Source organism: Cyrtonyx montezumae, unplaced genomic scaffold (assembly GCF_038088225.1).
Source record: "Cyrtonyx montezumae isolate F1298 unplaced genomic scaffold, pur_monq_1.0 scaffold_51, whole genome shotgun sequence".
NCBI classification, from domain to species: Eukaryota; Metazoa; Chordata; class Aves; order Galliformes; family Odontophoridae; genus Cyrtonyx; species Cyrtonyx montezumae.
Genome location: NW_027072058.1, coordinates 1241805 through 1311242, shown reverse-complemented (window position 1 = coordinate 1311242; position 69438 = coordinate 1241805). Strand labels below are relative to the sequence as shown.

Genomic DNA, 69438 nt, shown 5'->3' with positions numbered 1-69438 from the left:
TTGGTTGACTGGCAAGGCCTCCAAACGGACCTGAAGAACGGCGTCCCCACTGCACCCCCACTGTGTAAGTGCTGTCTGGGAACCTCCAGTTGAGTTCCCAGTTGTAAGATCCGTCTCATCTGAAGGAGAAGTGGAAAAGATGAGTGTAAGCTGGAGCTACAGAATCCTATGTCCCCAGATATTGGCACAGGAGCCGAGCTGCTGGTGCGGATTAATGGCTCCTGCCTCTTGTTGCAGCTCTGGGAAGCGGTGGGGACGTGCAGCTGTGGGTCAGCACAGTGAGGGGTGGCATGAGAGCACGAGGGGCTGGCTGTGCTGCAGGCAGCTGGAATTGCCTCGGAACATTTCATGGAGTGAAAGCTCAGCTCAGTTCTTGCATCGCCTTGAGCATGACGGAATGTGCCTCAGATCAGAGCTTTGCTGCCCGCTGGTTTTCAGTAGGTTTGCTGGTAATGGATTAGACATACACTCAGATTAGAAGTTGGGTTTTGATGGAGTTCTGCTTCACCAGCAGCTTTGCAAGGCCAGAGTCCATCTGTGACAAACATAAAAATATCCAACAGCTCCAGTGAGCTGATTGCAGCCTGGTGTCACAAACAAAATCAAACCCTCCACGGAAACATCAACCACAGAACCGAGTGCTGGGCCGTGTCCCATCCAGGTGCCACCGTCCGGTGCAGGGCACTCGAAAACCGGTCACGTTTTCATCCAGGTGTCACCGAGGAGAAGTCTCTTTCATGTTTCTGTCATATCTAATGGTGTCTGAGCTTAAAATAAACCTCCTAACAGCGCAGCTTCACTTTGGATCGCAGCTCCTCTGTAATCATTTACGCTGGTGAAAGTGGTGTAATTCACATTTCATTTATGCCTATGACATGGTACATGCAGCAGCAGGGGAACGTGGCCTCTTTTCGCCGGAACCTTTAAGGTTTCCAACTCCAAATGTAATTGGACACTATTACGGTGTTTTATGATCCTTATTTGCCTGCACTAAGAACAAAAAGTAGTTCTTAAGAGTACTGAAAACAAAGCAGTTTGGGTCGTAACTTAAACTCGTAGCACTAATTGAAGTGCTGGGCAGGCTGGCCGTTGTGTCGCTGCCTCCAGCACTGCCTGTGTTCCTGCTTGCTCTGCTCGTGTGTTGCTGCGAGGGAGCCCTTATCCCTGCTAATATTTATTGGGGTCTGTCTCACTGTAAACATCTCCACATCGAAGCTGTTAGATATAAACCAAGTCAGGTAAATCCAGTGCAGAGGAGGATATACTGGAGAGACATAGACTAAAGCCTGTCAGATTTATTTTTATTCATGTCTATTTCTACAAACATAAAGCCGTTCTGCCAGACTTTGAAGGAGTCACAGAAGATTCATGCTGTATTCCCCATACCCGCAGGAGCTGCATGCGAAGCTACACACTGGGTTTTGACAGCAAGGATTGAGCCCACGGCCTCAGGTTAAAGCTAAATTATTTGAGCAAGAGAAACAACCCACAGACTGCAGAAAACAGCTTAAAGCCACCCATATCTGAAATGCACAAAGCCGGGGCCGGGGCATCCTGAGGCCGGTGGCATGCCCGCCTGCTCCGGCTGCCAGGAGGGGACCAGCTCCATCCCCGAGCTGTGCTGGGATCCGGGAGGAGCAGCTGATCTGACTGCAAGTGTGGAGGAGCTGAGCTCTCCGTTACATCTCAAGGAAACAAGCTGTGCTCGACCTCCCTGCTTCAGTACATGAGCGAGGCATCAGTGATCCAACAGCGCACGTTTCCACTCTGCTCTTCGTGTGCACAAGGGACTCCGTCCCGATGGAGGACTGCGGAAGTCGCGCGCTGTCCGTCGGTCCAAGGGGTGGGTTTGTTGGTGAGACGTGGAACAACTCGTGTCTTCCCAGCGTGAGCAGAACCGTCAGCAGCGGCATCTCCTGACAGCCTGTCTCCTTTCTGTGCCTGTGGGACCTGTCTGCAGCCGGTGCTGCTCCGGTTGCAAACGTGACATGCTGGAGCATGATGCGCTCGCAGCAAAGGCTGTCCTGCACTGTCTGCATCCCCTCCGACTCCGGCTGCCCCCTCAGCCCCTGTCCCTTCATGTCAGCTGTTGGGGACAGCTCGGAGGTGGCTGCAGCAGAGGGGGCACACGCAGAGCTGCACTGCTCAGCAGCACCTTTGTCACCTCCCTCTCGGATCCTTTGGCTAATGCTTTCTTAATTTGCTCATCTGTAAAGTACTTAACATCCATCCACAGAATTATGGTTTAATTGCACGAGCTTCCCTGATAATGCCGTTCACTGACATGAGGCTTAGTAGGAAACGCTGATGTCTTGGTTGCTGGTACCCGCGGTGCTGCTGTGCAGGGCAGGATTTCAGCAGGGAGCGGCTGGTGTCTGAAATGTGAGCAAACACAGCCGGGTGTGCTGCCACTTAGAGATGGAGGCACTGAGGCAGGGCACAGCCAAAGCCAGTATGTACTGAGGGCACCGATTATTCGGGAAGAGGACTCAATCCCTGGCCCCCGAATTCAGTGCTCTGTGTCCCGCATCCCCGACGCTGAGGGGCAGCATCACTCAGTGGGGAAACGCCACTAAGAAAAGCGTGGGGTGAAGACCTGTAGCAAAAACTTGTAATTCTGAGCATTTTTCTGCGCCTCTTTCAGGTCAGGCATCTGCAGACAGCTCAGCAAACCTGCGTCTGTGCCTGTGAGCCTGGGTGGCATTGTCGTGTCTGACACTAATGGAGAGGACGTGTTTCTCCATCAGAAGTTTACTGATAGTGATTCTGCTCCGCCGGCAGCTCCGCTCCCCCCGTGGCCGAGGAGCACTCGGAGGTTGAAGGCTGTCAGGCCTGGATCAAGGTCAGGAAACCAGCGTTTGATTCTAAAGATTTTAATTAACTTTGCACTATGTAGAACCTGAGCACGCTTGAAAAGAAATATAGATAAATTTTACATTTAAATATTTGAATAGTGTCTATATCTTACGGTGGCTGTAAAAGCCCTGTTCAAGCAGGCTGCAGGAAGAGGGGAGATTTGCATAGCAGAATAATTGGTTTTGCAAATAAATCTGGTTCTTGAAATTTGTAGATTAGCAATAATATGTCTCCAGATGAGAAGGAAAGGTCATGGATGAATAAAGCAACAATTAAACTTTCAGGAGATTATTAAACTAAACACAAACCTGACTAAATGCATATGAGAGAATGTCAATAAAGGACAGGAGTGGCCTGTCAGGACTTGTGAGCCTCCAGGATATTAATGTTGCTTTGAGATCTTTTCTTCCAACGCAGCTGCTCTTCCTGAAGTAACAGCCTTTGCAGATTCCTGCCTAATCTGGACAACCCATTAAATAACCCAGTTAATTTAAGCCATTTAAATCCAATCAGGCTGGTATGTAATGCTATAAAACTCCAAACAAAATCCTTGGAGTATTACCACGTTAACTGTTGCGCCGCATCTCCCCCCCCCCCCCACGTCTGGTGCTGTCTCAGCACAGCCCACACTGAGGAGAGGAAACAGGGATGGTTTGGACGTGTGGGCTTTGCTTTGAATCTGACGAGAGAAAAAGAAATAGTGTTTTCCAAATGGGCCATGAAATAGATCTTTTATGACGGAGAATGAAGGCTGGGGGAAATTCTCAGTCCACAGAATTGAGAAGTTGGGTCCAGAGCACTCTCAACTTCGGGGGGATTTCAGAAAGATCCTAAAATCAAATGTCCCTGAAATGAAATACTTCTCCTTCTGTAGTACCTTTTGCAAAAGCACTTTTGGAAAATAAAAGAGGGAAATTGACCTTCAATGGGAGATGGTTTCCCATCTCGTCCCACCTACCCCCACCTCACGTAGGACCCTTCAGACAGGCAGAGCTCGGTGCTGCTTGCAGGGACATCTCCCATAAGATGGAAATGGGAGTCCAGAGGGATTTCAAGGGGGCAGAAGCCCATCCTAACCCAGTTTTCCCTACCCGAGCACCACTGCAGTCGCTGAAGCTGCCTCTTCCAGGCCTGTTTTGAAATGGCTGCCTGCTGCCTGGTGTCGAAGCAGCTCATCACCCTCACTTCTCTCACATAGGTACAGAGTGCTGCAGCTGGCTAAAAAAAGCAGCACAGGGAGATCTGGGTCCAGAGCAGAGCCCAGACACGAAACAGCTCTGCCAAAACACAGCACGCTGCCACGTATCTGATTTTCCCTTTGGGGATCATAGAGGAGTCGCGTATGACAGACATAAGTCAGATCACTCTGTGCAGGTCTAGAAGATGCTGAGAGATTACGTGGAGGAGGGCAGGGGAAGGTGCCAGGTGGAGCCATAACGCTGCGGTGCCGTGCTGCTCTTTGCTGGCTCTGAAGGCGTTTCACAAAGGAAGGCAGCATCAGTATTCCTGCTCTAAAAGGGGCTCTGAGAGGAGGCAGTGATTCTCCAGGGCTGCACTGCTCTGGCTGTGTCCTGACATCGGCCTCGCTGCCTGAACCATGGCTGCAGAAATCCACAGGCTCAGCCTGCAAGAAGCGTGATTCCTCTTTAATTATATGCTGTAGATCAGTGGGGAATAACTCCTGCTGCTCCTTAGGACAGGAGTATGGCCACGTACAGGCTTGTTCAGGGCTTTCCATTCCTTGAAATGATTCATTTGTATGTAAAATCGTATTAGCTTTTATTGGTTCTCTCCACAGACCCTCCCAGCACAGACAGATCTAAACCCTGAAGTGCCATTAATCTTTGGTGTGCTCTGCCTGTTCTTTCACATGGTACTTTGTGGCTGGTGACCTTCAAGCAGAGGATCTTTGTTGTACTCTTTCCCCAGGAGCCCTGGCAGCACCTGCAGCAGCTGGTGCTAATCTTCCTGGAGTGGGAAGGATGCGGGGGGGCCGGGGCTCTTACACGTGTATTGGCAGCTGAGCACCACGCTGCTTTTCCCCTTGCAGGAGACAGTTGCTGAGAAAAGGCCAGGTCCTGGCTCAGTCAGGGGGGCCAGGCAAATTCCTGCTAAGGTGTTGTCTGAGCTGATGGTGAGCAAGTTGGGGCAGCACGCTAAGGTTGTGCCTGTACAGCCCCAGCACCAAAGGGGCCACCTCTGCTGTAACTCAGAGGCACCACGGAGGGATGAAGAGGTGATGAGGAGGAGAGGCTGAGGTCTGGCATGGGAGGCAGCAGCGGGGCACTCAGCCCCACCTGTACTGTACAGCTCTGACCTCAGGATGGTGGGCTGTGCTCAGATATCAGTGCAAGTCCAAACAAATTCAGGTACATCATGAATTGGCATGTTGGTGTCATGTGCCACTAGCTCTTCCAAGGCATGTACCCGGGTCAGGAATACCATTTATTCCAGCAAGGACTTAATGGATTGCCAGCAAGCTCAAAATTACAGGGAAAAAGGAAAAAGGGAAAGGATATAGGTGCACATGTGAGTATGCACACACGCTGATCATCTAAACCTGGTAAGGTAGGAGACCAAGCTAAAAATAAATCTATTGGGCAGTTTGATGGCTGAATTGAAACAGGTGATGAGTTGGAAACTTGCATTTGAAAGGAGGAAAGTTTTATTCCTGCTGCTCACATCAAATCACATTACATCCATCCCTCCTCATGGTGACACAGAGAGCAACACAGGACACTCGGGGCCTGTGCTGTGTGCCAGCCATGTCCTGCCTCCCAGTTCCTGCCCCCATTGATTGCCTTTGTGGGCTTGACTCAAGTTTACTGCGTCACATTGAACCTTTGCAGATGCCAGAGCCCTGGCACTGTTTGCAGAGCGGAGCATGCTGTCTGCTTGAATTAAATCAACCTATTGCAGCTCTCCATTTTATTCAGGCAGGATTGATCTTTTGTAGGGGGTACCGTGGGAAGCAGAAATAGATGCTTCAGTCTCTTATCATTTGCACCCGAGGAAAGCACAAGTCACACTCAGAAACTGATGATGCTACCCAGGCTTATATTACCATTGCCAGGAACTGTAGCTGGCCTCTATATTAAAGACACTTAAGGATTCTCTGCAGTCCTCCAGAGAGGTGAGGTTGCATGGAATTATTCAGCACAAGGGGAAAACTGTTCCCTTAATAATTCACTTCCTGAGCTCTTGCAGTGGGATGCAGAGGCAGAAACCTCCATCCTGTGTGAAGAGGAACCATCCTGTGAATCAGAGCTGTCCATTTTTATTCCCCCTTTTTAAATTGCAACGGATCTGGGGTTCTTCGTCTTCGATACGACCTGCTGCTGTCTGTCAGGCTTCAGAAGCTGAAGAGAGAAGAGGATTTTTTCCCCTCAGCCCCTGAGAGCCTTCAGGAGTGCTGGTGACACGGCCTTCCTGGTGCCAGTGTTGGAGCAGCACTCGGGTGGGGGGCAGGCAGTGCGCTCACAGAGCAGCAGTGTCCCTGATCCCCAGAGCCCACGTGGGACATTCAGAAGGGACCCACATTCAGGCCCAGAAATAGAGTCTGCTCTGGGAAATGTGTGTGTGAGTGGCCTGCTACATTTGCATCAGCTGGGAAGCCATAAGGAGGTTTTCATAACCATCATTAGGAATTTGCTTTAGGAAAAATATATTGAGAGTTACTGTGGCTTGTTAGATATCCAGACTGTGAGACAGCTGGGCTGAGGGCAGCACTGACACTGCTCTTCTGGCCAAGGACTGCGGCTGAGTGAGAGATTCCTCATTTGTTCTATGGCTTCAACTGGAGGAAACTGAGGAGCAAAGTACTTGAGGGGTGGCCACCTGAAACAATTTTTTTCTATTATTCTTTGCAGAAAGCTTGGCCACGACAGAGCCATCGTTCCATTGCAGCACAGCGGGAGATGCTGTCAGAGGTCTTCCCATTCTTGGGATTGTCTTCCCTTTCCTTGCGTTCCCTTTTCTGCCCGGCATGAAGGCAGTGCCGCAGCAGTGTCCAGAGGCACAGACTAACCACGTCCCCCTCTGCTCCTCCCCGCTCTGTGTGACTTTCCCTGGAAGCCCCTGGGGCTCCTGGAAACCCTGGGAGGTCAGACAGCTTTTCTCGAAGCTGGAGGGCACGCGCTGCAGATGGGGAGATGCCTTTGGAGTGGTTTCAGCCAACTGGGTCAGCTCCGGGGCAACATCTCCTTGCCACGGCGGGTGGGAGTCCACCACTGCCCCTCACCGAGCTCCTCCTTACATTTCTGCTTCATTTTTGCTTTCTCAAAACCCCGGCACCCGCCGTGCTTCGCCTGATGTCGGTGGCGGCAGGTTTGACAGCGCAGGGCTGGAGCACACACTGCTTCCACGTGAGCTGGCGGAGCGGGAGCGGGTGACGCTGCTTTGAAGAGCACAGCAGCCTGCCGGGGAATGAATGGGTGCTGGGGGTCCGCATCGCTCCGCTTCACTCTGCACTGCACGCCAGCAGGGATGGGTGGGCACGCCCAGGAGCCCAGCATGCTGCACCACGAGGACAGCTCCAAGTCAAGGATCGTCATCTAATCAGCCCATGCAACGCTTAGCAAGGTTATTTTTATCTCTTCAGAGCATACATAATCGTTCCACCTTAATTCTTTCAAAACTTGGTCTCTATGGAAACTCTGATATAAACGACTGCTCCTTTCATTTCTGTACACCCGAGCTGCGTTGCGGGCTCCCCCTGTGCGTGCGCCCATTCATACACATGTGTACACACACACAGTGCCACCAGCCTGATCTGTATTCTCTGCTGCTGATCTTTTTCTCTACCTTTCAGATCATAGCACTTGGGTTTTATTTCTCCCAAGCTCTGCGTGTTCAGCTCTGCAAACCTCTGAGGAGTCTTTGTCTGAACTGGAGTGGGGGGGGATGGAGGAGAGCCAGAACCCTCTGCGGTGCTCGTGTGGATGTGCAGTCCGTGCCCACGGGGTCCGGAGCAGTGCCTGCAGGGGATGCTCAGCTCCTTCAGCCCAGCGAATGCAGTTCAGGCGGTGGAAAGCCACTTACCTAATGACCCTCCTGTATTCAAGAGCATTAATTACTGGTTTCTCCAGGATTTGTTTATGAACACAAGAGGGCCACGTTTGGTGGGAAAACAGGCTGGGAACGGCTCTGCAAAGGGAAGCAGGAAGGTGGGTGTGGGAGGCAGGTGGGTGCCACAGCACAGAAGTTCTTCCTCATGTCCATATGGGCTCCAGTCTGTGCCCCTTGTCCTGGCACTGGGCATCACTGAACAGAGCCCGGCCCCATCCTGACCCCCGCCCTTCAGGTATCGATAGCACTGATCAGGTTTGCTCTCAGCCTTCCCTTCTCCATCGTACCACCGTTAGTCCCTGCTTCCATTCTGCTATTCTGCCTGTAAGCCCCGTCGTCGTGGGTTTAATATACCTGTCCTCCCAGCACTAAAAGCTGTCACTGCAGTGGGAAACTGAAGCGCGGGCAGGTTGTGGCTTTGGTCCTCTAAAGGACATAGTGCTTCAAAGCCAACCTCAGCTCGTCGCAGTAGGAATGAAGTGCCTCAGCTCTCAGGCTCAAGCCATGGCAGGATTTTCATCTCTGTCCCAGGAATGTCCCTGCTTCTTGTAGGTACCTGGTCCCTGGATTTGGAAAGGTGGAGACACTGTGGTTGTGCCTGACCCATAGAGAGGGCACTCACCTTCTGCAGGTGGCCATGTCCCCCCCCATGACCCCCCATGTCACGAGGCACCAGCAATGTGTGGAGAGGGCACTGTGCCGGGGACCACCAACCCCTCCCTGCTCTGCTGGAGTCTGCTGCTGCCACGAGGAAGCTCGCTGGTGAGCTGCTGCATTTGTTCATCTGCTCTCCTGTGCTTTCTGGAGCACTCCTTGCTTCCCTGTACGTGCTAACATGAAGGGAATGTCACAGGGAGCAGAGCTCCACCATACACCCACTCGTTAACATTTGTGGAAGACGTGTCACGGCGCTGGGAAGCCAGTGGGGCTGGATATGGAAGAAAGCCCACAGAGAATAAAGCAGCTCCAAATGCCTTTGAGCAGCGGTGAGGGCAGCTGTCCTCCAAGGATGGCTTGCTTTCTTCTAGGCACTCCTCTTCTAAGCACTTACCTAATTCTCTGCTCCTCCCCTGCCCTTCCCCTGTGTCGAAGGACCTGCTGCCTCCCCACCACTTCAAAAAGAATTCAGAGTTGCTCCAGCAGTTTCAGCTCGGCCCTCATTTCAGTGTCCCATTTTCTGTCACGTCCATAAGGACCTGGCTGCCACCACCCCCAGAGGGACGATGGAGGGGAGGATGGCTCACACCTGCAGTTGGAGGACACTCGTTCTCACGTTCGGTATAAAAGGCAATTTCATCAGTTTGCAGCCCTGGCTGGGAACCAGAGCTGGCACCAGAGATTGTTTTTATGAATAACACCCTGGCAGGATATAACTGGTAGCAGCTTGGGTGGGATTTATATTTAATTCGTCCCCTTTCGTTCTCGGATTGGCACGCCGGCAGCCTGCAGCATAGCTGTGTCCCATGGTGTGCCCCAGTGCCACCAGAGCTTGGGGCACCCACACGTGCCCACAGCAGGTCACAAGGAGATGGGTCCCATGCCTCTCACACCACGTGTGCTGTGGGCTCCTGGCACAGCAGGCACCTGCTGACCAGGGCAGGGTGTGGGAGATCACAAGTGAGAGTTTTTCACTGGGTGAGCTTACGTTGCCTTTCCTTGGTGCACTGGGCTGCAGTGTGTTGGTTCTTCCTGCAAAGCCCTACAGAGCTCATGGCTTTTTGTGGACCTGCTCAATTAACAAGAAACTGGAATAGCAGTGCCTAATGCTCTGTAGGAGTCAGAACCTCAGCGTAAATGGTCGGGCTGTGCCTCGAGGGTATCTGAGTAACATCCAGACATCGCTGCTCGTAACTCATTTTCTGCTGTGAGCACTCACTGCTCTGTGCTGTACAGAAGCATGGCAGAGGTTAAACTTCCTTGCTTGAGCAAACAGCCCGATCCTCAGCTTCTGCTGCTGCTGCAAGCTCCATTTCTCAGGCAGAATCAAGTTTTCAAAGCTGCAAAGTGACTTAGGAGCTCAGAGGCTGCACAAGAGTGCAAAAGGTTGTGTATTATCTCCTTTGTGCTGCCATGCTGTAAGACAAGGTAAGTTCGATGAGGCTCAAAGCTACCCAGGCAGAGCTCCAGAGCTGCTGAACTGGGACGAAGGCTCCTCACCAGCCCACAAAGGGAAGGGAAGACAAAGAAAGGGGAGACCCAGTGTGACTTCGTTCTTCCTACTTGAACGTGCTCTAATTCCACAAAAGCCCCATCATCCACAGCAGGATTTGTCACACTGCTCTCTGGTGAAATGGGGCTCTCGCTGTGTCTGATGGGAAGGTTTTCCTTTCAAGAATCCTATTCTGGGTGAAAAAGATACTGTGCACTGTTCTGTGTGGTGGCAAAGGCAAGATTTCTTAATTTAATCTTAACTAAGAAGAGGAGAAATGAAGGCAGGCAATGGGGAGAGCTTCCTGCAGATGAGAACCGTACCGGCCATGTCCAGCAGTGGGGCTGCACGCAGCTCAGCACCGGTCCCTTGGAGTCCATCTGTCCCAGGCGTTGTGGAGTGGGACGTTTCCCTGGAAGACTTTGCAAGGTGACTCAATCACCTTCAACTGGAGGCAGCTTTCCTCGCTGCTCCGCTGCAGAAACATGTAAAGACCAGCAGCCCTTCCCTCAACTGCTGAGATGGTATCGCTCGCTGGAAACAGCATCCAATTTCCTGATCCTTTGTTTGAACAACAAACAAATAAGATACGAGCACTGCAGCTACAGGCACATCTTCTTCATAAATATCAGGAGGCACGAGGCTCTAGCTCTAAAGACCGAACCCTAAATAACGCCTCGAGCCGGAGTTGTTACCCGCTGCCTTGAATACAGCCCCACTCCATCAGCAGGTTAGAATAATAACAAATAAAACACGGAATTATAGCTGTGCGATACTTGAAAATGAGCCTGTCACTTTGTGTCTGCGTTGGAAATCCATCACCAAGTCTTCGAATCAGGTTCTGCTATTAAGGGCTGGAAGTTGGAAAGATTAAAGACATGTCCATGAAAGTCTCTCTCTGCAGGTGTGCTGATCTTCTGGAATTGTAAAGGGATCTTCTTTCTTTAGCCATGGTTTCTGTCATTGTCTTCCAAATTGGTGTCCTTCGTGGCAGTTATTAACTATTGCTTATTACAAGCATCTACTTCACAGCTGGGCAGGGAGGAGGAGATCGGTTTGGCTCTGTGCAGATGGTGAGGCCTTCGCAGCAGCAAGCTGGAGGAGCTGACAACAAAAGCCAAGGTTTGTAGCATCCTTCCCATGGACTGCAGCTCTGTTGCCTGCATCTTTCTATTGTCCTCTCTTGGGGGTCTACAGAAGATTTTCGCAGAGAGCTGGAAGCGCAGCCAGAGTGGGGGTACAGCAGTGCTGAAGCAAAGCACCACTGGCACATGCACTGCGCCCGCAGGATCCAGACCTCACTGGCAGCAGTTCTTCACGGTGCTGTCTGACACCATCTCTTCTTTCTTTCTTTTAATTCTGTCTGCTTAACGGTGGCTCTGCCTTCATTCTGCAGCAGCTGTGGCAGAGGAAGGGGCACTTTGGGGCCATGGAGCTGCGGGGCAGAGGGCCCCATCCCCTGAGCACCGGTACCACTGCTCATTGCTCCGGGAAACCGAGGCAGGGCTGTGCATGCCTCCCTGGATTTCTCCCTTTAAATGTCTTTTAAGCTTTGAGAGTAGAGAGCTCCCTGCCTTTGCCTATTCCCCCACTCCCTTTCCCCATCTGGGTGCTTTCAAAGAGTTTTGTTTTAACTGAAGAGCGTTTTACATTTCATGCAGAACCATCATGTCTCGCGCGTTTGTTTTCCCTCCACCATGACAGGCTCTGACATTATTTTGATGAGAAGATTTCTCAGCATTCTGAAATGATGCTCGCTCTTCTTCTGCTTGGGGTTACTTCTAAACCTTCAGCAGTTTGCAGCTGCCTGGGGAATCTGCCAGACTTTGGGGGGCTCCTGGGGGAAAATCCCCTTTTCCTCTTCACTGACAGCCACACAAACTGCCCCTGAGATTTTGCCCACGTGGTTACATCGGATGGGGTATTCTGCTGCAGATATGCTGGATTAGCAGCCTGTGGAGTTGAATTTAGTTTGGAATAAGAGTAAATCTTTGCCATACAGGCAAATCCTCCCAGAGACACAGTGCCTGTCTGCAGAAGATAGGAAGACAACTGCTTTGACAAATAAAAGCAAAATGTTTACTCTCTTGGCAAAAGGATCCAATATAAATTGCTTCTTCATGGCAGGGGCAGAGGTGTGTGGGGGCAGCTGGGCCTCTGGGCTGTGTGTGCTGGAGGAGCAGTGCGTGCTCTGATTAATGGAAAGATGCCAGCAACATCGGCTTGAGAGTGTCAACGCAGGGACCGGTTTGGAGCAAGTCTGCAGCCTAATTTCACACCCAGATGCCTTCTGCCATAACATTCCCTTCGCAGCAGTGTTCTCCAGTGGCTGAAGTTGCCTGGCAGACCTGGGGGCATGGGGATGGTTCCTGGCACAGAACTGATGCCCAGGGCTTGGTGCTCTTTGTGCTCACACCTTTCTGCTCACACCTAACTTGTGCCGCTCCGCAGTCCGGTAGGTCCTGATTTGCACAAGGATACTCTGAGGGTCCTGAAATCAGTACCAACCCCAGCCATGAGCTTTTCAGCTCTGCTGGAACGTCTGTCCGACAGCTCTGCTTGGGCTGTCCTGCTGCCCTGCCACGAAGCTGCTGCTGGGCAGCATCCTCCCAGCTGCTGGAAACCCAGCCCCCAGGCTTTGATTGAGCTCAGTAATTTAATTGTCTTCCTTTGGAGTGGGAAAGAAGTAGGGGAGGAAGATGAGAAAGGTGCTTAGAGATCAGTAGCAGTGTTTTGTGCTGGAAACTGGAAGCTTTTCAAAGCCTTCCAAAGGAGCTTAGAGGAGTATGCAGGTAGGATGTGCTTTTAAATTTCCTGGCATCACTTAATCATTAGCTGCATCCAGAGGGAATTAAATAACGTCAATCAACATAAATTATTCTTCATGGGAGCATCAGCAGTGTGGGCAGTTTTTATTGTAACTTAAGCAGGAAATTGAAATATCAGCATCGGAGTGTGAAATACGCCATTGCAGTGAACTGTTCTTCTTAAAGCAAGAGGAGAAATGTAAAGAAGATTACACACTATTAGTCCCACTAGAATTTTGCTCTTAATCTGCCTTAAATTGAAAAATGGCTTGGAAGTCTTTGTGGTTTTCCCGTGCTACAAAACAGGGGGTGTGAGTGGGGCGTGGGACACAAAGGGGTCTCGGAGGTCAGCACCTGGGGACGGCAGCAGCCGTGCTCTGTGTGCGTAGGGAGCGACTCTTCATTGAGTCACAGGGGCACTGGTGGCACGTGGCAGTGCTCTGCCACCCACAGCCATCGAAACACATGGAGTCAGAGCAGGAGGGCAGCCCCTGAGCCCCATCCACACCGACCTTCCTTCGGCTGCACTGGGGACACCTGAGTGCTCAGCTGAATTCCCGTTCGAGGTCGGGAGCGAGGGAATGACGTCTGATAAATACCCAGGGAAAGAAGATTCCAGGAAAACGTCCTCGTGGCTCGGAGGGATCGCTTCGATCCGACTGCGCATAATCATTTCACCCGATAACGTTAAAAGATTTCATTTGGGCTTTCGATTGTATTAAAATATTAAACGTGAAGTATAAAATTATAATAAAACGTTTGCATTAATGTTTTAATACAATCCAAAGGTTGAAGCAAAACATTAAAACTGCAGGGGAAACGTAGGCTGGAGAGGACGTCTTACAGACGAGGGGGATTTGTGCTCACCGTGCATCACCGGGACGTGCCGTGGGAGTGCTGCCCACTTCCTCTCGTCCCGAGAAGCTCCACATTTCTTTACACACAGAGGGGAACCGTGTCCTCACTGCTTCTGTCAATGAATGGCTCTTGATCCTTAAGTTCACACCAAAGACACAGACACACACAGTGTGCTCCGGGGCACCGTGAAGAATGTCACTGAGCTTGGAACTCACGGCGGAAGAAATCTCCTTGCAGGGAGAAAGTTTACGTTGACAGTATGTCAAGAGGAAAACGAAAGAGAAGGGAAAGACTCCGGGGGGTAATTTTTATAACGTGCGTTGAGAGAGGAGACAAACCTTGAAAGCTCCCATCACCTGAAGATCTGTTATTGCTGCACAATTCCCATTACCTTTCTACTTGGCAGAATATGAATGGTTTCAGAGCAAACGCAGGCATTATGTTATTGACCGGGCTCGGCCTTACTAGGGGCATACATTCTCTTGCTCAAAACCTGCTCTTTTATTTTGAGGGGAGCCGGGACATGGATGGATGTGTGAGATGTGCTGTGCCACAGCTCTTGGGGCTCTGCTTTGGGTGCACCGCAGTGGCCCCACACAGACGGTGGGGTCAGATCCCCATGGTGCCACCACGGGGCTCTCGTTTCATCGGAGCTGGCACTGCTCGGGGTGGAGCAGGAGCTTTTTGTCCTAGGCGTGTCCTTTTACCATTAATAACTGGCTTTGTGGTGAGCATTATTGAAATACCACTGGAACACAAGACTGCCTGGACTACTGGAAGCAGTGAGCCTCCAGCCTTCCCCTTCACGTGCCCAGTCTTACATCACCGGGTAGATGAGTGGCCTGTTACACACAGCAGTTACCCTTAGCAAATCCTGGGATGGCAGTTGGGTTCACACAGCCTCTGTGGCTTTGAGACCTCTTTCAGGGTCGTGCTGTACCTCGCAGTGCTGCTGCAGCACGGCTGTCCCTGCCTGGCTCACCGCACGTGCAGCAAGTCGGTTGGTGCAGCAGTAACGCAGCGCCTTTGTCTCTGTTCAGTGTCTCAGGACCTCAGGAGAATCAGATCAGCCGTGGATAACTGGGATCTCCAGCCCGTTTGTGCCCCGATGCCAGAAATCTGCCAGCTTATAATTAGCTGCCATGAATTATTCATCGGGAGCGCTGCGTCCGTCAGATCTGACAGCTGTAATCGTTCTGCCAGCAAAATATGGGGTTTGTCTTATTTGTGAAAGTGATTCAGGCAGCATTTTTTTAAACAGAAAAGGGAGGGCTCTGTGTCTATGCCTGCATATAAATATATGGATTCTATATACATATCTATAAAAACATATGCATACCCCCACACATACAGATACGCTTTCCGTGCTCTCTCTGTAATAAAAGCTGTGTTTGTACTGCATGGATCAAGCCTATCAGTGATGTAACTGATTAAACCAATTGGATTACAGCAGGAAAGAAGACATATTTATATCTGATCTCTTTTACAGTCTAAAAATACCCCTTAATTCTGAATGGATGAGTTTTTAGGCAGTGCTTTCAGAAATACCTCCAGATCCTCGTTTTGTTATTGGCTGGGGAAGGAGGCAACGAGGTCAGAGCCCAGGGCTCCTGCCAGCAACTCTTTTGTCTCTTTAAGACTCCGTCACGCTCCCCTTCTGCTTTCATTCTTAAATATGGGATGTGTCCAGGCTCTATTAATTTATAACAAAAGCTGATGGTGCTGGGGGATGAATGGGGCTGTGAAGTATCTGACATGGCAATAAGGGCTGCTATCGCAGCAAGGCCTGGTTTTTGCTGGAAGTTGCAGTAAACCAAAGATAATTAATTGCATTTTAGAAAAACAAACAAACAAACAAACAAAAACCCACAGTGATCTGCACCACAGCTCACGGAGAGGCAGACCCTCTGAGTTTTGCATGGTCACTTTGTAAAGGACAGGGCTGCAGCAGGTGTGCTAGCAGCAGTCATGTGGGCAGAGCTCAGAAATCCACCTCTGCTTCTCGTGGCTGTGCCAGGACGGGCACTGTGTGCAGGAGGCACTGAGGGCTGCACATGAGCTCCACGGCCCCATCGTACAGCGCTGAGCCTTGGGCCCTGCTTGCTTGTCCCCTCTTAGCCAGCACTTAAATGCCAACACAGTAACACACTCAGTGTGTTATTTAAAAGCCACTGTGCTTGACCCTACAAGGAGCTTTTCAATCGCTTGAATGTCAGGGAGAAAGATGTTGGCGTTTGGCTGATGGTGGGTGGCTTAACCTCCTCATTTACAGCGTGACCGAGGTGGAGACCAGGAGCTGCTGAGGTGAGCACACAAGGCTACGGTACAAAACCCATGTGAGCAACTGCAGAACTGCTGCTCTGGGCTGAGAAAGCCCAGAAGGGAGAGGTCCAACACGACCAGGTGTCCTGCACTGCGGTCACAACTGTCAACACTACAGGAGTGGGACAGAGCAGCTGAAAGCTGCACAGCAGAAAAAGATCTGGGGGTGCTGGTCAGCACTCAGCTGCCCAGGAGCCAGCAGTGTGCCCAGGGGGCCAACAAGGCCAACAGCATCCTGGCTGTATCAGCAGCACTGCAGCCAGCAGGAGCAGGAGGTGTCCATCCTTCTGTCCTCACTGCACCCCTCGCTGCCAGGCAGGCACTGCAGCTCTGCGGTGTGTCCAGAAAGGAGCAGTGGAGCTGTGAGGGGTCTGAGCGCTGTCTGAGCAGGGGAGGGTCAGGTTGGACCTTTGGAATCCTGTGCTGGGGGGGCTGGGTCTGGCTCGGACATGGGCTTATGATTGCTTTCTTATCAAGCTGCAAACCCTTCTCGCTCACTCACTGCTTTCAGAATGTGAACGTTTCCAACTTGCTGTCCTGTTGTCTGGCTTCAGAAAAGACTTTTTCTTTCCAAAGAACTTCAGAGAAATCCCTTATAAAGCTGCAAGTCATTAGCTGTGGGTCACTGTTGGAACGAGGTTGTGGGCAGTAGCAAAAGTCAGAAACCAGGATCTCTCTGTAAGCGAAAATCCTCAGTCACTTTATAAACAACCAGTGGTGTATGTCTACATCCAGCAAATGTTGTTTTGGAAATGAGAAAAGGTCACCAGCTGCAGTGGTGGCACCTCACCCCTCATGACCTCATTAGAGGTTTTTCCCAAGCAAGCCACTAGTTTTATTTATTTAACCGTGCAATGGACTTTTCTTCTGTGTGTGCACAAGGAGCAGAGGTGTCCTTTGCAGGGTGAGGTGCTGTGTTAAGCAGAGTGATGCTCAGCATTTAGATGTTTTCCACATTCCAAACACCTGGAAGGTGGTACAGAGGAAAAGTGGGAACAAAGCTGGTGGGCACAGCCCACTGCTGTGAGGCTGTTGGGTTCTGCTCGTGGATGGTTTGGAAATACCACCAGCAGCCCAGTATTTTTTGTCACCTGCAAAGACACGTATTTCAGAGAATCATAGGGATTGGAGGGGACTTCTGGAGATGTCCCTCACCAGGCAGCTTGTGCCAGGGCTTTGCCACTGTACAGGGACTGCTGAGCCACGGCCTGAACCACTCATTGAGCACCTGGAGGAAAGACCCAGTCAGCCCTGGGAGCAAGGTGAAGGCAGTTCACCTGTATGACCAGAAGGGGTGGAGCCTAACCCTCATTTAAGGGCTGACTGCCACTGAGGAAGGGTCTCTTGATGGAAATCTCTCCTCTGGTGTTGTTTCTCTGTGAGTCCAGATCCTCAGAAATGTGTGTTTGTTGTTTTTTTTCCTCCTCTTCTCACATCTCCTTGTTTGTGCTGGTCCTCCTGCCTTTACAGCCACCCCTCAGATCTAGGCACTTAGCTCACGCAGGCTGGAATTTATAGCATGGCTAAGTCTCTTCACAAAAGCTTTTTAAAACTTGTTCTCAGAATCCAATGTGGATTATAAATCATTGCAACAGATGAGATGGAATCCAGAATGGATGAGACACTGATAAAATAGATTAGTTAAAATATGGAACAGATCTAAAGTGTGAGCAGCTAGGGAGATTATTGGTTTGAGAAGATGAGATTAGATAGAGCAGCTCTTCTTCTGCCACCCTGTCCTGTTCATGCTCCTAGCCAAAGCCTAGTGATGCCAGGAGCCAAAACGCACATCCTCGAGGCTTCAGAATCAGTCAGTGTTTGGATTTGTTCGGGGCTCTGCCTCGATCCCCCTGCAGCAATGAGCAAGGGCTGTGGCCCAGCACCCTTCCCAGTGCTGCACTGCAGTGGGCACAATGTGCTGCAGTAGGCAGCTGCTCCCAGACCCCTCAATTTTGTTCTCTGGAGCTAAGAGAGCTCATATGGACAAAGTCTCTCAGAGCGTGGTTTTATTTATTTTTCTGTTCCACACCAGCACTTATTGAGGTCGACTCCTTCAGGTATCCTGCTTGTTGTTGTTGGATGTTTTGAATGGGTATTTTTTCCAGAAGCAATAATTCCAATGGATGGAAATGCAGTTAAAGCTTCTTAAAGCAATTAACTCCTTTGCTTTGGTCCACACTGCTGGATATTATTATTGTTAATGGGAAAACACTGTCTGTTTGTTTATATTTAAGAGGAGCAGTGAGAGATTTGTAAAGTGGAGGTTGCAATGAGATTGGTCGGTCACAATGGGCCATAAACTGCTCATCTAAGAGGGACGAGCAGAGCGCGTGCAGACTCCATATGTAAACCCCGTAATCCCCTTGTTAACACCTTCCAGCAGTAACTTCCCTTCCTCGTGCCTGCTCAGGAATATTCATGTGCTCATGCATCATTTTAATGAACTTATCAACGCATACATAAGCTATTAGTTAAACATTTATTAGTAATTATGCTTTGGGATCGCCTCATGTGTAACTCTTGATGTTACAAGCACAGCATCTCACGCCGTGTTGCAGCAGCCCAGTGCTCAGGATGAGAAGGAACGGCTCGGGCTCCCCGTGCCCAGCAGGACCACCACCGTGTGCTGTGGGGCAGCAGCAGGCACAGCTGTGGCAGATTCTTGCTGCACATGTTACAGGGATTTCCAGATGAGAATTAATGGACTTTCCTTGGCTAGCGTCGAAGAAAACATTCTACGTGTGGTTGTTTATTATTTCTGTTACAGTCACTGTGCTTGCTTATTGCTTCCATCTGTTGGCATCACACTATTGGCTTTGGTCTCATCGCTGGGACGTGAACCCTTGGCAGCAGGGAGCGTGGTTTGGTGAGAGCAGAGCAGCAGTGCCTGAGAAACGTGGGTGCTTGCAGGCTGGGATGCATCGCAGTCCGTTTCAGAGAGGATCTCCAGTACTTCATTCCCAGGAAGAAACACGTTTGATGGCCGAAGTATTAAATGCATAAATGGTCACCTTTAAGTCTTGCAAAGCCATTTGCTCCAGACTTTCCTATCTCCAGCTGTTGCCTCGGGAGATCGCTGGCTTGGTTGTACAGGGTTCTTGAGAAGCCAATCAACACAGACTTTTAAGTATTAAAGAATACTTAAATCCTTATGTGGGCATAAGTTGCTCTACTTACTCTTCCTTTCTTCCTCCCCTCTTCACAGCTGCCAGATCAGATCAGACAGGATCAGGCAGGCCAGCCAGGACATCACGAGCCATCGTTACAGCAATGTCACTCTGCCTCTGCTGCCCAGGCCACGGCTGGATCCACTCTCACTGTCAGACAGAGCAGTGCAGGATGGAAGGAGCCACGGCCAACAGCTCTGCAAACAGAGCTGCCCAGTGCCACCGGGACCTGTGCCACAATGCCATGCAGGTGGCCCCAGCTGCACTGTGCGCAGCGATTCGGATGGGTTGGCAGAGTGGGAGATGCTGCACGAGGTCATGTGCTGTTTTATAAATTTTAATCCTCGCTTTAAATTTTCCAGCAGAATGGGTTTGCTGTACCTCTGGGCTGGAGGAAACTTCTTTTTGTTGCCCTGGAAACATGGAGATGGCAGATCCATCGTTCACTGGCGAGTGGGAGAGATGAGAGAGGAGCAGATGACAGAAGAGCACGTGGAAACAAGAGAGTACAAGTGGTACCCTGGGGTGCCTTGCAGCAGCTAGGGAGGTTCTCCTCCTCTCTGCTCTGCCCTGGGGAGGCACAGCTGGAGCACTGTGCTCAATGCTGGGCTCACCAGTCACAGTCAGGTGGGGAACTGCTGGAGAGAGCCCCACAGAGATGATGGGGGCCTGGAGCACCTCCTGATGGGGACAGGCTGAGAGCCCCGGGGCTGTTCACCTGGGGAAGGGAAGGTTTGGAGGATCTGATCAGTGCTGATGGATATCTGAAGGGCCGGGAGGATGGGGTTGGGCCAGGTGCCTGATGTCACCTTGTATCCTGGAAAGCACAGGAACCCAGAGTGTCCCAGATTCCCATTTTTCCCCTGTGGACTGAGAGCTCTGGAGAAGACCAACCACACTGTAGTGTCCTGCTGAGCTTCAACTAAGGCAAAAAGAACACAGATGTCTGCCCTGCTCACTGAATTTGCTATAGTTAGACTTGGGAACTCGTATTTTATTTTTTTTCTGCTGGAAACGTGAGTGAGGAGCAGGTGAGAAAAGATGCCGCAATGTAACCACAGCTGCTTCAAGTCAGGGGGACCCATAGTTCCCTGCAGCCACCTCCTGTTCCCATGCCTTGATGATTTAAGTCCCTCTCCTGCACTTCATCTCCCTGCTGCCCTCCCAGGCAGCAGCTCATATTAATCCTCTCTCTCCTTGCTGAGTTGCAAAGTTCTTAAAGGCCAGGGCTCCATTTTCCTGCCCTTATTAAGTCCCCTGTGCACTCGTGGCCCCGTGCAAATAAATACATGGAGAGAAGCAGCAGCCTCATCACCTGCATCACCCCGAGGGCCCCAGGGATGTGTGTCACAGCCCTGTGCCCCTTCCTCTGCCTCCCTGCACCTCTCAGTGCTGCAGCACTGTTCATGGCCTCGAGAGCAAGACTGGGGAGGGACAGAAAGCAGAAAGGTTTCCCTTTAAGCAAGATAACCAGCTGAGGCCTGGTGGAGGCTGTTGGTTCTGCCAGTCTACAAGGAGCTCGATCTGCTGAGACGTGGGCTGGCCGGATTTTGACTTGCCACTGCCATCTGCTGCTGCTCGCAGTGAAGTTGGGCAGTCTCAGGACACTGAGCTGTGCTGGGTTTTCTCCTCTTCCAGGAGGAAACTTGCAGAGCTTTTCCCCTCCCTCACTCTGCTGCTGCAGCAGTGTCAGCATTGCTGCCAGTTAGTGAGAGGCGAGTGGAGCAAATGCTATTTGACAGTGTGTTTTGAAAGCATTTCAGGTGAAAACACACGCACCAGAAGAAAAAAAACAAACACATTTGATCCTAGCTGTATCTGCCTTCCACGTTCATGTTTGTGTGCCTCCGTGTCACTATGGGATCAAAGCATCATTAAGCACACAAAAAAAGCCTTTGATATCCCTCTGCCCAATGTGCCTTCTTGCCTTTGTTTTTTGCATTTTCCCAATCCCGTTTTTTCTTTTTTATTTTTTAAATCCAGACTTCTGCGCTCCTTCTCTCCTCTCCCTGGTGGCTTCAAGGATGCTCTGGAATAACAATGCACACAGATACAACATGGTCATAAGGACTGTGTGCTGACTGTCCTGACCCTCCTTTACACTCGTGTGCATCAGGAGCAGTGCAGCAAGCAGCAGCAGGCAGCCCAGGGCCCCGGGGTTGGTCTGGCACGAACCTGGGAGCTGCTTCAGGTTTACACCAAGGTAAGCAGTGATTGGTATCGGGTGTTCAGCAGCCACTTTGCAGCCTCGTTACTGAGAGCTGCGGAGCTTCAAGCTGCGGCTGTAGAATGCTGGTAGTATTTTTAATAAGGGTGCTGAGACCAATCTACTCCTGTATGGCAAACGTGACAGCAATTTAGATTGAAAGCCTCTGTTTTCCAGACAGACACTCACCCGGTTAGTGCAAACAAAAAGGCACTTGTAACTCCAGTCCTTTAATCTCACTCTTTGCTTCACGACAGATAAGGCGTCTTGACATCAAATTGCATTAATGTGGGCCTCTGCAGATTAGCACTGTGGACAGTGTGTGCTGCCTGGAGCTCCCCGATATGTTTTCTGAGTGGAGCAAGGTCTAGTGGTCAAAGCAGGAATGCTGGAATGGAAACGGGCTGCTCTCCTGCAGTCCCTGCTGCTGCCTTCCTGTCCACTGGTGGCTGACCTTGCCTCTTGGTTTTTGCAGTAGTAAAATGGGCATAATAGATACTAATTGCCTTGAGGGGAGCTCGTCGGGGGATGGTTAATGATTATTGGCTTGAAAATTATAGAGGAGAGAGGGGAAGAAACAGAAGGGAAGGTTTTGCAATGCGTGCGAGAAGCTGGAGGTGCTTCTCTAGAGGCTTTTCCTACAGATGGGCTCACTCCTCTCGTTTGAACAAGGGGGCAGAAAAGGCAAGGGCGAGTGATTTGCCCAAGGTTATAGGAGAGGTCTGGGAATGCTGCAGTGCTGCCTGCTCACAGCCATCCTGCGGGGCTGCCGAACCCACTGAGTCTGGGGGGATGCTCTGCTTCAGCACATCCAGCATGAGGCCGAGGATCACAGAGCCCGGGCTCAGTTCTGTTCCCAGCTCCCTCCCCATAAGTGCTGAGCAGCCCCTGGGGCAGTGTGAGCTCACAGCAGGAGCCTGGAGTTGTGCATGTGAAGAGGAATAACTGTGTGCATCAGCGCAGGTTGGGAGCTCTGCAGAGAAGGACTTGAGGGTCCTGGTGGCCAGAGGAGCAGTGATGAGCCCGCAGTGTGCCCTGGGGTGCACTGCAGAGAGGGGGTCCAGGTGAGGGAGCTGCTTCTCCCCTCTGCCCTGGGGAGGGAACATCGGGTCCAGGCTGCTCTGCTGCCAGAGATGGGAGGTCAGAGCCGAGTCAGCCCAGCAGCAAGATCAGACTGCAGAAGGCTGGATAAAATGGTCAGGGGAAAAGAGAAAAGGAGGAAGGTGCCTCGAGTCAATTACACCGAGAAAAACTGTGTGTGAGGTGAAGGAACTTCGCAGCTGAGCCAAAGCAAAACAAGCAGCTGAAGTTGGGAAGCAGGTGGGAGCTGTGTGGGCAGGAATAGCAGCAATCCTGCGTGAGCAGCAGCATGCTGAGGGCTGCAGGGCAGCGTGGGGCCGGGCCCTGCTCCTGCTGCTGGCCCCAGGCACAGCAGCCCCATTGCTGCACCCATGGCACGCTGCTCCAGCGTGCGGCACCGAAGGGATCCTGAGCCAGCAAGAGCCTTTTGTTGGTCGTGGTTCAAAGGCTTTGGACTTCATGTTTCATTTTCCCGTGTTGTGACATGACAAAGGACTACTTTAATAGCTGGGTTTTAAATCTATTCAGGGCAGAGAATGAAGGGCTGCGTTGGCCTGCAGCGCTCAGGAGCTGTGTGCTATCCTGCTGTGTGCAGCAGGAACCTCAGCCTCACCAGGGTCAGCAGGCAGCATTCCCCAAACCAGCAGTGCTCCCTGGGTGCCCCATTCAGCCCCAAAGTGGGCTGTGGAGCAGTGCCCTCCTGTCCCCGTTGCCTCCTGCTGCTGCACCCAGCAACGCCTGGAGGGCCATGACTTAGGACACTTCCACCTTCTGTTCTGAGGCCAACGGGAGTGCAGCTTTGCAGCTCCTGGCTGCGAGGAGTGGGCTGATGACACCAAGCAGAGCTGCATTTCTGCAGCACTTGCTCTGCCTGCAGCACTGCTCCGTGCTGACCGAGGGCAGTGCAGGGCACCAGGGGCTGCCCAGCTGGAAGCTGACAGCTCGGACTCGAGGTCTGGCCACGGAGGGGGATGAGGCTCATCAAACTGAGCCTGGGAAGGCTTCCAAAACCTTGTCTTCACGAGGCAGCAGCGCACAGGTTTGCATAAATATCTATGAAATTCATCAAACAGCCCAAATGAAATACACTAAGGAAGGAACTTCTGCTGCATTTCAATCTGTACAGTCGCTCCCCTGTCTTTGAAATCCGGCGATGCCCGCCCCTCCACCAGCCTGGGAGCAAGGTACATTCCAGATGGTTCCCCCTTCCAAAAAACTGCACTGCACAGCCGATTAAATCCTGCTTGTTGTAATTAAGCCCGACACAATTAGCTGTCAAGCAGGGCACTCATCTGTTTTATGTTGCAATCTCTTCAACAGGCAAGGCTGCTAGACAAGATTGTCACTTCTCGAAAAGATTTTCATTAGTTACCCTGGGCTCTGTGTCAGACTATGAAATATAAAAATGTGCTCTGTAGCCAAGTCAGGGAAATTCTCATTTAATGTTCCACACAGTATTATGGAAGTAATGTACTCTGAAAATGAATGCATTTTGGAACATTTCGGAAGAAATGTAATTTGTCTGCTAAGTAATAACTGCATGTTCATGAATTTACTGATTTTTTTCATACGCCTTTCGTAAAGTTGGGAAGACTTTTACTGACCTAAAATGAAAGGAACTGTTGGATTCAGTGCTACTCCTTCCTCCTTGCTTTTCCTCCTCCTTTCTTTCACTCTTTTTCATCACTTCTGTGCACTGTCAGTGTTAAATCCAGGCGCTGTCCCAGAAGCAGGAGCTTGGCAGAAAAGTTGTGTGCAGCTCCAGGTGGAGGGAGGGAAAATAACCGAGGTCGGTGAGGGATGAGGGAGCTCTGCTTTCTGTGCCTTTAAGAACAGAGTGCACAAAATCCCCTGTTGCTCCTCAGAGTTCAACAGCCAGCATCTGTCAGTGGAGATGCAATTATGATTTCCCTGTTTTGGTGGGACTGTGAATTTTCTGCATTGCTAATGTCAGAGGCTAAGTGGGGTCAAAGATACCGAGCAGTAGTGCTTTCTCACCACCAGAAGTCAGATTCAGTCAGAGAAAACAACAAAGGATTCAGGCTGGCAGAGCCTTCTTTCTCCCTTATCAGTGGGGGCCACAGTGCAGACGGTGAGGAGCTGTGCCCTCAGCTGCAGGGCTGGCTCTGGGTTCAGACCCCACTGGGGTCCATCAGTGTGCCCAGCAAGGAGAGGGGTCACAGCGGGGCAGCCCAGAGCACTGCAGCCTGAGAGCTGAGCCCCGGCTCGGGCTGGGCAGGGGGTGGGCTGGTTTGGGGTGGGTTGGTTTGGGGTGGGCTGGTTTGGGGTGGGTTGGTTTGGAGTGGGCTGGTTTGGGGTGGGTTGGTTTGGGGAGGGTGGGTTCGTTTGGGGAGGGTTGGTTTGGGGAGGGTGGGTTGGGGCTGAGGGGAAAACGAGAGACAGGATGGAAGGTGGCAGTGGTGGGAGGCGGACGGTTGGGCTGGATGATTGTAGAGATCTGTTGCAACACTGATGATGCTACGATTCTGTCCTTGAGCGCTGCGCAAATTTGGGTTTATATGCAGGAATATAGTTTTAGATCACAAGAAGTTAAGTGCTGACGTTTGAACCCCGCTGTGATGAGCAGTACCTGCTTTTGTTTGCCGCCTGTTACTGCCCATTAACTCCCCAGCAGACTCTGGTAGTCAGAACTCGAGTGGCTCTAATCACGCCTCGTTTACCCTCCTTGGGAAAGAATAAAGTTCATTCAAATTAAGACCACTTTCTCTCCGAACAGAAGCAGCCCCCACGAGAGACTCAGCGCGTTTTAAAGATTAATCTTTTGCGGTGCACCTTTTCCTCACTCAGTTTTGCTTTGCAGAGCCCTTTTCTCAGGTAAGAAAGCTCCCATTTTCCCAGGAGCAGGTCTGGAAGTCGCTTCGTTTGTGCCCTGGGTGCGTGCCTGGCACTGGAGCTCAGCGCTGGAGCAGAGCCCGATCCACGAGCATTCAGCTGCAAAAGAAGTGGGGAAAAACTGCAGGAGCATGAGACAGAGCACATGAAAGCAGAGCGGGTGAGCAGGAAAACATTGTCTCTTAATTGAGCTAGTGGAGAAGGAGGAGTAGCAGTGATTACAAGGCCTGCAGATCTTTGTTTACAAGAGCTGCCTTCCTGCGATCTGTCTCCATCGGACAGAGCATCCGAGCTGCCCACGAGAGCCGAAGCAGAGCGGCTGCAGAGCAGCGTGGGCACCTCCGCAGTGCTGAGCTGTCCTGCTCCGTGCGGGCTGGAATCGCTGTGGAGCAGCACAGAGTAAGGCAGGGTGAGCTCGCACGTCCCAGCTGCTGATCACAGACGTCTGCATTCACCGTGGTGGGTGTGGACGGGGCAGAACAACACGCACTCGTGGTCTGTTTGCCGTAATGACAACCAGAACGAGCAGAGTCAGAGTCACACCCCCGGGATGGGGGTACCCAGGGTGGCAGCGCTGGACCACATCTCCGGACATCTGCTCTCCACACTGCGCTGCTCCGGCCCAGCTCCCAGCACTCTGACATCTCGAGCGAGTGGCTCAGATCGCTTTTTATACCACCTGGGCAGAGAGAGAAGGTTTTGAGAGACCCAGAAGCACGGCGGCTCTGCTCCCGTCCGTCTCCAAGCAGGCAGGCAGCAGCTGCCCCGATGCCCCCCCCCACGGCCGCCCCCCCGGGGCTGCGCTGCCGCAGACGGCCGGCACGCCGCAGGGATGTGCCGGCAGGGACTCTGGCACGGTGCAGCTTGCTGCTTTATTGCAAATAACTTTGGCTGTTGCTGCTGCGATAACAATAAAAGCCAAACCCCCCAAATCCCATCCTGCTCTGTCCTTTGGCTGGATCTGCTGCTGGCAGAGGCTCTGCCAGCGCCAGGTGCAAGGGGCTGCTCAGGGGGTGCAATGAAACCCAGCTCCGATTTTATTGTTGCGTGTGTCAGTTTAACCCCTTCCTACTTAATATTTGCCCCAGTGGAACTCCCTCCCTTTCCAGGTTGTCAAACTGAGTGGTATTTTCCCCTTCTGTGAGTGTTTTAATGTTGACTGGAGCCTGTGCTTCAGGAGCCCCACTGCCCTTTTGTGCTTCCTCAGCATCTCCCTGCTGATGCCCAAACCCTCCTGGTTATTCAGGCTGCTCCACTCCTCCACCCAGCGCGTGGCAGCAGCGGTCACCGCTTCCTCGGTCCTTCTGCATCTCCCATAGGTTTCACCAAATCCCCATCGTCAGTGGCACAGAGAACCTGGAGGTGTGTGGGACGTTCAGCTCTCTGTTGTCTTTTCAGGTAAGCAAATTTAAACACGTAACTCCGTCTGACAGTTCCAATTATTATTCTTTTAACTACACAACGAGAGAGGAAGGGGGAAAAAAAGAGATTTATCACAAAAGATTATTTTGGGGGAAGGGGGAGGAGGACGGGGGAACTCTAGAATGTTTTATTTATGGGAATACTGCAAATTACCTTAATAAATTCCTTTCCTAAGCTGTGTCAGCTACTAAAACATTGTTCTTTGTGGGTGAATAACTTTTAATTTGAGCGTTCTAGTATTCAGCAGAGTGAGGTAATGGATTAGCAATTGCCCGTATTGTAAATGTCATCTTGGCATAATTAGGGTGATTATTGTTAACCAGTGGAGTTCAGTATTTATCTGTCACTGGGTGAGAGAATATAACAAAGCCCCAATTAGTTATAAATGGTGGTGGGTGGTGGGAATGGAGCGCAGCCCCTGAAATGCTGTTTTTGTTTTCAATTTGTTTCAGTGTTTGTTTGGTTTTAACATCTGCATGATCGTGATCTCCCCCTGGCAGGAGGGACCACGTGCACACGCAGGCACGGCGTGCCAGGCCTCCGTTACACGGCAGCATGAGCAGCACTGCTTCCCTGCACAGCACACGCAGGGAAACGTCCTCCGCTGTGCCAGCTGCGAATGCACACGGTCCCTGAGTCTGCCCGGTGCTGCCAGCCCACAGAAGCAGAAAATCATAATTGGTTGGACTGGAGGGGACCTTAAGGAGCATCCAGCCCCACCCCCCAAGGGCTGGGTGCCCCCAGCTCAGGCTGCCCAGGGATGGGGCACCCGCAGCTCTGGGCAGTGCTGGGGCCTCAGCGCCCTCTTGTTAAATGGTTTCTTCCTACTATATAAACTAAATCTCCCTTCCTGCGGTATAAAACATTTCCCCATTGTCATAACACCGCCTGCTCATATAAAAAGGGGCAGAGCAGAGCAGTCCCCTCCCTGCCCTGTGCCCCACACTGATGGAGCCCAAAGAACGGAGTCAGAAATGCTTTTTCAGCTGACTCCATCCTGACTTCCTCCTGTTCCACTCTGCCCCATTTAGCTCCTCATTGTCCATTCATTTCTAACAGTGCTGTTTCTAATGGACAAATGGAAACTGTGAGAGGAAGTGGTCTGAGTTCAGCTCTGCAAAGGAAGAGATAGGAAACCATATCACGGGCAGATACAGAGCAGTGTCCCCATTGGGAATGCATCTCCATTTTCCCCAGGGCAGCAAGCACCTAGCTCAAGGCACCAGGGTTAATGTCCTTAGCAAATACTTATCCGGCCTAATAGATCTGGGGATATTGCTATCACTCACAGATATTTCAAAATCTCTCCTCTTAATCCTGACAAGCTCTTGCCCTTAATAACTTCAGTGGGACTCTTGCCAGAGCCAAGACTGTCAAGTCAGATTCTCAAATGAAACAAAAAGAAAAGCAGGAAGGGAAGTTCAAGGTGAGGGTTTTGGGTTTTTGTTTTTTTTTTGCTTGGTGCTTTTTATGGATGTTCATAGATGGAAACTGTTGGGAGTTTTTCCTTCTGATTATCTAAATGTCAAATGTCCTGAGAAATCTTTCCAGATGCAGTCACAGATGACATAGGATGGAGAGAACAAAGCCATCAGGGGCTGAGGACAGAGAAAGAAGACTGAGAGTCTTATGGTAGGGACATAGCAGACTCAGTGGGGAGAAAGAGATTTCAGAGGGAAGCGAGAATCGTGTAATTTATAGAGCTTATACATAGAAATAGTTTATACTTTGGTTAGTGAATATTTAAGTATGCTGTGATAGTCAGCTGCTGTGAGTTATCTCTGACAACAGGTTGCTCGTGGCTGCAGTGTTCAGTGGGAGCTCCTGACATTCTTCGAAGCGTTTTGCAGTGCTCAGTCTCCTGTGACGAAGATTATCTCAGCTTTCATTAAGAATGAGAGGAACATTTCTGTACTTTCTCTGTTGCAGAAAACCTAGAAAACATGAAGCTGAGTGCCACAAAGCAAATAAAGCCTGGTTCCCATTTTGAGACATTCTGTGGTTGCTGGATACGTTCTCCCCCTGGGGAGGAGGAGGGCAGGTCGATGGTTTGCAGCGCTGCTGATAAGCGATGAGCTCTTGTCGTGATGTGAGCAGCAGGAACAGAAGGTGGGAGCTGCTCTCAGGAAGAATTGGCCTTTCCCTGCAGCCCTTTCAGAGCAGTGCACGGTGCCCTAGGATCCCTCCAGGCACCAGCTCAGAACAGGACAGCTTTCTTTGCTCAGCTCTGCTTGGTCCGTGTGAAGCTCGGCAAGCTGATCTCCCCCTGCAGAGCAGGCATCCCCCCCAGACCCAACCTAACCCCACTCATTTGTTTTCTCCCAGTGTGCAGAATCACCTTTTCACCCAGGGAAGGAACTGAGGTGGGATTCTTTTCTCTTTTTCCTTTTTGGCCAAAATTCTGCTATAGCTTATTCAGATGGATTTGCAGGCTTACGAATTTGCAGCAGTTTCCAGCACAAACATTTTTCAAAGAAGTGTTTCCCCTCTTCCCAGTAAATATTCTGCCTCTGACCTTCGTGGGGAAAAAAATGTTTTGGTCAAAGTAGGAAAAAATAAACATAAATAAACATTTCGTAGCAGTCATCAAACACAATTTCAGTTTGGTTTTACAGAGGAGCAGAACTTTCTTTTTTCTTCAGCAGCTATGGGAGTGTCAGCATTACTTTTATAGAGCACTCAGCAAAAGGGTTTTTCCACTGATACATTCACTCTCCACGGAAAGTCAATAGATACACTCAGAGCAATTCCTGAACAGAATAGGAGGGTTCAAAGGGGACTTTTGAAAGGTTGAACTCACTTGTATGAACTGAAGCAGTGTCTCTTTCCTTGAAGGCTTGATCCAGCCCCCACTGAGAGAGATGAAATTGCTTCAACAGAAACAGGACCTGACCTTAACCGAGAGACAAGCCAGGACCTGGAGCAGCCCCAGCCGCGTGACACAGGCACAGACATGCCAGCAGCCACCTCCTCACCCTGCCCTGGTTTGTGTTGCAGTCAGTCCCTGGGAGAAAATAGAAACTCGTCACAACGAGCAGAGCAGAGGCTTGGCTCCGTAGTGTCATTTAATGCCTGATAATCCTTCATCCTAATTTGCTTCAATTTATTAGATGTCCCTGGAAAGAGGTGTGATGGAAATACCATGGAAACGTGAGGCAGGTGGAGCCATCAGCTCACAGCCTCTCCAGCAGTGGTTTCATCAAGGAGAGCAGAGCTAACATCACGTGGGCACCTCCCTCTCCCCATCTTCACATCAGGAGCCCAAAGACAGCCCCACGATGCAGCACAGAGAGGCACTTTCCATCAGGACTGGAGTGGAAATCATGTCCACAACTGTCAGCACCAACAGTCCCAACGTAATCCCAACACGGGCAGAAGGGGGAGATTAAAATGCCTGAGCTAAGCTGCTTGCATCTGGAGACACCCAGTGGGGTGTTGCTTCCCTATCCCGGCCCTTCTGCTTCAGCAGTGCCACTTGGCTCAGATAATTTGCTTTTAATAGACTGGTTACAAATGAGATTGCAAAGGAAGCACTTGATTCAGAACTGGGATTTCTGAGTCACATTCTCATTCCCCCTCGTGCCTCCTAGGCCTCTAATAAACTACAAAGAGACATTAAGAAAACAATAAGAACTCTTTATCTACTGAGGCTGGGGAACAGGAACAGTGAGCTGGCAATAATGGATTCTGCATATTTGCAGTACGTCCCTGTGGCAGAAAGCTGAACAAGGAGAAGGGGAAGATCAGGTGCTCAGGAGAGGAGTGGCCAGCAGTGGGCAGAGAGCAGGAGAGCAGTGCCTGAGGTCTGCTGAGCACACCTTTCTAAGGCCATCTCCCCAGAGGTGTTGGGCCGTGTCTGAATTCATCCCACTGCAATCTCAGGGGAATTTGGCAGATGTCCCTTGTGCTGTGAGGCATCTTCTACATCACCCCCAACGGGCACTGCATCACTTGGGCCAGGATAGAGCACACAAAGGGGCCACATCCTCTCCTGGACCGCAGCATCTCTGATTGTGACAGCACTCCTGCAGACAACGGCAGGTAATGGGAAAATCAGACCTAGGGAATCAACAGCCAAAGGGCCCCCTGTGAGGTAAATAACTCCCAATGATGGTACTTCGCAAAGAGATAGTATAGGAGATGGTATATTTTAAGTAGTTCTATATAAACAGTATACAAATGAGAAGATGGCTCACCTTTAGGATGATAAGGCTCACAGGGGACTCCACATGGGAGGGATCTCCAAGAAGAGATCCTTCCCTGGTGGTGGTCAGCCCTTAAATGGGGTTTGGGAGAGGTGGAGCCAGGCTCCACCCCTTCCACTCACACAGGTATATCACCTTCACCTGTGCCCCATGGCTGACTCGGTGCTCAGCTCAGGTGACCAATCAGTGGTTCAGGCCGTGATTCAGCAGTTCCCATACACCCCCCAGGCAAGGAAATCAATGCAAAATAAAGTGGAGGTTAACAACACATATGCAGAACTAATTACAGAAAGAGAACTGAGCCTGAGGTGGATGAGAGCCCTTGATAAAAGAAATGGCTCCACCAGGTAAATAGAGCAGTTGGCCTCAATGGCTTGGGTTATTTATTTTTTTCTCTTTCTTCATGTAGGTCAGATGTCTTCCCAAGGGGGTTTCTCTTAAACTCCTTCTTAGGATCTCAATTACAAACGTGACACAAATTAACAACAACAGATAATAGAATAGTTAGAGCAAAAGAAACCTCAGAGAAAAGCACAGTGCACTCAGACCAGAGCAAATAGCAAAGCGTTCATGGGAAAGGAGAATCAATGTGGCAGATATTTATTACAGTCTTTAGGAGGGGAAATGGGACTCAACCAGAGCCCATTTAAAATTGTGTTCTGCTTGGGTTTCGCCATAAACAAAAGTGATGAGTCCAGTCCTGTCCTTACACTTTTGTGCCCAGCACATTTTAATTAGAGTTAAGAAAATAGAAGGGAGAAAAGAAAAACAAGGGAAAATAGAAAGAGAGAAAAGAGGTAAGAAAAATCTCCAGCTGATTCATAATTCAGTATCTGTTCTGCTCAGATCTTCCAAAAGCAATGTCCCCTTTCATTCAGATTGGGTAGTTCTTGTTCAAACGTCCTTTTGATGCCACACATGAAGAGAAAACAAACAACCATGAGCAGAGAGAGGAGGGGAAAAAAAGAAGGCAAACAATGCAATATGTATAGACTCTAACACAACACAGCATCCCACACTGGGAGGCAGAGCCCAGAGCTGGTGGCTGTCATTCAGCACACACTAGAAAAAGAAAGGACAACGGGAAGGCACGTTACGAGTAACCAAATCCTTGCTTTCACAGCTTGCCTGCCAGCACATGCTCACACCAAGCAGGGTGTGCACAGACATTCAGAGCCATGCAGCAGCAATGCCCCCGTGCACACACATCTCCACGAGGCACAGGAGCAATGCCACGCTGGCAGGTGGGAATCCTTTTCTCACTCCCTCTGCCCAGTGCTAGTTTGGATGTAAGCAGAGGCCCCAGAACATGTGTATGTTTGTTGAGAGGTTTCTGCATGAAACGTGTCCTCCCTGCCTGACCCATCCCACTGCTTTTCTGTCTGTGCTTGGACGTGGTGGAGATTGGTAGCACTGAGCTCGGATTCCAGTCAAGAAATTCAAAATTGGATTTGAGGTGAGTCCTGCTCCAAGTATAGCTCAAAATCAAATTATTTTAGTTATAGCAGGGAGGGGGAAGAGAAACAGAGTAGGTGAAATAATAGCAACTGTCTAGCTAAGATAAGCCAGACAAGACAAAATATTAATTCTGATTATGTTAGCACACCAAACAGAGAGAACTGTAATTCCATCCACCTGCCCAAATCAGGGAAAATTACTGTCACCAACGGTGCACAATTTAGGAGTGTTAAATCATTAAAACTGGGTAGAAATGGTAACATCCCATTATTTGATGCCATTGATACTAAACCTCTCTGTGCAAGGGAGATCCTCTGAGTCAGTGGCGCACGTCCCTTTGCAAATGGAGATGTAGCAAGCTCTCTGAAGGTTCACGAGCCTCACTGATAATGGAGAATATTTCCAGCCTAAGCTGTGTGCTGACACCTCGTATCCTCTGCTGTCCTTCTCAGACCCAACACAGGGCTGAATCTCAGCAGTCTCCCCCAGCTCACGGCTGTGTCTGCTTGCTCTGAAGGATGGCTGGGGTGGCTGCAGACCTGGAGCAGGCAAAGCTGTGCCATACTGTGCCCTGTTTGCCCCCAGCCCTGCCAATGATTTTCTGTGTCATCTTGAGCAATCACAATGACTAGGTACGTCTCTTTCCATATCAGACAGCTCATACAGGTGTCCTCATTAACCTCATTAACTAATGAGCCAAACGGATCACACAGTTCTGCTGCTGAGACTCACTTTGAGTCTCGGAGTGCAAGTATCTCTCCATTAGCCCATGGTAATCAGTCCAACATGATCAAAGGGCTCTTTCCAATATTTGCCAGCATAGTGGGATACAAGGAGACTGAACTGAACTCTGCTTGGAAAAGAGAGGTGGTGCAGATGAAACACAAAGAGATGAAATGAGGACTGTGAGGAAACTATTCCCTGCTCTTTAAAATCAGTGCATTTTTTGAAAGAGGGCACAGCCAGTTTATGGAGCATCCTTGGTTTGTCATTTTCCCCACCGCTCCAATCACTTGGGGTGACTGTGGGGAGTGGGGCTGCCACCATCAAAAGGCACAAAACAAAGACAGGAGAAAAATGTCCTGGTTTAGGGAAGCAGGGAAACCTGTGGCTCATGCTGTGTCTCTGCAGGAGCTGGGGAAAGCTACAGTTTTCTGCAGCCACCTGGAGCTTAATTGCCACTTAAAGGAATTATCTTCAGTCTTTTTCCCTAAGAAAAACAACTTTGTACAGAGCAGAGAGACAGATAGGAAAACAGGTTGGAAATAGCCTTGTAGACCTCTTTTCCATCTTTTCCCCACATTCACAGGGAAAGAAAATAAAAACAAAATGCGATCAACAGGGACAGGGAAGAAAAGAGTTGCCGAAGAGCGTGTGCCTCCAGAAGCTGGAATAGGAAAGGACAGAACCATTCGAGCTTTCCCTGTGGTGTTCCTCCCCCAGGTCCCTGCAGTCGGTCCCTGGCACACGCTGCTGCTGGACTGGTCCGACATCTCACTAAGCACACCCTCCTTGTGTCGTCTCTCAGGGTTTGTTCTTCTGCTTTTGGTGTTATCATAATTAATGTTCTTAGGGATTTCTCCCAGCATTTGGTACTCTGACTAGGATTCTACCAGAAAGACAATTTCTTCTCTCCTTTAAAGAAAAAAAGAAGCTTTTTTCTCTTTCATATATACCAGAATAACTCCTTGTTGAAATGAGCTACTTGCTGTGGGAGAAAGGCACTGCACTGACAGGCTTGAAAACTGACAACTTACTATTAAACTACAAAAAAGTCACCTCCCCACTGATGGTGAAGGCTTAGCAGCAGGAGACTCTTCTCTTCCAGAATCCTTTTGCTGTACTAAAAGCTTCAGAGGAAGCTGTCAGAAACTAGGAATGGGCAGGCCTAGCCTAGTTTACCCAGAGCTCAAACTCGCCCTAGCTCAAACCACGAGTTGTTTCTGTACTCTCTCCATTGTCCTGCAGTCACACTTCATAACGCCATGTTCAGATCCCCTCTGAGCATCTCTGAGTGGTACTGAGGGATCTGGGCCTCCTTCCAATGTACCACACTGAAGTGCTATGGAACAGTGCCCCTCAGTAAGAGTGGTTTTCAGTGCTTAGGGCTGTAAAACAAGGCTCCAGTTCCTCCTTCCTATTTTCCTCCATTAATTCCTAATGCTGGTGTCTCATCAGTCTAGGAGTGGCACTCCTATGTCCCTGTTTCTCCCTCTGCACCCGACAGTCTCTGTACACACTGATCCACACACATTATCAGCTCAGTTCTCAGCATATGGTTTTCAAGCACTTGCTTTTAGAAGCACTAAAATCACATAAAATAATCCAGACTGTTCCATGTAAGCACTCTGTGATTCGCCAAAGGCTTTGTATCTTAAAAATAAAAAAACATATTGTGACTTCTTGCACATTTAAATATTTTAACTCAAGTCGTTATCTGAAAATGACCTTGGCAGTAGAACAGACAGTAGGAAAGTCCTCAGACTATTGGTGTGGGAAGGGATTGTTTCAGGAATGGCTCTGGGTTATTGAGGGCACTCATCTCGTGGGTGAGTGGGGTCATTATTTCAGGTATCAGCTTTGTAGGGAATAATACACTGCCTGCAGGACCCACTCTGGGTCCAGAGGCTTCATTCCTAACATTGGCTCACTTTTGTCTTCTTGGCCTTCATCCTCAGCTCACTTAACAGAAGTCAGCTGAGATACTTCTGTGCATGTGAGCTGAAGATCGGATCCAAGACTCAGTCTGTATTACAGACGAGATTCACAGGGATTATTGGCAGATGAAGCAGGACAATAAGTCTTTTTTGTACTCCCTAAATTTCCCAGGAATAAAACAAATCTGCAGTCAAAACTATTCAAATGATTTTCAGGAGATCATTCATCTATTAATGCATTTCTTTTTAAACAGAGAGAGTTTGCAAATTTGCTTTGTGCTTATAGGCTAACCTGTTCCATTGCCATCGTGGCCAAACCTGATTTCTGACAGCTCTGTGTTCACAGCGAGTCCCACGTCCGTGCTGAAGTAGTCAGGTTTCTGCTCAACAAAGATAGGCTTTAATTAGAAGAATAACTTAATATTACCGGGGCTGTAGTGGCTCTTGAGGCCAGGTCACACGCATATTCAAGTAAGTCAGGTATATACCCACCCGAAAACCACTTGATTTCTCAGAATGAGAGATCAGAATCGAGCACAGGGTCTCAAATCCATGCCCTCACAAAGCAGTGCTGTAACCTGGCCAGCACTGTTTTTGAAATCAGTGCTCGTGCTGCTGAGCCCCCCAGGGAGCTTGGCAGGTTGGCTTTAAGTGGTTCCTTAGGATTACATTACACTTTGCAGCCCACTGCTGCCCATGACTGCGTATGGTGCGTTCTTGCAGTGCTGGGATTGGGCCGAGGCACAGTTACTTCTCACTTCTGCTTTCTCTCTGCTTCTGAGCCACCCATACCAACTTGGTTGACATGGAGAGAATAAGCCTTTGGTACACAGCAAACAGAGTTATAGAGCCTGTGAGCAACGAGTAAACTGGAGCTTTTGTTTGTGTATCAACAACTGTCAGGAGCATCCTGGCTGCGGGCATTTCTTCCAGGTGATGCTGTAAAGAACAGAAACGAGATAGCAGGACTTTGCATGCCACATAGAATCTGCAGTGCCAGCAGTGAGAAAGCTCTTAGAAATTAAGTATAGCTGACCTGCAGGAATAAGCCTAAGGAAGAATAAGCCATAATAATCACAGCTCTTTTAAAGCCTCTGTTTTGTGAGAGAGTCTTGAATAGCTTTATAAAATCAGGCAAGTATTTATTCTAACAACTTAGGGAAGAGAACATAAAGGCCCTGAGAGGTAGTGGCTAGCACATTCAGATGCTGGTTGAGATCCATGTGTGCTTTGTTGCTAATGACCTAGAAAAGCGTGATTGCTCATGTCTCATGTCGAACACCTACACAGGAAAGCAGCCATACACAGGGACCATTTGTGAAAACCTTGCCCAATTAACTTCCTCAATATCCCACAGAAACAGTAACAGAGAAATAGAAGCAAGCCTTGCTGACAGCACTGCTGCCCAACCTGCGCTGCCCCGGAGGTGCAGAGCCCTTGGAAGAAGGATCCTGACTCTCAGAGCCCTTTGCCCTGGAAACATTCTGCATAGCTGTTATTACTATTTGGGTGGTTACCAACAGGATTTCTGTTTGAATAATGGCTTTGCCCCTCCCTGAGTTACATCAAATTAGGGCTTCAGTTTGTTTGTGTGTCTTCTCTTCTTGTTTTAATTAAGATACACTTTTTCTAATTGTCCAGAGGGAAACGTAACACATATTAAAACCTGAATTACGTAAGGAGCTGGGGTAACTAATATTCAAGGGAAGGGGCCAGCATGGCTGTGTTACTCAGACACGGACCTTTTCCAGTGACTTTCATCCAGGCTTGCAGCTCAGACATTAATTAGCACTCTCCTTTTCCCCATGAGCAGCGGGCTCCCATCACCAGCTGCACAGAAGCACAGAGAGGAACGGGAAACTTGTGGGGACAGAGAGTGACATTATTTCCTGTTCAGATCCATTTGGAAGAGATACAGCTCTGTTCTGACCATCTGAACACAGCAAGAGTAGAGGTACAGCTGAACTTTGTTGATCTCCAGAAAAGTCTCCAGTGTGTCCATGGAAATATCTGGCCCTGACCACAGCTGACAGGAAGACAGATTTAGGGTACACTAGGGAAATTGGAATAGCAATGGTCTTTTTTTTTGCCTGAGCTCGATCTACTGCTCTGTTTTGTGAGCATAGAGGAACAGGAGCAAGCTTAAGTGACTCCAAAACCAAGCTGATACTTGAGACTCATCATTTATATTCTGAAAGTGCTAGCAGGAGCAGGGCTTATTTGTTGATGTTTGTTTGCAGAGGTTTATTTGTTTGAAAGGGCTAATCAGCTATCAGGATGCAGAGGCAATTGCTTAAATGTAAAGGAAAAGGAATAAATTGTTCAAAGCTATTCAGATGAGGTAGCATGGTTTGTGTTTTGATGTCGGTGTGCAACCAACTGACAAATGCTGAGCCACAGTCTGGTGTAAATCCAGATGAATTCCATTAGAATCAACAGACTCGCTTCCAATTTATTCTGATGTAAGAGAAAGCATGATATTTCCATTTAGATTTACATTAGATTCGTTTCCTGTTTTCCATAATTCAGTCAGTTTCCATTGTGTACAAAAACAGCCTGCGCCAAATTTTGATCTCATTTGCATTGGATGAAAACAGTTGCTTCAAATGGAACTACACTGGATTTATAATTGCATAAATGAGAGCAGAATCTGATCTATTCTAAGTGAGAATTTCCCAGGGCGTTGCCATGTGAGAGCACCCCTGCTGCGGTGGAGTGATCAGGTGCTTTGTCATCAATTTCCATGGAGAATTTCCATCTAAATCCTGGGCTGGAGCCCTGAGCATGACATGACAACGGCTGCAGCGCAGCCCCGAGGCTCCGAAGCCCCTCTCCCTCAGATGAGCTCACAAACCAACACTGCCATCATCCCATCGCCTGTGAATGAATACCGTGCATTGGCTTAGAAGATAAAAACAGAGCTCACTCTTTCTTGGCACAACTCTTCTTCAAACAATACACTGGCTCTGATATATTTCATTTGTCACACGCATTATTTTTAAGCCAAGTTCTCCATGTTGTCTTTTGCTTCCTCCCCCGAGGCCTTTCCCACTCCCCTTGTTCAGCTGCAATTAGGAGCATTATGAGCAACACCGTGATTCTCTGGCAGATAAGGCTATCTCTGTTCTGATGGCTACACTGCTAGCAATAGATTGGGTTATTAGTAATAACTAATAAGATGGTTATTCCCAGCAACATGGGCAATCAGATGGTTTTACTCCTCCCCATTGGAGCTGCTTATTTCACTGCTACTGGGAAAATAAGGCCATTTAGAGTCATTAATGGCAGTTGCAAAGGCTTTTCTCAGTAGATGTATGAGCTGTGTTGCCATAGCTTCTCGGATGACTTTGATCCCAGCTCATCCATCTGGCTTCACAGCCTCGCTCTTATTCCTTGCTCTCTCTGGGAGTCACTGTTTCAATGGGACGAGAAAAGTCATTACTGTCACTCTGGGTCTTACAGGTACTGCACAGGCTCAGTTGACCTTTAATTTGCTGTCTGACATCAGCTGTCAATGTGTGAAGCATGGACAGTCCCCCTTCAAGTTCTTTAAGATGAGTCTCACTACGAAAACATGCACCTCAATTCTTTGTTACCCAGGGCCTGGAGAAATTCAAAGCTGATGTGCAGTAGAAGCAGCTGCACGAGCAGCATACCATGTTATATCAGTAAGGCCTGGCAATTAAATGCAGTCATACCTCTTCCGTGTGCATTTGCAGGACTCCTGTGTGTTTAATTCCAAAGAAGCTATAGTTTCCTTTACAAATGTAAATATTTCTCTTCATTTATAATGCTCTGCACCAGACATAGGAAAGACAACAACAGCAAAACTACAGCAGCACCGCCGATGTCAGCAACACACAAGGCCGTCAGTATTAGGAGCACATTATGTGGCAGATTGAAATTTCAGCATCCCCACGCTTCTCTCACCACGTCATCTCAGCCCTGTGCAGAGAGACTGGAAATTACCCCATGGGTTTGGCCTGCAGTATAGAAAACAGAGCAGTGGAAAAAACAAGGCAATCATCAAATTTCCAGTGTAGGCGGCAATCTGTCTGTTGGGTTTGCACACACACACATTATCGGGGCCCACGAGTGCCTGGAGGCAGTCGTACACGGAGCAGCTCGTGCCTATAAAACACAAAGGCACACCAGGTTCTCTTCTGCCTAATGCTTCGCAGTGAGCAGTAACTGAGCAGGACCCATCACGAGGTAACAAAGGCTGACATAAATACTTATTTGTGATTTTGTTCCCCATGGTTTTTATTCCACTGTGCAATTTGCATTACAACTGGATCCTAATTGTCCATTTTAGCAAGCAAAGAGCAATCTGATACAGATTATAATACAAGAGGTGAAGCAGCAATGTCACAAAAAAGAAGTACTGCCAGCCAAGGGCAGCAGTGTTCCCTCCCAGGGTTTTGACAGTGGCTGATTAAGCAACTGGGCAGTGCTGCCTGGAATTAACATGAGCTCAAAAAAAAAATAATAATAATAATAATAAACTGGACTCTGGGAGCCTGCTCAGCAAAGCAGAAATGCCCCAAACCCTTTCATCAGGGCTCCATGACAGTCCCTGGTATCTGAGGCAATGAAAACAGCGCTGCTGTCCTGGTGAAGGACCACCAGCAGCCCCCTGAAGGAAAAGCAATGCAGCCAGCACGCGTGTGCAGGGCTTCTGGGGCACAGAAAACCTCAAAGGAGATGGGATATGGCCTGCTCGAGACCCTGAGATCCACCACATGGAGCTCTTCTGTATGTGAGAAATCCTCTGTATTCCCAGGGCTGCCAGTGCAGATTCATTGATTAGAAGGCAGGGCAGGAAATTAAATGAGGCAGGTGAATTAAAGCCAGACTTCACAGGCTGCATCTGTTCCTCCATTCCCTCTGGGTACAACACTGATGTAACTTCAAAAAGTAAATTCAGTGTCGAGGAAACCTGCCAGACTGATGGCCCTGTAAACAGAAGCACTTGATGCACCCACGACTCGGTTAGCGGAGAGCAGAACTGCATTGTGCCTCAGCCTGAGCTGCCCTGCTGGAGCACAGCAGCTGCTGCAGATGGCCCTGCCTGGGCTTGTCTTCTGCTCCTGCAGCTCAGGAGAAGCAGCTGGTTGGCAAGGCCTGGCTGCAGCTGCAAGTAGAGGTGAATGCAGCAGCAAAGAGCAAACAGTAATCCTCTCGGTGCTGCCCCAACATCAGGAGGATCCCAAAGACAAACACTCCTGACAAGAAGAAAGCCCATCCACGGTGCAGTGTGTGATGCTGCAAACGTCTCCACCTCACAGCACGCCCAGGCCGGCACACAGATGGGAGCCTGCACACCTTTCAGCTTCAGTTCTCAGACTTGTCCACACCTCTGTTCACAGAGAAAAAGAGAGACATCTATTTCAGAGCAGTTCTTACTGTCAGCATCTTTCCTGGTATTTGCACATACAACAGCAGCCCTGTACTCTGCAGTCTGGAGAGCCTGGCTGTATTTTTTATGGACCTAGATGAGCTAAGAGTGTCGGGACATCTCACATGAGACCTGTTTCACCACCTGAGTGGTGCTTAGAAAATTTGAAGCTTGCCTCTGGCCCTCTGGAGACCCAGTCTGCTTCCTGACCAGACTCAGGTAAACCCCAAAGGTTTAAATTACATTGTAAAATGTGTAAAAAGCACTCACCTCTTCTGTGAGCTGCTGAATGGTGTGCTCACAGCATTCAGCAATCACTGAGGATGCCTGAAAATGAGGAGTAAGAGGCAACGTGGAGAGGATGGTCAGTAATAGGAGCAGAGGGGGACAAGTGAGTAGAAGACAGGAGGCCCCACTGCCTTCCAGGTCCTCCCTGGTCCTCCCATCCCTGGGAGGTGGCACAGTCTGATCTGCAAAGCACTAAAAATCTCTTGAAGGAAAGAACAAGTCAAAGAAAAAGAGCAGTCAGCTCTGGTACCTCAGAGCACAGCCTCTTTTCTTTCCTATCTTGCACTGGATTATTCCATAGAGGGAAAAAACAGAGACACCTCAAACAGATCCAGTTAGTTTTACCTCTTTTCATGCTATACCTGTGGCTGTTTGCAGGTGGTTTGCTTTTTTTTCTTCTTTTTCCCATGTGATAAGATCCATCATTTGAAGGACAGCAACCAAACCAGCTCTTCTTGCTCTGAAGAAAGGCAGCAACTGCACTTAGAATAAAAGATTGTCAGGCAGATCTGAAGTGTCAATCAAAGCCTATCTCTGAAAAAGGCATTATTCCAAGCAGCTCTGCACACCACCACAGTTAATTTATTCTTTCCAGAGATTCTCCTGAGCTGCAGAAAGACTTCCAGTGCTGACCAAAGCTGCCAGCTACAGGCACGAGGTGTTAGAGCAGAGTCTGGACAGAATTATGTTTGGGTCACTTTGCCTTGTACAGGGCATAAGACTGTGACTGTCAGGACCAGAGAAGTAAGTGCTGGGCTCCCAGACCTTGGGAGACAAATTGTACAGGAGACAGACACTGATTTAGGACTGTGTTGCTGAGTGTGTTCCATCTGCAGTGGTATGCCTCCGCTTTAATATTATTGTTAAATTTAAATTATTACTTATGGCTGCACCTGGGCTTTGCAAAGCACTTTTCAGGCTCTCAGAAAAGCACTGGCTCTGCTCCAGGAGTCTCATTACTGCAGGACAGACAGACACGGAGAGGCACTGTGTGGCCAAGTGGCAGCAGCACTGACCCCACCGCGCCAGCACCGCGCGCCGGCTGACCTTGGGAAGGGCACATCCCTCCTTCCCTGTCTGCTCCCATCCCTCCCTTTGTCCATCTCTGCTGCTCGGCCTGGGAGCTCTTCAGCTGTGACTGTGTTCCTCAGAATCTCTTTCTGTGCAAAGTCCAAGGAAGTATGTGGGGAAATAGTTGCTGGGAAAAAAGAAAAAAAAAACACCTCTTGGAAAAGGAGAAACTCCATTTTCTACGGTGTTTCTTCAATCAAACATTTTCTTGTAAACAAAACATATCCAGAAAGGCATTTTTTTCAGTTGAACAACAGAAAACGCAGGTCTGGGGGTTTGGTACACAGTTGTTGATCACTAAAACTTTCTGGGGAAGGTGAGACCTCTCGCCCTCTCTGAAACTGGGTTGAATCAGCACAGCTGCTTCAGGAGTTGGGGCTCAGAGGGGGGAGAACAACACAAGGGGGCTCAGTGCTCTGAAAGCCCTGCCGCAAAATAAGGCGGTTTTGGTGTAGCCGTGTGGCCCCAGCACCAGACGAGGCACATCCTGTATCAGGGACATGCCAGCCTCTGTCCTTGGTGTATGTAAAGGCTGTCAAGCACCAGGACTGTTCTGAGTGCATTTAACACTTGCTGGACTGAGCTTTCCACCTGGAATTCAGGGCCACACCACACAGGGACCGCTCAGAAGCACAAACAGTCCCTACCCTGAGTCGCGAGAAAGGGACCAACAGAGTATCTCAGACTTGAACATAGGAAAACAAAGGCCAGCTTAACGAGGAATGCGGTGCGGGGTGGGAAGGGGGCTCAGATGTCCACCGTTCCCACCAGGGGCCCTGAGCACAGCCCACCTCAGCTCCTCCCTTCACCACCCGGGCAGGATTTACCCCTTCATGGGCACATCACTCTGATTCACCGCCCTCAGGAGCTGAGTCAGCCTAACCCACGCTTCTCCTTGGGCAGCTCAGACCACATGGCTCACTGATGAGGAAATATTACTCGTAGTTGTTTTGAGGTTAATTATTCATGGGCACTGTGCTCGAAGCACGCAGAGCTGCTTTGGAGCCGCCGTGGAGCCGCATGCAGGGAGGGACTTACCAGTGCCCGTGGCCACGCTGCCATTCCACGGCCACGCTGCCATCCATCTGCTTCCTTTCAGCCCTTGTCACGCTCCCCGTCTCCCATGGCTTTTGCTGTGCAGTTTGGCATTATCTGCAGAAGAAAGACGCAAATATTTGGAGCGCTGTAGGCACGCGATCAAAAATGGCATTTGCCCGAGGAGGCACTGACCCCGGGAGGGGTAGAGTATAACCCTGATGCTCTGGTGGGTTTGTTCTTCCAGTCACTCTGAGCCATTTCCACGGTTTCTCACCTGCTTTTCCTTCTGCAGAAGTTGCCCTCGCTGCTGCTTCTGACCATCTGACACTGCCTGGGAGCTTTTTTCTCAGAAGCAAAGCTCCTGGAAATCCATTTTCCATCTCAGAACAGAGCAGCCCGCAGCTTTAGGAGCACTTCAAGGATGTTTACAGTGAGACAGCTTCAGTTTCTCTAGGTACACTCACCACTGTGCATTAGCACTGAACAGTGGTTTTCAGCCTTTCTGGGTTACGGTTCCATAAACGTTTTCTGACAGGGGTATGGAGCACCCATGGATACGTAAGCTCAGCACAAGTAGGATCACTTCCCAAGTTACTCTTCTGAAGATCCTTAGGAATCACCAAGGACAACCCCCTGGCATCTCCAGAACAGAGGCTGAAGCTCTTGAAAATTTCTAGGGGTACTCTTCAGGGTCAGCATTTGCTCTGAGAGCTCATTGTGGTGCCTTGGAATGCAGGCAGAAGAGCAGCAATGCAGGCACCAACCTGCCCCACCGAGCCAGGGAGGGCCGAGTGTCCCGATAACTGTGAAATGTTCTTCCCAGTTATGCAGGCAAGAAACTGAGTTTGTGCTGCAAACACTTAATGGGAACTTCGAGGAGTTCCAGGTTGGTGAGGGGGCTTTCACTGGGTCCTGGCACGGGACGCTTTGGGATTGCCTTGGCTGATAGTAACTGCCATCTGGGTTTTATCAAAAACCAACCAAAATTCATACTGCTGCTCTTGGTTGTTCAGATGACATTTCAGTGTACTGAGGGGCACAGGAGAGAGCATTTATCCCAACTGGGTGGCATCCTCTGCTGATGTGAGTCAGCACAGCTACAAAGAAGTCCAGGAAGCTGTGCCACACTGCACCAGAGAAGGACCTGGTTTAGTCTGTGCCTTCAAGTCATTCACTTTTTGCCCAGAGACAAGACAGACACCCTCTGCCACCATGGGACACCAACAAGCTCAGTGTCATCTACTGAAATCCCATGCAACTGCACAGGGGAGGAAACTGGATGCTCTGAACTACGTTCTCTGGTGGTGCAACACTGCTTTTGTTAAGTGGGCTTCGTGGGCTCTCCAGAAGGTGACTGAGCTGAACAGCAGTGCTGTTTTCTGGTCTGTGCTGTGCTGGAGCTCAGCACAGACATCTGCAGTGGTCCTTTCCAAACTTAAAAATCTTCTAACTGATTTCGGGAGTCTACACCAGCAGAGAGCTTGGCCACAAGTAACTCACATAAACATTACTTTTAGCCACAGAGATGGAGAAGTCAGCCTCCCACCTGGCTGTTGCCTCAGTAACATATCTCTAGGAGGATGTTTTTAAGCCAGTGTTATTTATCCAGTAGATGGAAGCAGACCTGCTAAGGCCATATCAGGTCAACATATGTTTAAGCATGTGCTGAAGAACTTAATTAGTTCCCCCTGAGAAGAGAGACTCCCAGTGCTATTTAAAGGATCGTTATCCTGATGTGAGATGCCTTGGAGCCTGCTGCTAAGTCTCAGCTTAAGAGGGCAGGTCCACAGTTGGATGGGACTGGGACTTCTCCCCTCCACACGGAGGAGCAACGCCAGGTGCTGCAAAGTCAGTGCAGGGAGCGGGCATCACTCTGAGGTCCAACGTTAAGGGATTTGATTCATGCCTGGGCTGTAATGTTTGCTTTCTGAACGGGGTCAGACTGTGGAGACCCCTTTATTTTTCTGATTTCCCTTTAGAGTCCCAGCAGTACCTGCAGCAGGCTGTGACTGCAGTGAGAGGGAGCAGAGGTGATAGGGCAGGGGAGCTATGCAAGCCTGGAGTGAGCTACTGCTGAGTGTCTGTGCAGAGCATTGATCCTTATGCTACTGTGGGAGTTAAATGCAGGCAGGAGTTTCTTAGTATCAGCTAAACTGGACATGATGCGAGTGGTTTGGTCATAGCTTTCATGCCAAGTTATAATTTATGAGGCCAAAAATCGCAGTCTGTAAACTGAACAGCAATGCAGGAATTAGCTGCTTCCCAAAGACGGATGGTTCTGCTCTTCTGCCAGGAGATGTCTCCTCTGGACCTTCAGAAAGTTGGCAGAGCAGTGCCTGTGAGATAAAGCAGGGTCCCAAGCAAATGAAGGCTCACCGGGAACATGGGGCTGCACTGCAGAAGGGGGGGAATCCTGGACGTGCTCACCTTGACCCAGGAGTGGCTGACACCGCGCTGCTCTGGGAGCTCTCAGGAGCCGTTCCTAGATGAGTTGTTATGGTAACTGAGCTAATGCCCCGAGATGGATGTTTTCAGGTGGCTCCAGGCCAGAAATTCAACACCAAGAGATTCCAGATAATAGACTTCTGCTAAATTCAGTGCTGGCATCTACTTTATTTAACCTATTCACCAATGACTTCCTGAACTCCATTCTCCAGGCAAACCATGTGTGATGAAAATAGCTGCTTGGCCTCAATGAACTTTGTCTTGCAAAAGACTGAGGGGTTCCTATGTGCTCCGGCTGAGTCTGTGCCAGTTAAAATAAGTGTGCCTGGGACTTGGCATTGAGAGGACAGCCAATACTGAATGGCTGTCGTTTGTATAGCAAACTCTTACCCTCTAAACATGTGTGGTCAGGCAGACCACGTGCAGTGGGCCAAAATGCTCCAGCAGTGTAACAGAGAGCAGTCCTGGCACTGGTTGTTTCTCAGTACAGAGCTTGTCTGACTGACTGTGGTCATGTGCACAAGAAAGGAGCAAAGCGTGAAGGCACTGCCAGTGAGCTTGTGCTTGTCCTGAGTCCAGAGCCAGCAGGAGCTGTGCATCCTCAGGGACAGCCAGCGACAAGTGCTCGGCATGTCTGGGATCCGCTTGGATCACGCACTGCTGTCCCTTTTCCACGCAGCTCAAGAGGTCACAAAGCAAAAAGCCCTCATGGCTTAAGTGGTGAATCCGCCGTGTTGGGGCAGTACCCCTCACCTAATGTCTGACATCCAAATGCACACCGTGAGCTTACAGCAGCCACTCCCCAGCCCAGGGAGCCCTCGTGGGTCGGTGCACAGAGCACCGGGGCAGCTCTGCACAGCCCGGAGTCAGCAGGAGCCGTGTCAGTTTCAGGAACTGCCGCGTCCCCACGGACCCGCCGAGCAGCTGCCGGGCTCCGGAGCGAGCCAAACTGGTTCTGCCGTGGCGTGGTCCGGAGTGCCAGCACTGATGGTGCCTCGGGCAGCTGGGACAGCCTGCTGCATGCCCTCGTGGATGCTGCAGCGTTTGTGCTGCATGGCTTTGTGCTGCACGGCTGCTCTGCGCGTGTCAAGGCTCCCTGGTGGTCTCCCCGCGTTGGACACTCAGGGCTCTAACAGCACAGTTTGGCCCAAGGCCACCGAGCTGGAGGGATCCTACCTCTGATTGTTCACTCACATTCCAGGTCCTGCTTTGCTGGTTTTGCCCCCTCGGAAGCTGGGTTATTCTGGCACGTCGCTCTCTGGAGCGGAAGCTGTTTTTCTGCACGTTCTTTGCTAGGCTTCTTCTGCAACACGACTGCAATCCTAATCAGTGCAGCAGTAACGTGATTAACAACAAGCTTCTGCGCAGGTGGGAACTGCATCCCCAGTGGATGTGATTTTCCCAGTTCTGCCCTGCCCATGTTTTCTCGGGCTGAGAGGTCATGTTGACTGAACTCCAGAATGGCTCGCTCAAACTTCTGAGCGCTAAGATCCAAATAAATTTCCAGCATGAGCTGGTATGCTGATCCTTTCCTGCCAAGCTGAAGCCTTAAGTGAATTTTTATGGCTAAGTTATAAACCCAAGAAAACATGAGCAGGAGTAGAAATGCTGACTTGGCCTTTGCTAAATGCCAATTATCTACAAAGGCATTAAGGGTGGGGGGATGGAAAATAGGGTCATTCTCATGTTTTCTCAAGTTCAAGTAAACTGTGTCATGAACCCCTTATAGGAACACACAGCAAACAGAGTGACCATTAATATTTATAGGCACGACACTGAGCTGCAGACCTTGGCAATCAGAGCAACTCCACTTTTGGGATTAATGCAGCTCTGCCTGGCTGGCCTCTCAGCACTGAACAGTGAGTAGGGACACCAAGATTTTCAGGGAGACCTTAAGCAGATGCTGAGTGCTGATGGAGGGCCCACACTTCACTGAGTCAGTGAAATACTAAAACCAGCTCTTAAGCCCATGGGGCTGAACAGCCAACCTAAAGATCAGGTCCAATAATCTTAAGGCTTGAAATGGTGCTGTAATCTCAGCTGCAATGCAGCACCTGCCTTCTCCCACCCTATGTTTCCTAATGCCCGGCTTAGTTGATAGAGAGCGTGCTCAGAACCAGCCCTGCGTGCTGGGGACCTGGCAGGGTGCTGAGTCACGGGGGATGCGCTCAGCACAGGTGGGGATGCTGCCAAGCCAACACAGCACCCCGAGACAGAAGAGGACATCGTGCTCCGTGAACACCTCGGCTGCTCCCTGAGCCTTTGGAGGAAGGTATCCCAGCACCTGGGCACTTGGCAGTCGTGCCACACAAAATTATTTGGAAGTGGCTGAGGTTGTCATAGCCCAGCAATCCTTCATATGCAATAGCATGCGGAAAGATGTGACTTAAGGGAGAGACTGTCTGCCCACCACAGCTCTCCCAGCCCTGGGAAAAGGAGTAAGAGAATACACAGAGGTGTTAGCTTGCGAGCTGGGAAGGTTTTGATGAAATGTAAGACCAAAGAAAAATCCAACCACAACAACATTATAAATCCGCTCCTTCTTTCTCACACTTAGAAAAACTGAGCATGAAAGGACTCGCATTTTCAAAACTGAGCAAACTTTGAGAGATACCCTGAACTCAGCACATGGGGCTGGGACCTCCTGGTGAGTTTTGCAATGCTGCATTTAAACATTGTTTTTTGCAGCATGTGGAAAGGTCCACAGCACATTATGGAGCATAAGCATGTGCTTACATCAGCTGAGTCTTCTGAATCCTTTCCTACAACACATATATGTGCTCCTGCCATTAAAAACAAGGAGAAAAAGAGGAGCAGTGCAGAGTTGATCAGAGTTGAAATACGATGTTGGAGGAAGGGGCTGTGGCTGACGTGGGGTTTGCAGTCAGCTGAGCCATGTGAAATCTCTTGTATCTGAGCTCTGAAAGGAAATGCTTTATTAAGTTTCCTTTGTGTGAGATTTCAAGCTGCCTCTGGACTGGAAAATAGGACCATTCCATGTGGCATCTAATCAGAACTGAAGTCTTTAGTGCAGGCTTTTCTGCAGAGCCGACTGATCAGCATAGACAAGTAACTCAGAGGTCTCAGCATTCAAAAAGCTGAATTAGACACAGTACACCTGTGCTCTGCAGGGCACCTCTTCTACACAGCATCCCCCAAAACGCTTCACAGAAGGACCCATGCAACAAGCCAGACATTGGGAAGATAGCACAACTGGACATAAAAGTACCCACTGAATCCTAAATGGCTGTCTCAGCTCCAGAACCTCCACTTGCATTCCCACTGGAACGTGGCAGTTGCCCTGTTTCCACTGCCTGTCCTGGAAACCACTGGTGTCACTGCTTAGTGCTGAGATCTCACTGTGTCTTGGGAAGCTGCAGCCTCTGACTGAGTGCAGCACTCGCTGGGCTTGGCTGTGAGCAGGTGGGCAGCACACGGCTCTGCAGGACTGCACTGTCCCAAACGCTCATGGAAAGTGAACACTAAAAAGAAATGGCGAGAGCTGGGCTGCACAATCAGAGCTGAGGAGAAGGGAGAGGCTCCCGGAGCACACCCTGACTCTACAAGCTCCCTGCTGCACGTCTGCTCCTTCTCTCTGCATCTTCAGGAAAGTGAGACCTGATCAGACACAGGAGAGGAAATACCAACCAGACTGCCTCCTCCTCGACCTCCCTTACTTCACACTTCAGCCTGTCTGGAGTTGAGGTGACTTAAATCTCAATCTGCCTGCTGGAAATCTCAAGGTTTCAACTTCTGATCTGCTTTCTGCAAACTACAACAGGACAGCGTTGTCCCACGGGCTGAGATGTGCAGAGCATTCCCCGTCCCTTACACCACCCCTGCTGCAGAGGAGCTCCTTGCCTACCTTTTGTTGCTGACAAGGAGCAGGACTGAGCCATTCTGGATATTGGCCTCTTTCAGAGTCTCATGCTCTTCAAGCTGCCTGGAGTTGTAATAAAATGTCTTCTTCCAGGAAGTGACGCCCTCCCGTACCAGGTAAGCCCGCAGGTCCATCACTGTGTCTCTGGGCTTGACGGTCAGCGGCATCATCAGGTCCTCATCAGCCAAGTGCACCTTAATGTGGTACCTCTTCCAGCGAGAAAGGCTCCTTCGCAGCGTGTCCATCCTCTCCGGCTCAGCAGGGACGGCGTGGCAGAGAGGAGCATCCAGCGGGGAGGAAGGTGGAGCAGGGATGTGGCTCTGAGGAGGCTGTCTGCCCGGCGCAACTTAAAATGTCCTGCCAAACCTGTTCCTCCTGGTTGCTGCGCTGCATACTTCACATTCCAGGGAAGAGCTCACCTGGCTCCAAGAGAGCACTGGCTGGGAAATGCCTCCGTGAATCATTTCCACACACCTCTAACTCCCATAGTAATTACTGTGTCCTCACAAAGTGCCCTTTATTCCAGTGGATCTCCGAGGACTTTAAAGATGGACCTCTATAGCCATTAGAAACGTGGGTGCATTCAGAAATGGATGGGTTTGGTAACCTCATGTCTGCCGTTCTCAAAAGCTGCCAGCTGTGGGATAGCTCAGATCAGAAAGTAGACATGAGGAACTTCTCAGCTACTTAACATAATGATTTTAATGGAGAAGAATACTGCATAGTGAAAACTTCCTCATGGGGGAGAGCCACAGCACAGCAGGACACTGAGAGCACTGCAGTGCTGTTTCACCCTGGGAGATCTTTATTGTACGAGAAGGGGCTGGGACCCCCAAAAGGGGTAGGATTCAGCCATGGCTCCTCATACCATCACACATCTAGCACTGACTCACACATATCCTTGGTGGTTCATCAGCTTGATTTCCTGTTCCTCGCAGATCTCTGCCTAATTGAGGTACTGGCCGTATCCTGCTCTAACACGTGAGCAGAGATGGCATCCCGGGGCTGCAGGCTCACCGTGCAGAAAGGCCCAGCAGAGGCCTCGGGAGCAAGCAGTGCTTCGGTGGAGGCAGCGATTCCTCCGAACAGAAGGAAGCGGAGCCGCACGAGCTGGCAGTAATTGCACGATCCTGCAGGGCAGACTGCAGCAGTCACAAGATGATACTTCAGAGCAAACATCATCAAGATAAGGAAGTCTTTCTTTTTTCTTTTTCTCAAAAAGATCAAGTCGCTCTTATCTTGTAGGTAATTTCCTGCAGCCCATATTACAGGAATTAATTCCCTCATCCATTCTTCTCAACACAGACTGGTATTTTCAGACCAGAGTACCACAAGATAGTTGTCCTAAGACACTGCTCTTCACTATAAGGGGCATTTTCTTGCCTATTAGATAATGAAACAAATTGACAGGTTTTCAGATATGGCAGCAGTCAGCTCCCATTGAGAACAAGAGATGTGCCCCCTCTCCCACTGAGAAACAGGAAGATTTCTGCCCAGGTTTCTCACCTTTCTCTTTTCTGTCCCTGGTACATTGTATCACCAGGAACAGCAGCAAATATCTTCAGCTATTCTACAGGCAATGGAGATTTCCCTGTGCACCTGACAGGAAATGAAGCTTCTGCTAGTAAGTGTTCCTTTCCAGATTCAGTCACTGTAGAGGTATGAATGCTTTGGTGGGGTCCAGAATTCTTGGGTCCTCACTCTGCCACTGAGTTGCTGCAAAGGCTTGAGATGAGTCATGTCATGCTCACCGTGTCATTGCTGCATGGTGTTAACACGTGTCCTTTAAGCACCTTGTGGGAACCAGGAACTGCTTTTAGCACAGTCATGCCCTCCTGCATGGAAGCATTTGTAAACAGAGTGGATCTACAGATATATCAATAATTTTCTTGAAGAGAGGACACCACCACCATTGTTAGAGAGGAGAATCTGAGACATAGAGCAGTACAAAGCTGTTCACAAAGACGTCAGAAGTTAGGCTCCTGTCCCCCTGTCCAGGAACCTCAGAGAAAAGCTGCATTTGCAGAGAACTACAGAAGCCTGCAGATCTGGAGTGAGCTGCATCCCTCTCCATTGGGGTGACATTCACTTGAGCCAAAATTCTTCCCTGTAACTCCAGAGTCTCGGGGGTAAAGACAAGGTGTGATCCAATTCCCACTGCCATCCAAGGGCAGACTCTCATTGTCAGCAGTCGGAACTGGATCACGCCCCAAACACGCTGAGGTCTAATGGCTCCAGCCAACAGAATTTGCCCAGTGCGTGCCAAGGGAAGCATAAGGCATTCTGATTTCAGCAGAGCCCGTCTGGTGTCAGCGAGTCCATCAGCTCCATCCTTCTCACGTACGTGGCAGCCTGACAGCTGCCAGATCCCTCCCTCAGACACCTTTCAGACGGCTCCTGTTTATTTTTAGGACAGCTCTTTCCAGATAAGGCTCAGATGTGTATAAGTACCTAGAAAGTGGGGATGGTCGCAAAAGGAAAACACAGCGGCTGTTAGTTTTATTATTTTATGTCTTTGCCTATGGTGTGATGGCAGACTTTCTCACATCCCCCCACCCCTCCATGTTGGCACCATTCATTTCAAGAAAAGAGGTGACGTTTTAGCCTGTGAAAGCCGGGGAAGGCATAGCAGTGAAGTCAGCTTATGAAATATTGAAGCAGCGAAACCCTCACTGGAACACGTGAATGGCTAATGCCAGTTCCAATTAATTTTGAATTTTTCATTAAACCATTATTAAAAGCAAGAGGACAGAAGAAATAAGGGAAATTGACTTGGGCAGTATATTAAGTACCTTAGTTTTGCTGGAGGATGTTTTATTATCTGTCCAAAGCAATTATTTCACAAGCTCCTGACGGTTTGTGGGCTAAACAGAAGTGCAGGGGGAAGTTCTAGATGGTCTTAAAGTTATTTTAATCCCCATCCTCTGCCCTGCCCTAATTGGGAGATATCTCCAGCACGTCCTATCTGGAGGACAAGACACGGAGTCAGAGTTCTCAGAATCTGCAGTAACGTGTCACCCTGGCATTATTTACAAATCGAATAAAAGCCTATTGACTGTAGCATTTCCTCATATTGAGGGCAAACAGAAAATGTGCAAACACTTGAGAAGTATTCATTAGGAAAGCCTCAAAAGCCATTTAAAACCGAGGTGGGCTATGATTTTTTTAAGAACTAAAGCATGAGCTTTTAATAAAACGTTGTCTCCTCCTCTGCTCTCTCCTCCTCTATACTCCATTGACTACAGCAGAAGAGAAACACCTGCTTAAATTAGGTGCTTCATTAACATGTCTCTTGTTGCTTGAGATAATCCTAGGCTTTATAATATCTTTTTATACTACCAGAATAGAGACACGTATTTCTTAGCCTTTTTTTGGCAATGGCTGTTTTGCTACCTGCTATGCTGCTGTCCTTGCAGAGGAGGACAGGAAAGGAGGATGTTTCTCAATGAGGACAGAAAGGTTTCTCCGTTTATTGGTAGCAATTGTGTGGAAATTGCAATATCTGGGGAAAATACAGCCCTGATTCCCCTGCGTGTAAGTGAGTGGGGAAAGCAGCAGGTCAGCCTGGCCCTGTCAGATAAGGGAGATACTTTGCTGATTCCTGATGCCATCTGATCCCAGGACTCACAGTCAGTAAAGCTGAAAACTCTACTCTTCTCTGTCTGTTTGCTTGGGGTGAGTCTGTGCTTAGAAACAGACAGACAGCAAGGGATGAGGATTTAGGGATGACTGCCCTGGTCATCTTTACGTGTTGTGCCTACAGCTGTGTGTCACTAGTTACCTCTGAGAAGAGCTCTGTGTTGGATTTCCCTACGTGCATGATCCTGTGGGAGAGCATGGTGTGCTATGACTGCTCTCCTGCTCTCCTGTGAGCTCCACCACTGCTGGGGAGCACGTTGCTGGGAAGGGTTCACTCGCTGGCTGCACAGGGTGAACCTCAAGGTTTGACAGTGATAACCTACAGCTAGAAATCTCCAGTCCGAAATGCAGCCTGCCACTTAATTCATCCAGTGCTCCTGATATCTTAGCCAATGGGGCAGCTTAAGGTGCTGGTATTTATATTCCTGAAATACTCAGAGGCCCCAACCAGAGCTGCACCACCATGTGCCAAGTGCTTTGCAGATAAGAAGGATGAGTAAGGCCTTTTCTATCGCCCAGCGCTTGGTTATAAAATGACTGGGCTCACTTTAGATGTCAAGATACATCTACAGCAAATGAACAAAGAGCTAATAAATGATTAATAAATGCTTTGAAAAATGGCTAATTAAATGCAACAGCATTTTAGAGTGCAATGGAAAAGCACAAAACATGTAAGCTCAAGCGATAACACTTCTTCTGATATAACTTATCTACAGCATACTGCTCACATCTGCAAGAGTGCTTAGAAATACTATTAACATCTTGTGCACCAGAAATCAAGAGAGCCTTTCTGTGCCAGAGGAGCGATTCTCTCCTGGGGAAAAAAGCAAATTCCTCATTGTTTAGGCCATTTAATATCCAGAAAAGCTAGAAGATTCTTATAGTAACACATCCTGGGAGATGTGAGTGATGAGGGCAAATCTTTGCACTGATCCTGTCACATTGTCGGGCCCTGTGCTCCCAGGCCAGATGTCCTCTCTGTTCCATTGGATTCCCATCCACCATCTCCCATTCTTGTCTGGCAAAGGGAAAATGCCTTCTCATCCTGCCCTGCTCCAGACAACAGTCAGGAGCTCTCCATCTGCTTCAGCAGGCTAACAGATTTTTTCTAAATGTCACAAAATGGGGGGGGGAGGTTGGTTGGTGTTGATCCCGGTTGCATCCTCGTTGGTACAAACAAGAATTCCTACCACTAACACTGCTGAAGTTACCAAGCCAGACAGATCCTGCTGTGGTGTCTGTATTCGACTCCAAAAGGCCCTACAACTTCCCTTGCTTGCTGCCCTGCATCAACATTGCATTGGTGGGGGCTGTTGGACTGTGGGCTGGGAGTTAAAATATGTTTTCAGAAAAAGCTGTGTATCTTCAGCTTTGAAGGAGCAACCTTGCCTGGGTTTGGAACTGCGAGTTTTCTGAGTGTAAACTGGATGTGAGCTGGTGACATTTTCTGGTGGAAAGGGAAATGTGAAGGAAAAGAATAAAAAACGGTAACGCACAAGTTAAATGAACCAGTCAACTGCGAACAATGGAAAAGCTGAAAAATGGATATGGGGGAAAGCATTTTGCGGTGTAGTTATTTCTTGCTGCAGTTCTTTATAACGTCCCAGATGGGAGATTCATGACCCTGGGAAGCAGTCTGAATGCTCCGGGCTTTGGCCTGCGGCAGCCCATGACTCACTCGCCTGCCAGGTTTGGCAGTAAGCTGAGAAACAAGCAAGATAGCAGAATGTCTTGTGGAAACAGCAAAACAAGAGATGAATTAACTGCTGGAAGAGTGAAAAAACAAACCTCTGTGCACAAAGGGAGGGCCCTCAATGCAGAGAGCAAGCACTCATGCCACTGGGGACTCCAGAGGAGCCGGCCTCCCAGGCAGCTAGCTCCATTCGTTTGCAGGCAAAACAAATCCAGGATGCTTCAGTCTTAAATGGGGAGGTAGGCGGAAACAGAAGATTTGAGCTTCTACCCACCAGCAGAGAGATGGTTTTTCAGGGGCTGAAGGAAGGAAGAAGATTTGTGGATCTACACTGCCATCTAATGGCAACGAAGAGCTTAAAGCTCTCAGTACTGCCCAGAAACGGTCTGCAATGGCAGTGACCGAAGATGGCATGGTACACAGAGATTATTATCCTTTTGTGCTAAGGCAAATCCTTCTCCTTCCTCGGTGAAGGCAATTCAGCTACCCCAGAAAGGTACCAAAGCCTTGGGATCGAGGCTGCTGATTCTTCCCCTTCTGGCACCCACTCCAGTCCGTGTGTAAGGAACATGGACATAGGGCGGGATTTCTTCCCTCTGGCATACACTGCACATGGACAGGCTTCCCACACAGGTGCACACTGCTCAGTGAATCCTCCCATCTTATTTGAAGCATTTCGCTTAGCATCTCAGGTGTGCTGTGTTCCTTGTAGAAAAATACAGATAACTAGGATTAGATAAGCAGAGAGGCATGTTCTTGGATCTCGGCTCAGGCAGGACAGATCTGTCCTGGTGGTCACACCTAGCCCAGTAATGGATATGCAACGAGAAAGCATCAGAAAGATGGTGTTAGAGATTGATCCTGCCGTATCCTTCATGCTGAGACAGCCCTGCAGGGAAATCCTGCCCAAACAATCCTGCTGAAAGAAGAGGAATAAACAAGGGATCTCAACCTATTGAACGCTCTCCTGATCAATACAATAAAAAGAATGGTTCTGAGGTTTTTTTCCTTTCTCGGTTGCTCACACAGGTTAAGGAATGCCAGAGGCTCAGGGACCAGAGAGGGTTTTTCAGGTGTTTCTCTCCAGTTGGTGAAGCAGGGAGGGAAAGGAGGCGATGCTCCCACCCGAAGGACTGCCCAGGGTGACTTGTGCCTCCATACTCCTTCCTAAAAGTGGCTCTGAGTCACACTCCATCTGATTAGCCGCAGCAGGGGAAGGAGCTGGGGAAGGAGCTGGGGAAGGAGCTGGGGAAGGAGCTGGGGAAGGTGCGCAGCGGCGCTCTGGGAGCTGTAGTTTCTGGGAGCTGTAGTTCCCGCGCGCCGCCATCTTGGCGCCGCCATGTTGCGCCCTCGTGAGGCGGTCGCGCGGAGCGTTTATTGGGGGCCGGAGAACTGCGGCCCCACAGAGATCCGCGGTGTGCGGGGTTTGTTCGCGGCTGCTCCGCATCGGGCCTCTCCTGAAGGCCCTTCTGCGCTTCGTTGGTTTTGTAATGTGGATTTATTTCACAGGAATCCAAAGCGATCCCCCATGCACAGCCTTTGTGTTGTGCCATAGGACTGTGCTATAGGGCCATGGGGCACAGTGAGGGCATTCAGCACCTCTTTCAAGGATATGCTCATATGTCAACACTTCTGCCTTGTCAGAAGCTTAAAAATGGAAACGGTGCTCTGTTTAAGAAAACAGGGCCCAAATAAGGAGATGATGGAGCGGCGTGAGCCTGCTCAGCCCATCCCTCACAAAGGCTGCGTGTGACAGCGGCCCACGCTGCGCTCTGCCCAGGGCTGCACAGCTCCCACTGCCCCGAGCTCAGCTCCACCGAGCACAACCTCATCTGAGCCCAAAAGACAAAGCTTTACCCCTCAGAACCCCTCCAGCTTTGTGACAAACCCAACCCGTCCCGTAGCAAAAATGGAAGCCATCAAGAAGAAGATGCAGATGTTGAAGCTGGACAAGGAGAATGCGATCGATAGAGCGGAGCAGGCTGAGACGGATAAGAAGGCAGCTGAGGACAAATGCAAGCAGGCAAGTGGAAACAGGCACAGGTTGTGGGAGCAGGCACAGGTTGTGCGTGTGCTGCAGAAATGATGCGCTGAAGTACTGTGCTGAACTCTGATGCAGAAAACAAAATTCCAACTTGAGTTTCCCATTAATCTGTTTTGAATCTTTTGCCTTTTTGTGATGTTAAAGTCGCACAGCCGGTGCTAGTTATTAATTAATCTTCTGTCTTTGCAAAACCAGCACTAGCTACAGATTTCTAAGACTATTTTGTCTCAGTTTTCTTAAGTCATACGTAATTGCTTTAATTTTCTTCTGCTTGTGAATCTATTAAAAAGACGTTATAAGCTTAAAGCTGCGGATCGAACACCTGTGGCAGCAGTGCTAACACTGCCTCACTGCAGCTGAGCCCCTCCTCCATGTGCCCATGGAGCTGTGCTGACTGTGGCACTGCAGTGCCCTGGAGGTGCGTGCACTGAAACAGCACTGTGTCAGCAACAGTAGAAATGTCTTCATGTGAAAGCCCTGCTTTTAACTGAATTTCACTGATTAGCCTTTGCATATTGTATTGCTTTTCAGCGTTCTTTATTCTGGGTCCCTTCCTCAGATCTGAGCTGTGATACTCTCAGTGGTCTTTAAATGTTTTGTGGACCACATTCCAACTTGTTACAGAACTCACGAAGAACTGCCCATGTCTTCGTATATTCTCTAAACGTGTTTCTTTCTGCTACCTCTTTCAGATCACCATGCGCATTACTGCTTGGCCAGGTGTTTCTTTTGTGCCATTTGAGATCTGTGGGCGATAAAATCAAACGTTTAATTGGCCGTCCATGTAGGTAAAGCACCACAAAAAGTTTCCAGAAGGGTCCACTGCTGCCGCTCCCTCCTGCAGCGCAGCTCACACAGTGCTCATCGCTTCTGTTTCGGCACTGTCATCTGCTCCGAGCTCCACACAGCAAACAAAATTCAAAAGGAGTCAGGAAGGCTTTGGCCTTCTCTTCTGAACTGCCCCCAGGTTTTCAGCACATTTTTTAACACAGGCACACACACTGCAGTGGGGGTTTGAATGTCACACACAGGAAGAGCGCTTCCTTCCTCCCTGCTGCTGTCCCAGGGCAGCACGATCCGTTCTGTTACTGCAGAGGGAGTGCAGCCAGCACTGCTGCTGGAGCATCCTCAGCACCGCTCTGAAACGCACACCGCCTCACTCTGGGTGAGAGCAGACTCAAATGGTTAAAGCAGTTTCCTCTGCAGACTGAAGTGCGCTGAGAGGGGGGAGCCGGTGGGTCTGCAGGCACACCCTTATCAGCAGCAGCTCCTGATAGCGCAGATTCCTCGGGGAGCGCGGGGCAGTGAGGCAGGAAGCGCTCTCCCAGCAGTTATAAATAGTCACAGCCCAGCGCTGCTAAGGGTGCACGTGGTGCACAGGAGGGCCCAGGGGCACAGCGTGGGCCGACGCTCAGAGCTGCAGCGATGGGCGCTGGCAGTGCTGTGCAGCTCCATCCCACGGCAGCGCATCGTGTCCGGTGCACGGAGCCCTGAGAGGCACAGAACCGCAGCAGGGACTCTCAGATCTGTAGCACAGCACGAGGTAACGCCACCACAGTGAGCACGAGGACGAGGTCCTAAAGCACTGTGAAATGCACTGTGGGAATGAGCAGAGTGTGTTCTCATTTCTGTGAGAAACTGCACAGATTTCTGTGTTTGAGAACAGGTTTTAGCTGTGATACTGAGGTAATGTGCCCCAATTCATTTTGTTCCCTTGAAAGGTGGAGGACGAGCTGGTGGCTCTGCAGAAGAAGCTGAAGGGAACCGAAGATGAGCTGGACAAATACTCGGAGGCTCTGAAGGACGCCCAGGAGAAGCTGGAGCAGGCTGAGAAGAAGGCCACGGACGTACGTACCCGCGGCCGCTGCGCTGAGCGCGGTGCCGCTGCGCGACTCTGAGCGTTGTTCGTTGCAGTGCTGCGGTCAGGGGATGGGGAAAGCGGTGCTGCGTTCCAGGTACGTCCGCCCGCACCCCGCGCTGCTGCCGGGACACCGCACCGCACCGCACCGCACCGCACCGCGCCGAGCGGGGAAACGCGGCGGAGGGAGGGACGGGGGGGAGGGGCTCTTCAGCAGCCGCCAAACACTCTCCGTACGCGAACACCGCGCCGATCTTTCCGGGCCCCGCTTGGCGCACGGCTCCGCATGGCACGGGGCCGCCCCGCCCGCTCCGGAGCTGCCGGGCTCGGTTCCGCTCGTCCCGGACGTGGCACGGAGCGCCGGGGGTCCCGGGGCGCGGCCGTCCTCTGACGTCACGGTCCCGCCTCCCGGCGCGTGACGTCATCGCCCCATTGAAAGGCGCGGGGCCGCGCGCCGCCACGTGCAGCATCGCCGCCGCGTCCGCCGCGCCCATGGCCGCGCCGAGCTCCCTGGAGGCGGTGAAGAGGAAGATCCAGTGCCTGCAGCAGCAGGCGGACGAGGCGGAGGAGCGCGCCCAGGTCCTGCAGCGGGAGCTGGACCTGGAACGGGACCTGCGGGAGAAAGTGAGACCGCCGCCCGCCCGCTTCTCTCGGTCGCTCTCTCCGCGCTGCCCCTCCTTTCCTTCCTGCCTCTGCCTCTCTCTCTGCTGCGCTCCGCTCCGGGCTCGGGCTGCGGGAGGGGCCGCTCTCGTAGAGAAAAGGCGCTGCGTGACAGCGTGCGGGGAGGTCCGCACCGCCGGCTCAGGCGCAGCTGGGAAACTCCGAACTGCCGGAAAATAACTTTTCCCTCCCGGTTCTCCCAGAGAAATGGGAGCGCTCCAGCAGTGCGCCGCTCTCCCGGGGCGGGACAGCTGCTTTCACTTACATCTGTGCGCGGTCGGCGTGCCCGGCATCCTGCTCCCAGCGACTCACACCAAACCGCAAAGGGGCGCGGGTGGGAGCGGGAGCCGAGGGCGGAGCGGGGAGCGGCGCAGCGCTGCGGAACTGACGCCGGAGCGCTCCGAGAGCGATGCGTGAAGCCCGCAAGTTCAGCACGGAGAAAAACGAAGGCCGGGCGGCTCGGGACCGGAGTCCCCCGTCAGCTTCCAGCCAGGCCGGCTGCTGGGCTCCTCCCCGCGTCCTCCCGCGGGGAATCCACTTCTTTGGGCTGAGGAGCGGTTAGTAACTGAGGGTCAGGAGCTGCTGAGCATCGAGAGTCTGCAAAGCCTCAGTGAGGAGCACTCCCGCAAACCCATTGCCCTTAGCAGTGCTTCCTGAGAGCTGTCACACTCAGGTTCAGGTCCCTACACACTGATGAGTTGGGCAAAGCTGGCAGTTGTTAAGGTATGGCTTTTCCCCTTCACGTACCAAGTGATCAGAGGAGCCGTATCTTAATGAGCAGTGTATGTATGAACGCTGATTTGTTCCCATTACGACCTGCAGACATCTCTCCCTTTGTTACCCATCTCTTGGAACGAGCAGTTGACTGCTGCTTGTCTTTGTGAGCAACGTGGTCAGACCCCACTAAGAACTGTTGGCACAATTCCTTAAGTGCCACAGGAAGTGATGGAAAAAGGAAGCAGACTTAATTTCAGGATATAGTTAAATCTGCCCCCATTTCTGTCGCAAAGAGCACTGCCCTGTGCTGTGCCCCCAGCCCAGGTGGACGCGCTCCCGGTGCAGGGACAGCATCATCACAGTTTGCAACAACTCATCACATTTGTTTAACTCTGACTCCCACAGATACATCTGTCCCTTGGTGATCAGTGTGCAGTCCTTTGTTGTATGGCAGGAACCAGCACCAACAAAAAGGAGGGGGAAGCACGCACTGTGTACCTTGACATTCCTGAGATGCCATCGCTTAAATCAACAAAAAGTGGAGGGAGAGGGGAAAGGCTTTGAGAGCCGCCGTGCTGCAGGAGGGGAGCAGGGGGTGGCTGCGGGGCCTCAGCTGCTCTGCTCTGTCCGCAGGCGGAAGGCGAAGTGGCCGCGCTCAACAGACGCATCCAACTCGTGGAGGAGGAGCTGGACCGCGCCCAGGAGCGGCTGGCCACGGCCCTGCAGAAGCTGGAGGAGGCTGAGAAGGCAGCGGACGAGAGCGAGAGGTGGATTCCCTTTCTTTCTCTCTTTACTTCTTTGTTCTTTCAGTGACTAAAGAAAAAAAGTGAAATGTGCACAGAATATTCCAGCATCTGCAGTGCTAATGTTCTGTAGTCAGAGACCCAACCTGAGGTGCCCTTTTTCTCCTCTTTCCTTTTTTGAAACCCGTTGAAATGAGTAATTCCATCAGCTCCATAGTTGGTCATAATGGGGCCTCTTTTGGTTACAAATACCGAGTTCCACTTTTAGGGCTTTTGATAGAAAATTGCTAAAACGTTTCTGCATTCAGCATACTTGCTTTGGCTTCTGCAGAGGAATGAAAGTTATTGAGAACAGAGCAATGAAAGATGAGGAAAAGATGGAAATCCAGGAAATGCAGCTGAAGGAGGCCAAGCACATTGCTGAAGAGGCCGACCGCAAATACGAAGAGGTACGGGAATGTCTGAGTGAGGAACCCGGGACGGTGTGTGGGAGAACAGGAACGACTCTGCTGTTATTTAGTGTAATCATGCTGTGTGGTTTTCATGGTGTGATGGTGCAGCTTCAGAATGCTCTAAAAAAGGAGCAGCTGTAATTGTGACTTTTGCAGCGTCGTAAGTATTCAGTTCTATAGTAACTGCAAAGTCTGATTTACTCTGGGGATCAGTGCTCACGTTTGTGCACGGGGTATGGAGGGAGGCGTGCTGGAGATGAGCGTGGCGTGGGGTGATGCTGCTGCGTTGCTTTCAGGTTGCACGCAAGCTGGTGATCTTGGAGGGTGAGCTGGAAAGAGCTGAAGAGCGCGCCGAGGTGTCCGAAGTGTGAGTAGCTTTACACACCTGTGAGTTTCAAATGAAGGTTAAAACATCTGAGAAAATCAACTCATAGGGAAGCACGGGGTGTGCTTGGAAGGGGCTCTGTGCCCTATGCACCCAACTTCTCGCTTTCAGACTTCACTGTTTTTTACCTTATTTGTAACTTCTTGAAAGGAAAGTTAAACCACAACAGAGTATTGACTTCTTTTGTTGTTTTTTTTTGCCTGCAGTAAATGCAGTGACCTTGAAGAGGAGCTGAAGAATGTCACTAATAACCTGAAGTCCTTGGAAGCTCAGTCTGAAAAGGTCTGTTCTTTCAGTAACCTGCAGGACGGGGGCAGAGTCATGGAAATGCACTGGAAATGCAAAGAAATGGAGGCATTGCCTGCATTCCTGTCCCAAGAGCCCATGGGTAGTGCTGCACCGCTTCTCTCACACATTCAGCTGTTTGGACCTGGGCACCAGCAGGTTCAAAGTGATGGTACATGAGTCAGAGTTTGGGGTGTCCCAGAGAAAAGTGTGCAGAGTGTATGCAGCCATTGTAAACAGATCATATTTCCATGAACATCAATTGCTGCCACAGCTGCCCTTCAGGAGTGTGTATTGTTTCCACAGTACTCAGAAAAGGAGGACAAGTATGAAGAAGAAATCAAGATTCTCTCTGACAAGCTTAAAGAAGTAAGTGTCTCCCTCCCCAGGCTGTATTTTGGGGGTGTTTTTTAACAGCACTCAATTATTCCATTTAATATTCTTAGGCTGAAACTCGTGCTGAGTTTGCTGAGAGAACAGTTGCCAAACTGGAAAAGTCCATTGATGATCTGGAAGGTATGGAATTACACATTCCTTTAAAAATGTTCATTTTCAAGTCAGAAAACAGAACTCTGGGAACAAGGATTATGTCCTTCTGGAAAGGGCAGGCACAGCTGGCAGCCCAGGGCTGCTGCCTCATGGCTGGGGGAGCTGGTGGCTCTGGAAGAGCTTCTCTTTAAAACCTTGAGAACCATAACCTCATTTTGGCCAACTCACAAACTCCCATTTCAGTCAGTAACAAAACCACAACGCTGTTAACTGAGATTTAAAGTAAGAAGTGCAGTTAAGTGTCTGACACAGCAGTGTGCGTTTCTACCTTCGTACCAGTACTCAGTCACAGATGTTTCCTTCTGTTTCCCTCTGCCTGTGCTCGTGCCCTCTGCTGTCTGCCTTTCCCTCCGGGCTCTCTGCACCTCTCGCTGACTGCGCCTCCTCCCGGTAGATGAGCTGTACGCTCAGAAGCTGAAGTACAAAGCTATCAGCGAGGAGCTCGACCATGCTCTCAATGACATGACCTCTTTGTAGCTGCAGCTGCTGGGCTGCTCTGTTTGCTGCATCGCTTAAGCTCTGCTTGCCTGCAATAGCTGCTGCTTCTGTGCAACCCTAAAAGCGATCCTTCAGTCTCCTCTGTAAGAACTGTGCTCAATAAAAACAAGATACCTCTACCTTTCAGCTTTTGGGCTTTCTTTCCTTATAACCCACTGAAAATACGGCAGTAACGGTGCTGTGAGTAGACAGAGCTCAGCGTGCGGGGCCCTGTGCCCCAGCGACTGCACAGAGCTGTGGTGTTCCCCTTGAGGCTCACGGTACGTGACCATGATTTTAAATCGAAGAGCAAAGCGGTCCCACCGCGGCTGTTTGAAGTCGTTTCTTCTCCCCTCTCATTAGACAAGCTCGCTCAAGCCAAGGAGGAGAACGTGGGGCTGCACCAGACGCTGGACCAGACGCTAAACGAACTGAACTGTATATGACTGGAAAACGTCATCGGCCGCCGCTGCCGCTCTCGGTGCGTCCCCCGGCGGAGCAGAGCTCGGGTCGGGGCGGCTCCGCGCTCCCGAGGGCGTCCCCTCCCCTCCCCTCCCCCCCCCGCGGCCGCGCGCATTAAACGGTTTCTCGCAGTTCCGGTGCTCTCTGTCCTCGCGCCGCCCCGCGCGTGACGTCACGAACCGACGCGCCACGTGACGCGTTCCGCGCGCCCCGGCCCCTCCCTCCCGCCTCGACTCGCGCCTTCCGCCCGCGGCGGGAAGCGACGCCGCGCCGGGCACGCGCAGGGGGCGCGCGGCCAATCACGTGGTCGCCGACGCCGCGGGCGAAGTCCAATGGAGCGCCGTTTCGGGGCTCCGCCCTCTGCGACGCGGCGCTCGGCTCGGCCAATCAGAGCGCGGCGGGCGGTGATGGGCGGCGGGCGCGGCCCGTGAGGCGGCGCGGGGGGCGGGCGGTGCCGCGGGGGCGGCGCCCGGGAACATGGCGAAGACGTACGATTACCTGTTCAAGCTGCTGCTCATCGGAGACTCGGGCGTGGGGAAGACGTGCGCGCTCTTCCGCTTCTCCGAGGATGCGTTCAACGCCACCTTCATCTCCACCATCGGTGCGCGGGGCCGGGCCGGGCGGGGCCGCAGTGCCCGCGGGCTCTGGCGGTGCTGCGGGCCGGGCCGTGCGGGGCGGTCGGGGAACGCGCGGCGGGGTTGGCCGCTCCGCTCCGCTCCGTTCGGGCCGGGGCCGCTCCCGCGGAGCTGCGGTTGCGCTCTGTGCCGCGTTCCCGCGCGGGTGGGGGGGGTCCGCTCCTCGTGAGAAGGCGTCAGATTCGGACCGGGGGATCCCGCGGGAGAACCGTTGCTTTGGTTCTCTGTAGCGGTGAAGAGGAATCCGGTTTCTCGTTCCAGGGATCGACTTCAAGATCCGAACCATAGAGCTCGACGGCAAGCGGATCAAGCTGCAGATCTGGTACGGCCCCGCGGCGCTCAGTGCGGTTGCGCCCTTCGTTCGTTGCGTGGAACTCCGCGGTTAACGCGGTTCCTCTGTTGCAGGGACACCGCGGGGCAGGAGCGGTTCCGCACCATCACCACGGCGTACTACCGGGGAGCGATGGTAGGAGCGGGCGTGCGGCTCCGGCGTGCGGGACGCGGTGCTCCGGGCGGGGCCGTGCGGCTGCGGGGCAGCCCGGGCCACACTGTGACACAGCCACGCGTGGCACGGCCGCTCTGCAGTCCCGGGCGCTGCTGAGCGGGCGTTTGTTTGTCAGTCCTAAAGCTGCTCCTGTCTGCTCCAAACGGGGCTGTAACTGCTGCCTGTGCTGTCAGCTGAGCCCGGCTGTGTGTCTCCTTACTCCTCAGGGCATCATGCTGGTGTACGACATCACCAACGAAAAGTCTTTTGAAAACATTCGGAACTGGGTCAGGAACATCGAAGAGGTAATTCCTCTGTTGGCTTCGTCATAACGGTGCTGTTCCTCCCTCCAGAAGCAGTTGGAAGTTAAATACTTCAGAAGCGTTTCTTATAAATTCATGTTCTGAAGAACAAGTAGAAAGTAAGCTAAATGGGAATCAGGAGTAGCTGCTGGAGTGCCTCGGTCAGCAGTAACGTGCTGCGGGTGTGTACACGAGGATGCTTGTGGTTTTGTAGATGTTGGGGCAGCAGAAGATGAGGTGCTCCTGGCACAGGTGAACCCAGAGCTGGCGTGACATGCAGGGCACTCACGGAGGGTCAGTGTCTGCAGGGAGATGCTTTGGAGCTCATAAACCTACAGAGAATGCTCAGCTCTGGCATCTCTGTCCTTAGTTCTTGGCCTTCAGTTCACTGCCCCATCCTTTGGCAGCGTTTATTATGAGGACATAAGCACAAGTCCTTTCTTTCCTCTGTTTCTGTCTCAGCACGCCTCTCCCGACGTTGAAAAAATGATCCTTGGGAACAAATGTGATGCAAATGACAAAAGACAAGTTTCCAGAGAGCAGGGCGAGAAGGTAAGTGGTGCAGGCTGTGCCCACGTGCCAGGATGAGCCCAGAACGGAGGAGGCACTGCTGCTCACACACTGTGCCTTTAAAGCACATCAAGTGCCTTCAGTGGCACTTCTGAGTGCAGCTATTGAACACTTCCTGAGCTGTAGCTGCAAAGTATTTCCCCGTTGCAACAAACGATGATTCTGTGTTCAGAGTGGTGCTGGGTGAGCTGGTTGGGATGTGTTAGGTGCAGAGTAACTTGCCGTGCCTTCTTAGCTGAAGGAGGAAAACCATTCAGGAATGGCCCTTTCTGTGGGACAGCGGTAGACAGGAATGCTTCCTCTGGCATCACGTCAGTTGAAGTAGAGAATGTCCTTCTGTGTACCACAGCCGTTATAAAACTCACAAAGCATCCGTTAAGAAAAATGGATATACTGAAAGATGAAGGAGCAGATGTGCAGAGTATGAAACAGAAGAACCAAGTCCTGTGTGACCCCCTCAGCAGTGCAGTTCAGTTCGTGCTTTGTGGAGGAGGTCCTGCACTGTCTGTGAGGCCGTGGCTATTCCTGCAGTCACCAACTAACATGAAACCTGTTTTGTTCAGCTTGCAGCAAGTTTTGGAATTAAATTCATGGAGACCAGTGCGAAGGCGAATATAAACATAGAGAATGTAAGTACTGCAACCTTTCTCCTACGTTTGTTGTCTCATTGTGTGTGCAGACAACGAACAGTTGCCCATCCTGACAGTACAGAACTCAGCTGCTGACACTTCAGATGGGCTGTTGAAGTCAGGAAGGCTGATTATTATTAAACAGAACTGTTAAGAGCGTGTTTGATTAACAGAGAACCTCCAACTGCTTTCCTTACTCCAGGCATTTTTCACTCTCGCCAGAGATATCAAAGCAAAAATGGACAAGAAGTTGGTAAGTGACTTCTGCTTCAGCTAAGCTGCATTCAAACAGAGGAAAAAAGTTAAGAGCTGTGAGCAGGTAGTGCCACACGGCGGATGGCCGCGCGCTCCCAAACCCAACGCGCTGAAGGTCGCAGGAGTTTGCTTTTAGATTCAGAGAGCTGTGCTCTGCCCGAGGCTCAGCAGTTGTCTGCATTTCAGGAGTTAGCTGCAGTGGTTGCTGTTCTCTGAACGATGTTCTGCTCCGTGTTTCTTAGAAAGCCACGTGAGTGGTAGAGGAGAGCAGAGCTGTGCAGCGCCGTTTCTGGCTCCTGCAGTCTGGAAAAGTGAATTGTCTGAGTTTTGAGTACGGGAGGCATGCTTCGTGCTTTGTTAGCTTCACTTCATGAAGATCACGTCTGCTGTCACCAACAACCTGCAGTTCAGCACAGACTGAACGTGTCCTGTAATGTTTCAAGTCTCTGCTGTCTTTGGCTTTATGGGAAGAAGCGCGGGCTCTGTGCTCGATGCTCAGAGCCACAGCAGCTCCTGCTCTGCTTAGAGATGTTCTTTGTATGATTATAGGTTCAACAAAGCGTGTAGATGAAGCATAGGCAGTAGAAGTTGTTAAGTGCAAGTAAGTAACTTAAATTCTTTGCATCTTCAGGAGGGCAATAGCCCACAGGGCAGCAACCAGGGAGTCAAAATCACACCAGACCAGCAAAAGAAAAGCAGCTTTTTCCGATGTGTTCTTCTGTGAGGGACACAGCCTTAACCTGAGCGTCCGCTCAGCCCAACTGGACTGTGCCTGTTCTGAGTGAGACTGCTCTGTCTGTGGACTCGAGCGTTTTCCGCATACTTTGTCACTCTGTGACCATCTGAATAAGAAATTGTCTATTTTAGTAATCGTCTGACTCTTCAATTTTGGAGATAAAACAAGTTTATTTTTGTCAGATTGCCACTGGGCAGGCATTCATATTGTATAGCAGAGGGAGTACAGATCAAAGGTGAGCTGTAATAGCACCTCTGCTAACAGGCTCCAATCTGTTTGTATCTGCAACGTATCCAAATTAGAAAGATTAAGTTATAATCAAAATAAGACACTGAAATGCCAATATTAATAAAGCACAGGTACATGTACGTGATACATGTGCATATCTGAGTCTGGATGCATACAGAACAGTTGCATCAAAACAGCGAATGAAGGCACTTATGTAGGCAGCACAGGCTACGCCCCCTCAGGAGGAATAAGGGAGCTCTCTACATCTGCACGTTTTTGCTTCTGCAGAGGTGGTTCCTTGACCTGCCTGGCATTACTCAGTTGTGTTATTCCAGACAATCCTCGAGTGCAGCTGGAGCTTAAAACGAAATTCAAAGGAATCTATTTTTTTAGAAAAAGGAAGTGTGCTGTGAGTGATGGTTCTGTACCGCCAGGAACTGCTTTACTGAGTTAGAGATGGCCACACTTAATCAAACAGTGCACACATCTAACAGCAGGTGAAAGCTGCACGTGTTCTGCAGTCTGCTTTTAGAGAAACTGTCCACAGGGACACAAATCTGACACTGAGCATCCCAGCAAACAGCATTCCCTTCTCTGGTTGGAAACGACTCCACATCTGTCATGATGCAGTAGCTAGTTATGAATTGTGACCAGAAATGGATTGCACTGCTTCCAGCTGTGTGTTAGACACACGCCTGCTCACTTATGCAAATAAATGTTGCACATATGAACACTTTCTGAAACCAACCTTTTAAGCTGAGATTTGCCTTCATGCCATGCATTGATCATTTCAGATTTCAAGCAGCAGCGACCTGTTCATAGCATGCATCAATGCAAATGATGTTTAGTCCTCAGTGGAAATATTTATTCTTATAAACACAGTCTATTACATTCCATTGTATAAAACATAACGGCCTAGTGAAGCACCTAGGTAACTAATTGCTCTCGTTTGAGAGGCTGTAAGCCTGACTAATTAGATTAATAAAAGGAGCCAGTAAGAGCAATCTACTTAGAAGTCTGCTGTCAGTAATTGGAGTATATTTAACCCAAATGAACATATCAGCTGTGTCCTGCAGCTCACTGGAACTGTTGACATGCTGCTTTGTTTACATGGAAAACTGCACTTAAGGATGAAATTAAACTCACTTTAAAGCTGATGAATTTACTTAGCAGTTTTGTGTTCTTCAGTTTTCTGGGCATCTATCCTGGCCTCAGAGTAGCACTCCTAAGTGTTACTGGAGTTAATTACAATCTGATAGATTTTTAAATCTGTAAATCTGCAGCATGCAGTGAGCTCATCAGGATTACTGCCTGCTTTTCTAAAAGAAAAAGGAAATTGTACTGTGTAAGTTACTAGTTTATAAAAATGCATTTTATATGCCACCAACTTTTTTTTAATAGCTAACAGATTAAAATGAGCTCTGTTCATTATTAAATTTGTATGTCAAACCTTCCTCTAACCAGAACCTTGTCATGTTTTTTGTTTGCTTGTGGCTTTTTAGCGTGAGGAGTTGGTGACTGCACAGAATGACACCCAGACGTTATTTGTAGGATAAAGTCACCTTAAAGGCACTGCAGAAGCTTCCAGTGCTTCAGAGCATAGTTAACGAGGGCTGCAGACTGGGCAGGCAGTGCTGCTGTTCTGAGATAAGAGTGCTTTTTGAGAAAAAGGCTGCTTGGAGGAATTAGTGGTGTGGAGCTGGGGAGGTGCTTAAGGAGCGGCCCAAGTGCTGTTCTGCACAAATCAGATCTGCTTTGAGTTTTGTTTGTGGCTCAGTGGCAAATGAGGGCTGTCTCACATCCAGCCTCCTTTGTTCATGCAGCCAGATGCTGCAGCCACAGTTACTTCAGGAGGTGACTGGACAAACCAGTGCTTGTGTAACCTGGAGTCACAAGGCTGCCCACCATGACACCCACAGCATCTGAATTGATTATTTGTCTTGAGATAAGAAAGCAATACCGTATGAACTCACAAACTGAAATTCAGCTTCCATTTGCTCCATCTTACCTTATCTTTTGCATTAAAAGCTGTCTGTGAACACCTGTTGTTCAAACTGCACTGCTTGTTGCCCGTGGTTATATACCTAACTTACAGCATGGTTTCCTTTTCCAAACTGCTTGGTTTTGCTCAGTGAACAACCGTGTTGCTGCCCAATCTCAGGAAGTTTTGCGCAGTTACTGTGACCTACAGTCATCTCTGTACTAATACAGTATGCAGACTATGCAGAAATCGAATCAGTGTAGACAGTATGAAACCTGAAATGCAAATGTAGGACAGAGAAGGGTTAAAGACCACAGCTGCGTGTCTGTTGGCTTCGTGGTGCCAAATACTGACATCAAGTATTGAGTAAATCCAATACGTAGTTGGTGTTTCCATCACATAATTTAATTATTGTGTATTTTAAGCA

The 69438-nt window shown here is 50.2% G+C and overlaps 3 protein-coding genes and 1 long non-coding RNA gene across 7 annotated transcripts; 2 read left to right on the top strand and 2 right to left on the bottom strand.

Moving 5' to 3' along the window:
- Positions 1–39738: 39738 nt before the first annotated feature.
- On the bottom strand, positions 39739–43326 carry LOC136056452 (uncharacterized). Its single transcript, XR_010622950.1, has 4 exons — positions 43177–43326; positions 42903–43016; positions 41156–41270; positions 39739–40466 (listed from the first exon to the last, which is right to left on the bottom strand). It is a non-coding gene; the product is annotated as an uncharacterized LOC136056452 (long non-coding RNA).
- Positions 43327–49208: 5882 nt separating this feature from the next.
- On the bottom strand, positions 49209–49629 carry TINCR (TINCR ubiquitin domain containing). Its single transcript, XM_065748651.1, is given in 2 exon segments — positions 49209–49529; positions 49531–49629. Coding segments are annotated over 2 exon segments (420 nt in total).
- Positions 49630–56330: 6701 nt separating this feature from the next.
- Positions 56331–63175, top strand: TPM4 (tropomyosin 4). Of its 4 annotated transcripts, none has more exons than XM_065748647.1 (9): positions 56331–56582; positions 58325–58450; positions 60472–60605; positions 60913–61030; positions 61330–61400; positions 61625–61700; positions 62010–62072; positions 62150–62219; positions 62647–62729. In XM_065748647.1, the coding sequence occupies exons 1-9, from the start codon at positions 56469–56471 to the stop codon at positions 62727–62729; spliced, it is 855 nt and encodes a 284-aa protein (XP_065604719.1). In that variant the 5' UTR covers positions 56331–56468. The 4 variants fall into 4 exon arrangements, with proteins under 4 accessions (XP_065604719.1, XP_065604718.1, XP_065604721.1 ...); XM_065748646.1 differs by lacking the exon at positions 62647–62729 and adding an exon at positions 63093–63175 and having other exon boundaries at positions 56332–56582; XM_065748649.1 differs by lacking the exons at positions 56331–56582; positions 58325–58450 and adding an exon at positions 58910–59085.
- A 459-nt stretch (positions 63176–63634) lies between these two features.
- On the top strand, positions 63635–67177 carry RAB8A (RAB8A, member RAS oncogene family). Its single transcript, XM_065748650.1, has 8 exons — positions 63635–63792; positions 64088–64148; positions 64232–64292; positions 64538–64615; positions 65075–65164; positions 65746–65811; positions 66014–66064; positions 66698–67177. Exons 1-8 carry the CDS (start codon positions 63669–63671, stop codon positions 66788–66790), a joined length of 624 nt encoding a protein of 207 aa, XP_065604722.1. The 5' UTR covers positions 63635–63668; the 3' UTR covers positions 66791–67177.
- The last annotated feature ends 2261 nt before the right edge of the window (positions 67178–69438 follow it).

Bases quoted from the DNA above. Each gene is read 5' to 3' on its own strand.
- RAB8A (XM_065748650.1), top strand. From the start codon at position 63,669: ATGGCGAAGACGTACGATTACCTGTTCAAGCTGCTGCTCATCGGAGAC. The intron at 64,149-64,231 runs GTACGGCCCCGC...CCTCTGTTGCAG, and splicing joins CGGATCAAGCTGCAGATCTG to GGACACCGCGGGGCAGGAGC. The intron at 64,616-65,074 runs GTAATTCCTCTG...TTTCTGTCTCAG, and splicing joins GGGTCAGGAACATCGAAGAG to CACGCCTCTCCCGACGTTGA.
- TPM4 (XM_065748646.1), top strand. From the start codon at position 56,469: ATGGAAGCCATCAAGAAGAAGATGCAGATGTTGAAGCTGGACAAGGAG. The intron at 60,606-60,912 runs GTGGATTCCCTT...TGGCTTCTGCAG, and splicing joins GCAGCGGACGAGAGCGAGAG to AGGAATGAAAGTTATTGAGA. The intron at 61,031-61,329 runs GTACGGGAATGT...CGTTGCTTTCAG, and splicing joins CCGACCGCAAATACGAAGAG to GTTGCACGCAAGCTGGTGAT.